General features: G+C 40.6%; 4 protein-coding genes across 4 annotated transcripts; 1 reads left to right on the top strand and 3 right to left on the bottom strand.

The window, feature by feature from the left end:
* Window positions 1-20,069: 20,069 nt before the first annotated feature.
* Window positions 20,070-35,017, bottom strand: LOC307123749 (C-type mannose receptor 2-like). The gene is made up of 5 exons (XM_079812431.1): window positions 34,968-35,017; window positions 34,786-34,824; window positions 34,328-34,693; window positions 22,062-22,406; window positions 20,070-21,918 (listed from the first exon to the last, which is right to left on the bottom strand). The coding sequence occupies exons 2-5, from the start codon at window positions 34,820-34,822 to the stop codon at window positions 21,554-21,556; spliced, it is 1,113 nt and encodes a 370-aa protein (XP_079668557.1). The 5' UTR covers window positions 34,823-34,824; window positions 34,968-35,017; the 3' UTR covers window positions 20,070-21,553.
* A 207-nt stretch (window positions 35,018-35,224) lies between these two features.
* LOC307123310 (GTPase IMAP family member 4-like) lies at window positions 35,225-36,587 on the top strand (the record flags this gene model as incomplete). The annotated part of the gene is made up of 2 exons (XM_079811820.1): window positions 35,225-35,288; window positions 35,731-36,587. 2 exons carry the CDS (start codon window positions 35,225-35,227, stop codon window positions 36,585-36,587), a joined length of 921 nt encoding a protein of 306 aa, XP_079667946.1.
* Window positions 36,588-46,528: 9,941 nt separating this feature from the next.
* LOC307123304 (GTPase IMAP family member 8-like) lies at window positions 46,529-54,405 on the bottom strand (the record flags this gene model as incomplete). The annotated part of the gene is made up of 3 exons (XM_079811807.1): window positions 54,225-54,405; window positions 49,142-49,733; window positions 46,529-47,655 (listed from the first exon to the last, which is right to left on the bottom strand). The coding sequence occupies exons 2-3, from the start codon at window positions 49,722-49,724 to the stop codon at window positions 46,529-46,531; spliced, it is 1,710 nt and encodes a 569-aa protein (XP_079667933.1). The 5' UTR covers window positions 49,725-49,733; window positions 54,225-54,405.
* Window positions 54,406-60,180: 5,775 nt separating this feature from the next.
* LOC307127497 (GTPase IMAP family member 7-like) lies at window positions 60,181-63,514 on the bottom strand. The gene is made up of 3 exons (XM_079818749.1): window positions 63,409-63,514; window positions 62,827-62,886; window positions 60,181-62,405 (listed from the first exon to the last, which is right to left on the bottom strand). Exons 1-3 carry the CDS (start codon window positions 63,440-63,442, stop codon window positions 61,495-61,497), a joined length of 1,005 nt encoding a protein of 334 aa, XP_079674875.1. The 5' UTR covers window positions 63,443-63,514; the 3' UTR covers window positions 60,181-61,494.
* Between the last annotated feature and the right edge of the window lie 8,575 nt (window positions 63,515-72,089).

Genomic DNA, 72,089 nt, shown 5'->3' with positions numbered 1-72,089 from the left:
GGTAGGGGCTACATTCTCGCAAGTAAATACATAAGACGTACAAAATCATATTTTAGGATACTGTAACGCGTGTGTCCGGGCGAAAAATACAGATAGCTCACTCAACGCAACTGAGTCGATGCAAACACGGAGGCGATTGACATCAAATAGCCCGCACTTTATTCCCCGCGGAACCCCCACGAGAGTCCGGCACAAACTTCACTTCAATCCACAGCATTACCCAACAAAACAAAAATAAATGATTGTTTGCAACAGAAGGCAGAAAATAATCCGCACACATGGGAGCTCGAGGCACAGTGTTCATTCACACACACACACACACACACACACACACACACACACACACACACACACACACACACACACACACACACACACACACACACACAGAACGCAGGTGCTCCAACCGGGGCGAACGCTCTTAAAGGGGCCACACTATTTTCCTACTCGTTACAATACCTAACATGTCTGTGATATTTGTTTATTTGTCTTGCCTCAAGCTAAAATGCAAATCGACTTTTCAAATTTGAAGATTCATCTATGGTAGCTTGATATTATATTGACGATATATGGTTATTACCTACCACTCAAACATTGAATTGAAGTATCATATAGATTCTGTAAAACGGTATCCTATAGGGCTCGGGCGCTGCGTTGCATTCTGGGACGTGGCGGCCATGTTGATGGCCTCGCGAATGTAAACATACAGCAAATCGAACGAGGAGAAGCAGAGTTGGGAGAAAGAAAAACTATGTTAAAATCCCGAAAAGGATGTGGAATTTACCGGGATACGTTAAATAGGGAAGCCAGGGACCGGTATATGGACAAAATCGGAACTATTAACGGTTTGGATTCATATGAAATTTGCAGTTCACAAATGGATGGGTTCAGGAGCTGCAGATCATGAAGCCTATGTAACGTTAACCTTTTACCTTGAAGCATTCTGCACCGTTCTGTGTTCTCGGGTTGCACTACTTGCAAATAAACACTGAAAAATATCTGATTGTGTGACACTTCTTGCTTTTGCACATTATATTGATTTAAGTATATTTATTTTGAAGATTGTGGGTATGGATGCAACAGACACTTATGGCTGTATTTAATGCACATTTATTTTATTTCAACGCTAGGGCTCATGTTTGTCAGAGCACAACATACATACACAATCTTATAGAGGAATGTCATGTCTTCGTCCTTGCTTGGCAACACCATGTGAATCGGTACTTTATCTGACAAAATAGTGTACTTGTTGCGGACGGTTACAATCACCCTTTCCACGTGAATTCGGAGGTGGGCATTTTTTCTTGTGCTCCCCACATCTCTTGCATCCAGCTGACAGCGTTCTTTTGTGAAAGCAGGGATCTTTACCTCGGCACACATAAGTCCCACACACTGTCCTTTATGTCAAAGCCGCGATCAGCCAACACCATATCCCCAGGTAACAGTTTGTCTTACAGCCGACGACTCTGTTACCTCGGATACTTGGTCTCCGTGGTTGCGTCTCCAAGCAGGAAAGAGGTGGAAAGTTAATCCATTTTCGAAAATTTTCCCATGGCGATTATGTGATCTAGTGTTACACCCCACAATGCAGCAACGGTTTACCATGGTTTCCAATAATAACGCCAAATTAAGACACACGACTGAGGGGGAGCACGTCTATAAACAGTGCATAAACAGTGCGCAGTAGTCCGAGAAGCAGCAAATAAGGCCATCAACATGGCCGCCACGCAAAGTAATGACGTCATACGCCCGAGCCCTATAGACTAGACTACTATAATGACGCTGGCTTGTAAACGTGAGCATCGCGATCATTTGGCGTTTGAAAAAAAAAATTAAACCCATGAAATTATATTCATATGACATGCTGAAACATATGCCACTGTACCTGGGATGAAGACATTTCACACGCGATGCAAGCAGAACACCTGCATGTGAACTCCTCCTGCAGTGTTCAGGGCTATCATAGTTGTCATGCAACAAATGCACGTGCAATGCATCCCCTGATGCAGGATGACAGTTTACGACAGTAGTAGAGAACAATACTGTTTCCCAACTGTAGGGGGAGCCCGAGAGCAAAAGTTACCTAGTGCTGCTTTAACAAATAACAAGAATATCACATCCTTTTGATATACATTAAGGAATAATAAAGGAAGTGTTTGACATTTTTACATAGCAGGCTACTAAATATTTAATTACCTTTATCTCAATGCCATTTTAGTCAATAGTAATATCATATTTCTTATAAGGCAACATCCCCGGTCTCCTCTGTACAGCTGTAATGAATCTGTCTTTCATTAGTAGTGGAGTGAGGAGGTCCTCTGCTGGCGGAATTGTGTAACTGCAGACTTGCTTTATTAAAAATATATAAATTTTAGATGGGAATTTGGCCTGTTTCTATTTTCATGCTAAAATAAATCTGTATAACAACGCTAATGTGACATACTTAATCATTTTCAGACATTTATCAGCTACTTTATGGAAGCAGTAATTGCTTTTTGAGAATCAGAATCAGAAACAGCTTTATTGGCAGGTATAGTTTTGCATCAACGACTGTTCCTAAATACTTGTTTTCATCTACAAATTCAACTATCACCTCCTACTCTAAAATCAAAAATCATTTATTTGGTTTTACTAGTATTTAGCTGAAGGAAGCTGGATCGACTCCATTCAACAAACTCGTCCACACATCTATAGATACTGGACTTCATCTTCAGGGATCAAGCCAACGATTGCTGTATCATCTGCGTATTTAACATAACTGGGGAGATAGTACTACCCTGTGGGGCCACTGTGTTAGTAACAACAGGGGAAGACAAAGCAGAGTTTACCCTGCACACTGCAATCTATCAGTCAGAAAAGACTCAAGCCATCTAATGAATCTAGTATTCACACCCAGCTCAAACAGTCTTGCCATCAGAATGTGTGGTCGTATGGTGTTTGATTGTGGTTGTATCTCTCTCTATTAGTGTTACTCGATCTTAGCGCTACATTCGAAACTATCGACCACAACATTCTTTTGAATAGTGTCACGGCCAGCTCGTTCTCGACCGTTACATAAAGAGGATCACACATGCAAAACGAATAGTTTGACTTGTAAGATTATTTATTAAACACAAATAGTGATCCATTACAGAAATATAACAAAGTCTAGGGATTTAAACAATACAGGGGGAAAATAATCCAATTGGTGAGGAATGTTGATAAGTGATAACTAAAACAGAAAGCAACAAAGTGGAGCAAAAATGACTTCTCTGGAGATGTTCCCCCAGAGGAAGTACTGATGAGCAGGTGGAAACAGCTTTTATACCCTCCGCCCATAAATTAATCAATTAGGCATGATTGTCTGCAGCCAATCACACCATCAGAAAGCAATAGGAGACAGGGTCGTAACACCTTCCTCCTCAAAAAGATTCTGCAAAGAATCCAAAAAGAAAAATTAATTTAAATCAATTCATGAGAACAAAGACAATCATCAAGTAGTAATCGATCATGAAGCATCTACCACTCCACTCCATCTTCCAACACTTCTGGGCCCTAGAAATGCAAGAAGAGAGAGACGAGAGAAACATGCAACAGAAATCATGACGTTACACTCTAGAAAGGACGTCAGCTATCACATCATCCTTTTCTCGTGCATGCTTGATTTCCAGGTGGAAAGGTGTAAAATAAGACTCCGTCGCATCAGACTTATTTGCGTCAGTTTTAAAACTGACTGAACTGAATGTCCCACGATGGGTTAACACAAACTCATCAGCCATGATAGCAGCTTCAGAAAGTTTATTCACCTTGTGTTCAGTGAGATATGTAGCTACAGCATGAGGAACACAGTGCTTAAACTCCTCCAAAAGCATCAATTCTCTTAACTTCTCTTTAGTTGTGACTTTCATAGAATTACACCATCGATCAAACAAATGTTCCTTTTCTCTTGCAAATTCAATATAAGTACACTCGTCAATTTTACTAAAATTTCAAAATTTTTGGCTATACGCCTCAGGCACGAGTTCATATGCGTGTAACACAGCAGATTTCACCACATCATAATCACCACTCTGTTCCAGGGTGAGAGCAGAATACACTTCCTGTGCTTTACCTGTGAAAACACACTGCAACAGCAAAGTCCAAAACTGTTTCGGCCATTTCAAGTGTAGCAGTACGGTTTATTTCTGCCGGGTTATTTAATATGCTGGGGGAGTGCCCCTTTAATTGCGTTCCTTCTGTATATAAGGGTGTCGCTATGGGTGTGCGTTCTCTCTGCGTCATTTGAGCGAGACACCGTGCTTTCCGGCAGGGACGCATGACTGTTTGTACGGTAAGAGCTGCTGGGTGACTAGTATGGTTTGCTCGTGGGTTTGTCTCACAGGGATTACAGGGGTTTTCTTGTTAAAGGTTGGACAGGGGAACTTTGTGGGATGCTGTCGAGCGGATGCCGTCAATTTGATGCGTGTTTAACACATCACAGCTTTGGTGCCGTGTGAATCGCACTACAGGTATGTTTAACAGTGACGAAAACATATGATTGCTAGTAGCTGGGCTGGCCAAATTAATATCTTGCATTATATTTTATATTTAAGGTGCGGGCCAACGTGCAGGGGACGTTACAGTGGGCTCTGGGTTCATCTAAAGCGGATGCTCCTTTTGCTGTCTGCATTGTTTTGCTTCCGGTTTCGCATCATTGGACTTGTCACAGTGACTAGTCCGTTTTCAGTGTTTAGGGACGGGACTACGAGTTTGTCTGTTCCATTGAACCGCCAGACGAGCATCACTAACTCATCTACTCAGTTTCAGATCGAGTGTTGTTGATACGCTGCGTCTGATTTCCTTGTCCATCGTTCATGGTGTTGAACGCGCTACATCAGCTGGGCCGATGATTGTGGGCCGTTGGTGTGGTATTCTTTTATCATCGATTGTGTATTGTGAGTAACCAATCCGAATCAAAAGCCTCCAGTGGTATTTAAATATGAGATAAAGCCACCTCACTGTCACCATTATTTTCTGCAGTGTGTTTCTGTAAACCTATGTTTTTTTTGTGAATTGATTGTTGTTGTGTGTTTTTTTTAATTTGATTTAAGTTGGGTATATTACATATATTCTTTTTTTTGTGAATGATCTTTTTCAAGTTTATTTTTGGTTTGTTTATTTCTTATGTGTTGGTGGCCTAAGGGCAACATATAGAATGTGTTTCTTTTCGTGATCAGTGTTGGTTGTTTTTTTTTGCCCATTTCTTTCCACTTCAGCATTGTCGGGTGACCGGACGCGGCGCCTCGATTCCATGAACCAAATTGCTGTGGCGAACTTTTAAAATTGTTTTAGATTGCTGTTGCCTGTTGTTCTGTTTGTTTTTTGATATACTTGGCTTACTGTGTGTGTGTTTGTGTTATTATTTTTTTTCTTTTTCTCTCTCTTCAGAATTGGGGCAGCCAGTTACAGAGGATTAGCGTCTCTTTCCGGTTGTGGTGGTGGGTTCTTTTGCCTGAGTGCTGTGCTCACAGTGAGGTGTGGCGTGAGTGTGCAGTGAGTGTGCAGTGAGTGTGCACGCATGATTGCTGTATCAATTCTGTCAAGGAGAGCCAGCGCCCCATTCTGAAGTGAGCGTATGTGTGTCATTTTGTGCATAGATTCGTTTTGAATTATAGGTGTTGTCGTGTTAAATAAAATGATATCTTTCTATTACTGAGAACAATAAAGTGTTTTATTGTTTATACTCAACCCATGTCTGATACCTGACTCTGATATAACGAACCTCTGAGCCTTGCTCGTGGTTAAAGGGCATGTCCCCGGAAATAGGCCCCGGGGTGGCGTAGTCGGTAACTTTTCTTTAAATCTTTAGTGTACCTCTAGTCCAAGCTGCCACATTTGGCGTATAGTCGGCAGGGTGTATTCAGTTGTTCAGATTCAGACTTGGGGAGTTTTTTTTTGTTTTTTTGTTGTTTTGTATGTTTGCAGAACATTGGTGACTGTGCAGTGGGGTTTTTTGACTGGGTGAGTACCCTTTTCAGCAGACTTATGGAGAACGAACTACAAGAAATGAGGGATTTAGTAGCCCAGTTAAGGGCAGATAATGAGAGACTGCGTCAGGAGAGGGCGACTTTTGAGCAGCCCGATCCTGGTGCAGCCTCTGCTAGCACGACGCGCCCTTCTACGCCTCGGTCAGCTGATGTGGGTGCTGGCATGGTGGAACGATTCGTGTTCATTCCGAGAGACAGACGCTGTCCAAATTTTAATGGCAGGTCTGGTATCTCTATTGACGAGTGGGTTGAAGAAGCTAGAGCGTGCATGCGCATTCGTAATATGACACCCGCCGAGCAGGCCTTTTTCCTGTATGATCATCTTGAAGGAGAAGCCCGAGACGAGATTAAATATCGGTCAAGTACTGACAGGGGTGACCCAGACAAAATCATTTCTGCGTTGCGTGAAGTATATGGTTGTGCGGAGTCATATATCACACTACAGGAAACGTTCTTTTCACGGCGGCAGCATGAGGGAGAAACGTTGTTAGAGTTCTCCCTGGCCTTGTTGAGTCTTTTTGAGAGGGTGAAAAGCCAGTCGCCGCACGTTATTTCTAATGCCGATATCGTTGTGAGAGATCAATTTGTTGAGTGTGTGTCTGATAATGCACTTCGTCGAGAGCTGAAACAATTGATAAGACGAGAGCCCACTGTAACGTTGTTAGAGGTCCGGGGAGAAGCAATCCGTTGGGAAAGGGAGGGAATGCCAGGGGGGGCCAGGGGTCGAACTCAGTTGGTCCCTTTAATAGGTGGGTTCCAGTTCGAGGTTCGGGGAGGTCCAGGCCCGGCTCGGGGAGGTCAATTGTCCGAACTTGGTGAGCTGCGAGAGATGCTGCGTCAGCAGCAACAGCAGATCAATCTGCTCACTCAAACTATGACCCGTAACCAAAATTCCTTTTCACGTGGTCGTGCGTCTCATTCAACCCAATTGATCTGTAGAAGGTGTCAACAACCAGGCCATTTTGCACGAGAGTGCGACGGGGAACGTTGTCCCCCTCTTCCCCCGTCGCGCCCTCTTGTTGCCCCCTTGTCCAGTCAACCAAGGTCATTGTCTGGCCCTAATCCTTCGGAAAACTAGTTCCTTCCGGGCTTAGGAGCCAGAGTTCGGTAGGGAGCACACGTGGCTCTAATGTTTTTAATGGTAACGAATCGGCATCCCACTTGGTTTCCTCATGTCCACACCTTATTGTTAATATTGGTGGTGTCCAGGTACCCTGTTTAATAGATACTGGTTCCATGGTGTCAACCATTACAGAAACTTGTTTTCGGTTGAGGTTTGAGCCATGGGGCCAGGATCGCCTGCGGTCATGTCACTGGTTGCAGCTCCGTGCAGCTAATGGACTTGAAATTCCATATATCGGCTACCTCGAATTAGACATTGAATTGTGCGGTAGTACAGTCCCTGATTGTGGTGTGCTGGTGGTCCGTGATCCCCCCGGTGGTGGTACTGACACCCCGGGCATTCTGGGAATGAATGTGCTCGGTCGCTGCTATCGGGAGCTTTTTGGCCGTCATGGAGCCACTTTATTTGAGCTACCATTCGTGGCTCAGGATTCTAAAATTACCCGGGCATTTCAAGATTGCCAACAGGTCACTCATGCTTCAGATCGCAGCAGTAATGCTAAGGTAAGAGGGCGTAGCGTGTGTCGCATTCCAGGCGGCACTTTGAAGTTTGTGACTGCAACGTGCTCCTCCTCCCTTGCAGGCAAAACTGTGCTATTTGAGCCCTTTGAGACTGGTTTGCCTGCGGGATTATTGGCCTCACCCTCTTTAGTGCAGGTAAATGCTGGTACTGTTTCGGTCCCCGTCGTTAATGTCGGCACCATTGATGTAGTGCTTTATCCTACTACAGTTATAGGAAAGTTGGGAGAAGTACATTTAGTGGGTCTACCCTGTGGTCTGACTGAAGTCTCATTGGTGACGGCTCAGGTGGCTTCCTGCGAAGCTTCTGCTATGTTAGAACCTATAGATTTGGTCGATTTAGGAGGGTTATCGGTTGAGGAACAGGAGCAGGTTAGGGTTCTCCTTCATGAGTACCAAAATGTGTTCTCAATGCACGAAGGAGACTTAGGTTGTACTAACCTTCTCTCCCATGAAATCCCCTTGATAGACGACACTCCGGTCCGACAGCGTTACAGACGCATCTCGCCATCAGAGTACGAGTTGGTAAAGACCCACATTAGCCAGTTGCTTAACTCACAGGTAATTCGGGAGAGTTGCAGCCCATATGCCTCTCCAGTCGTCTTGGTGAGGAAGAAGGACGGTAGCCTGCGCATGTGCGTAGACTACCGTCAGCTCAACTCCAAGACGCGTAAGGATGCGTTTCCATTGCCTCGTATTGAGGAGACATTGGATTCATTGGCAGGGGCCCACTGGTTTTCTACTTTAGATCTGGCCAGTGGGTACAACCAGGTCCCTGTCTCTGAATCCGATCGTCCTAAGACTGCCTTCTGCACGCCCTTTGGGCTATTCGAATGGAATCGGATGCCCTTTGGTTTGTGCAACGCCCCAAGCACGTTCCAACGCTTGATGGAGCGGCTCTTTGGCGACCAGCGGCACCAATCCGTCCTGTTATATCTTGACGATATTATAGTGTTTTCTTCATCGGTGCAACAACATCTGCAGAGACTAAGGATGGTGCTGGATCGTTTGAGAGCCGAAGGCCTCAAAGTAAAGCTTGAGAAATGCGCATTTTTTCGTGAGAAGGTAAGGTATTTGGGGCATGTTATTTCGGCCCAGGGAGTAGCGACGGACCCAAGTAAGGTTGAGGCTGTAGCTCAGTGGCCTTGTCCTACAACTGTGGCAGAGTTGCGAACCTTCTTGGGTTTTGTCAGCTACTATAGGCGTTTTGTAGAGGGGTTCGCTAAATTAGCGGCCCCATTACACAAAATAGTGGCCGAACTAACTCGAGGTAAGTCAGGTAAGCGTAGTCAGGAATTGACAGCTGTGTGGTCCTTAGAGTGTGAGGAGGCATTTCAGACTTTGAAACGTAAACTTACGACTGCACCAGTCTTGGCGTATGCAGATTTTACGCAACCTTTCATATTGGAAGTCGATGCCAGCTATGCCGGGCTGGGAGCGGTGTTGTCGCAGGAGGTTAATGGGAAGGTTAGACCAGTTGCCTATGCTAGCCGTGGCCTTCGTCCGGCTGAGCGAAACACTGCCACATATAGCTCTATGAGGCTTGAGTTTTTGGCCCTTAAGTGGGCCATGGCCGAAAAATACAGAGAATACCTGTTAGGGCATAAATGCGTTGTACGTACTGATAACAACCCGTTGAGTCACCTGGCTACGGCCAAGCTGGGTGCTACAGAGCAGAGGTGGGCAGCTGAATTGGCCGCATTTGACTTTGAAATTCAGTACCGGGCAGGTAGAACTAACCAGAATGCTGATGCACTGTCGCGGCTGCCTTCAGCAGTGCAGACAATTGACAGTAGTGATTCCTTGGGGTTGGTTGTGCCAGAGCTATTGAGGCGAGTTGTGAGTATAGAACCAGTGTGTAACATATAGATCCACTGGAGGCAAATGTTCAGAACCCATGTGCAGCATTTATTTATCCAAACATAAATCCTAACATAACTCAAAACTTGGCAAAACAACAAACAAAACTTGGCTTGACAATAAACTTGGCTTGATTAAACATAACAGACTTGAGAACACTCACCACCAACGGGTACAACGTTAATAACAGACAAAGACACATGGCAAACATGAGGGCTTAAATACACACAGACTAATGACAAGACAAGTGACACCTGTGAACAGTGATGAGACAATGAACCAATGACAGGACAAGACACAAGATCACATGAGGGCATGGGATTCACATGACACTGAAACATGACAAAACCAGGAAGTGCATGACAAGACTGTGAACATGACACTAAAACAAAGCAAGAACATGATAAACTAAAACATGAACAAGGAACATGAACCAACACCAAACACCCTGTGACAGATCCCCCCCTCTATGGGCGGCCCCTGACGCCCAAACAACACCAACACATCAATAACCTAACAAAGAGTCTTAACAAAAAGTCTTGGGGGGCGGTCTTGGGGGAGGGATGGTGGGCCAGGCCCGTGCAGGGGCATCGGACCCAGACATGACACGGCCGGGCCTGGGAGCGTGGGCGGACCTGGACCCTGTGGCGTGGGCGGACCTGGACCCTGTGGCGTGGGCGGACCTGGACCCTGTGGCGTGGGCGGACCTGGACCCTGTGGCGTGGGCGGACCTGGACCCTGTGGCGTGGGCGGACCTGGACCCTGTGGCGTGGGCGGACCTGGACCCTGTGGCGTAGGCGGACCTGGACCCTGTGGCGTGGGCGGACCTGGACCCTGTGGCGTGGGCGGCCATGGCGGCAACGGCAGTTCTACAGGCCATGGCAGTAATGGCGGTTCAGGGGGCCACAGAGGCGTGGCCTTCATGGCCTCCATGTACCCCTTGCCCCCCCCCAAAATTTTCTTGGGCGGGACAGTGGGGCCGTGGGCTGGAGCCTGGACGGGGCCGTGGGCTGGAGCCTGGACGGGGCCGTGGGCTGGAGCCTGGACGGGGCCGTGGGCTGGAGCCTGGACGGGGCCTTGGGCTGGAGCCTGGACGGGGCCGTGGGCTGGAGCCTGGACGGGGCCGTGGGCTGGAGCCTGGACGGGGCCGTGGGCTGGAGCCTGGACGGGGCCGTGGGCTGGAGCCTGGACGGGGCCGTGGGCTGGAGCCTGGACGGGGCCGTGGGCTGGAGCCTGGACGGGGCCGTGGGCTGGAGCCTGGACGGGGCCGTGGGCTGGAGCCTGGACGGGGCCGTGGGCTGGAGCCTGGACGGGGCCGTGGGCTGGAGCATGGACGTGGGCTGGAGCATGGACGTGGCTATAATAGTCCTTTGCCTCTCCTACCGTCCAATCTGAGCCACTTAGAAACAAAATAAAATCAATGCATTGCCAGAAGCTGCAGGGGTGTTCCTCTGATGGCATGAGGGCTGCAATGTCAGAGTCCAAACCGGAACAAAAGCACCTCTTAAGTAAGGTCTCATTCCAGGGCAACAAATCCATGAACCGAATAAAGTCTCTGACATAGTCCCCTATGGGACGCTGGCCTTGACAAGGGTGGGCAATGGTAACTGCTGGGTTCATAATGGCGGTCTGTTATTCTGTAACATATAGATCCACTGGAGGCAAATGTTCAGAACCCATGTGCAGCATTTATTTATCCAAACATAAATCCTAACATAACTCAAAACTTGGCAAAACAACAAACAAAACTTGGCTTGACAATAAACTTGGCTTGATTAAACATAACAGACTTGAGAACACTCACCACCAACGGGTACAACGTTAATAACAGACAAAGACACATGGCAAACATGAGGGCTTAAATACACACAGACTAATGACAAGACAAGTGACACCTGTGAACAGTGATGAGACAATGAACCAATGACAGGACAAGACACAAGATCACATGAGGGCATGGGATTCACATGACACTGAAACATGACAAAACCAGGAAGTGCATGACAAGACTGTGAACATGACACTAAAACAAAGCAAGAACATGATAAACTAAAACATGAACAAGGAACATGAACCAACACCAAACACCCTGTGACACAGTGCAGGCTACCACTTTGAGTGCAATTCAGGTCTTGCCGAGCCGTTCAGCACTTGACCTGGTGGCCTTACAGGAGGCAGACCCTGTTATAGGGAAAGTCTTAGGGTTTTGGAGGAAAGGGCAATGCCCAGGGTCGCAAGAGCGGAGACTTTTTCCTAAACCGGTGACTATGCTCCTTCGCCAATGGGATCGGTTTGTGCAGCAGGAGGGCCTATTGTATCGCAAGGCTTTCCGTCCTGACGGAGGGGAAGTGGTGCTTCAGGTGGTAGAGATCCAGAGATTTTGCAGTCAGAGATTTTAACATCATTACATCAGCATCATGGACATCAGGGCGTTGAACGCACCCTTGAGCTGGCACGGCAGCGGTGCTACTGGCCGGGTATGTCCGCTGATGTGGCCCGCTGGATTCAGCGGTGCGAACGCTGTCAGCAAGCCAAAGATGTGGCACCAGTTGCCCGAAGCTACATGGGGCATTTATTGGCTTCTCGCCCTAATGAAATAGTGGCTATCGATTTTACAGTTTTGGAGCCATCTCAGGCCGGCCAGGAGAACGTGTTGATAATGACTGACCTTTTTAGCAAATTTACTGTGGCACAGTGAGGTGTGGCGTGAGCAGAGGCGCTGGAAGTCAGTCACAGCTGGGGGTGCTGAGAGAAAGTCAGTCTATATAGTGACATCACACTAAAAGCTCTATTCTAAGCGATATTCATTTTTTAGAATTAATTTGAATGGCCCAGATAATTTAGATTTAAGTTATTGACAATATTTTATACTCAATTTTGAACGTTGTAAACTACAACAGGCGGCAAACTTGAATACTAACACACTTTTTGTCGAAGCAGCCACAGCAGCAAACAACACTGAACTAATGCATAAAAACGGCAAATGCATGGATGCGGGTGAGAGATGTGACTCACGTCCAGGTTATTATAGTTTATACGAATGACAGTTCTGATACAAGCACTTCATACTGTACAGATCACAAATGTATCTGGATACCGATACACAACGTTCACTCGGCGGAGGTCATGAGAGTCAGACTGTTTGTCTCTTGACAAGAACCAACATTGCCCAGGCAAAATTAATAAATGAGGCCCTTATAAGAACCCCACACAAGCAGAAAGCCATAACGATGATATAGCTGTAAAATGCACACAAAAAGAATAGACAAACCCATGATACGCAATTGAAAAAGCAGCATTAACAAGTATAGACCAGTTTAATAACTTTAATTCACACAACTGCTGAATTAATGGGTGATGGTAAATATTTCAAAGAGCAGAAATAGATAGAAAAATAGCCAACTTAAACTAAATATTATAAACATCAGAGCAACTACAGAAATTACGCACCGAGAGAGAGAGCGAGAGAGAGAGAGAGAGCGAGAGAGAGAGAGCGAGAGAGAGAGAGAGAGAGAGAGAGAGAGAGCGAGAGAGAGAGAGAGAGTCTCAATGCAACAAAAGCTGACAGGCTAAACCACGCCAACCACTAAAGCAGACTTAACGCAACTGGCCACAAATCACAACCAGAGAGACTAAATATTATACAAATATTCTGCATGGCAAGCTGACACGTTGTCATATGCGGAAAAAAACAGCATTTTACCTTATGACAATTTTGGCACTCCAAACGTGGATTTGCGCTCTGGAGTAATGCTGATAAAGTCCCTCATGAGGTCCTGAACATTAATGTGATCCAAAATGTCTCTGTGGACATGTAGTAATGCCATATGAGTCAATCTCTTCTGAGTGACAGAATTACGCAGCCAAGTTTTCAGACGGCGAAGTGCAGAGAAGGATCTCTCAGAGGAAGCAGTAGACACAGGTAAACAAAAACACAACTGGAGCAGCTTCTCCACCTCCGTAAAGAGTCCTCTTTTTTGTGGATGAAGGTTTGACATATAAAGTCCAAGTTCCTGGACTGTGCGGAGTGTTTCTTTTTTAGTGAGGTCGCCCAGCATCCTCAGTTGCAGATGTAGAGATGGTCTGTCCATGTTACTGGGAAGCTGAAGGGAATTCAGGTCGGCCTCTGTGCACACTGTCCCCTTTGCGGAATCCATGAGAATTTGCTCCCTCTGTGCAGCAGTAGTCATCCCAGCTTGGTCAAACCTGCGATTGATTTCTGATGTCACTAGATCAAGTGCCTCATGGTATTCACGTCGCCACAGTGACTCGCCCTTTTCTAACACAACATCCTCCACCGCTGTCGTGCTGCGAAAACGAGCTGGCGTCCTGCTTGTCCTGCTAGAGCCAGGCGGCAATTTGAGGTTGTTCGCTGATGCACAGGCCTTTGTTTTTGCAAAAATCTCCTCCACAGCTTTCTCCTCTCTTAATGCGCATATGCGTTCTTTGAGCGCATGTATGCACTGGAGCACACCAGAAACACTTGCTTGTGCACTCTGCAGACTTCTTGCTACGGCCTCGCAAGGCCCAAAGACTGCCTCACAACAGAGAAGACCAAAAACAGTTCTCCCCTTCATAGCTTGCTTGAGAAGCCCAGCTACTTTTGCCCGTATCTCACCACGAACACCTGAATCATGCTGGAGTGTGCGTAGTGTTTCCAAAAGTGGGCCATAGGCATGGCAAATCCTGGATATTGCTTTTGCCCTCACACACCACCGTGTTGGACACAGCCCAAGAATGTTGCACACAACATCTTCATCACCAAAAAAAGACTGGTAGACATTTTGGCGTTTGGCTGACTCTCTGATGAGTGTGGCGACGCTCTGCACAAAGTTAAGTACATCTGCTATAAGACGCACATCCCGTGCTACCTCTTGCAGCGCCAGGTCAAGAGCATGGTTGCAGCAGTGTACAAATAGTGAGCCAGGGCAAACCTCCTTAAGACGTGCTTGTACTCCAGAGAATCGACCAGACATGTTACTGGCACCATCAAAACAGTAGCCTTGGAGTTTTTCCAAAGGAAGGTTCAGCCGACAGAAGATGTCCTTGATGCAGAGAAAGAGGGTTTCAGATGTTGTGTCAGGTGCGTTATAAAATCCCAAAAATACACTCTGCTGGGAAAGGTTTGGATCCACATAGTACAAATGACAAGAGAACTGCTCAGATGACGCAATGTCCGTTGTTCCGTCGGCAGTCAGCCCATAGTAATGAGAGTCAGATGCCCCAGCTACTATCTTGCGCTGAACAGCATGTGCAAATCGTTCCAGTATTTCGTTTTGCACTGTATCTGACATCCAATTCCCCTTTCTGAGCAGCCAGTCGCGGGCTGCAGGTAGTGAATATGTGCGCTCCAGCATAAGTTGCCATAACACTCCATCCCGATGAGAGTGGCCTCTCAGAGGAAGCCCTTCGCGGGCTAAAAATTTGATTGACCTGAAAGCCAGCTCCAGAACCATCCGAGCAGTTTTTTGTTCCTTTGCCACAATATCAGACATCAGAGCATTAATTGGTGTGCTGCTTAATGCTGCAATTTTGTTTAGAGATTCAAGATGAAAAGAAGATTTTTCATGCACTCTAAATTTTTCCACAGCCTTTCGCCAATTTGTAAAACCTCCTTTCACAAATGTCGCGTCAGATCTTGTCCGGTCCTCAATAATTAGCTTCTTTGCAACAGCAGAGCAACATGTGAAGCACAATGCTTTATCCGTCTCTTTCACATAATGAAGCCATTTCCATCGCTGAAACCAACCTGAGTTGAATGATCTCGCAAAGTTTTCAGTCCCAAAACGTCTGGATGGAAAGTTAAAATCCTTTGGCTGAAAAGGCTCCACAAGTAGGCATATGCTGACAGCAGTGTTAGCAGCTGCCTCTTCTGTTGGCGCTGTGTCAGCGCAGGCGGGTTTATCCGAAGAAGGGCTAACGTTGACGGAGTCGCCAGCGGTTGAGTTGGACACGGAGTTGGTGGCAGTTGAATCATCCACGCTCGTCCTTGAAACTTTTATTTTTTTAGGGTTTTTAAAAAACTCAGAAATTCTCTTTTGCGACATGCTTAAATTCACACAGCGCTCCGTGTGTCTAACTGAAATTACGTCCCTCATTCACGTTGCACGGCAACGATAGTCTACATTTGATTGGTTAATACACATCTTGATTTTATTTGAATAAATTCAACTCAACTCAACTCAAACATATATCTGCACAGTCTCTTTTCATAGAAAAATCTCATATATTCCAGTATAAATATACAGTATATAATAATAATATATATATTTTTTTCCAGCAGTTAAACAGTAGCCCACAGACAGGGGGTGCTGCAGCACCCTCAGCACCCCCACTTCCCGCGCCACTGGGCGTGAGTGTGCAGTGAGTGTGCACGCATGATTGCTGTATCAATTCTGTCAAGGAGAGCCAGCGCCCCATTCTGAAGTGAGCGTATGTGTGTCATTTTGTGCATAGATTCGTTTTGAATTATAGGTGTTGTCATGTTAAATAAAATGATATCTTTCTATTACTGAGAACAATAAAGTGTTTTATTGTTTATACTCAACCCATGTCTGATACCTGACTCTGATATAACGAACCTCTGAGCCTTGCTCGTGGTTAAAGGGCATGTCCCCGGAAATAGGCCCCGGGGTGGCGTAGTCGGTAACTTTTCTTTAAATCTTTAGTGTACCTCTAGTCCAAGCTGCCACACAAGGATAGAGTAACACGTTCAAAGTGATACAAATATTTCTCTATTTCCTTTTCATAAAATGGCGGAACTAATGATGATTCAACCGGCCGCGGTACAACAGGAGGCACGTCAACTCGGGCAGCTTCTGCCTCTTTAACTGACAACTCTAACTCCAACTTCCTTAACTGAAACGCTCGATCATCCCGTTCTCTCTCCAACTCAAGTTCCAGTTTTCGCACAACAAATTCTCGTTCTACCGCTCTCTCTTTCATAGCGCAATCCTCACGCTCAGCACGGATCACAGAGTCTAAATACAGCTGTTTCTCTTGCAGGGACATATCTAGAAATTTTGATTCACTGTCAACCTCACAAGGAGAAAACACAAAAGACTCACTAGGAGCAATCAACTCAACGTTTATCTCCAAAACTCCTCTCTCTACGAGTGATCACCTCAAAGTAGACACAAGTGTTTCCTTCAGTCGCTTATCCTAAGTAATGAGATCGATACTGAAGCGTTCAGCGATTTGTAACAACTGCTCCTTTGTACATCTCTCAAGTAAAGTTTCTGAGGGACAAGCAAAGAAATCCTCGCTCGTACATACACCTATACTACATAAACACAAACAAAACAACCCGTTCACACACATGAGATGGACGTGTTAACGAGAACTACAACTCCCATAAGCCACTGCTTCGAAGCGGAACTACTTCCGTCTATTACGCCACCTACAAGGAATGTTGCTAAATGATAACTAAAACAGAAAGCAACAAAGTGGAGCAAAAATGACTTCTCTGGAGATGTTCCCCCAGAGGAAGTACTGATGAGCAGGTGGAAACAGCTTTTATACCCTCCGCCCATAATTTAATCAATTAGGCATGATTGTCTGCAGCCAATCACACCGTCAGAAAGCAATAGGAGACAGGGTTGTAACAATAGACTCGACAATTATGTAGGCATTAGTGGAATTGTCATGGTTTAAATTATACCTATGTGACCGTTATCAGTTTGTAGCAGTAAATGAAGAGATGTCACACCGATCACAAGTTCAGTATGGAGTACCGCAGGGCTCAGTGCTAGGACCATTGCTCTTCACCCTGTACATGCTACCACTGGGAGATATCATTAGGAAGCATGGCGTTAGTTTTCACTGTTATGCTGACGATACTCAGCTCTATATTTCTTCACGCCCTGACAAACTTACCAATTCACAAGATTAACAGAATGCATAGCTGATATAAAGAATTGGATGACCAGTAATTTCCTGCAACTTAATTCAGAAAAAAAAAAAAAAAAAGAATTTTTAATTATTGGACAAAAAGCTCCACAAGTAGTAGCCTATAATACTGTCTAACACTTGATGGTTGCTCTGTCAAGTCCTCGTCGTCAGTGAGGAACCTGGGTGTGCTCTTTGATACCAATCTTTTGTTTGAAAGCCACGTTTCTAGTGGTCGTTCCTGTTTTGATTGAACCACAGCTTTCACGCTTCTCTGGGGTAATGCATCCAGCTGCCACAGCTTCTGTACATTATGGTAGATATCATAATGTGGGCATTTAAAGGAAATGTAAGAACAAGATGAAGAATAGCTAGAGAGGTCTCTTGCAGGACCCAGCCAAGTTGGGTCTTGATTGCCACAGGGGCTCCAGGAGAAGACACTTTCACAGGTTGTGTTGGGATGATAAGGTGTGTATGATCAGCCCCTAGAAGGAGCAGGGATCTTACTTTATCAAGCTGTTTAAGAGGAAGCCGACAGAGGTGTGAATAGCGCCCTGGAGGGATTTCACAGGGTGAGAATGTTCTGACAAGGATAGCTGTTTAGCAGTGAAGGCTTGACTGATGTAATAGGACTTATTAGGATGCGCTTTTGGAATAAGGGTGAAGGATACAGTGGCTCCTTTAAGAGTCTGAACCTCCTGTCTCACAGTTCTCAGATGCAGACGCTCTGATTTCCCTTCTAACTGAAGTGTTTGGGCAGGATGCAGGAGGACTGTTCTTTCAGACCCATCATCCAGTATAGCGTTAGTGTCTACGGATCGGTTTCCATTACGCAGGGTCACTACCTTCAACAGCACCTCATTGCAATCACTACTGTGGTCAAGATAGAGGTTTTCTGCTTGCTTCTGATTAATGTTGCATAGGATGTGTAGATGTTTCCCATTTCACTGACTGCATCGTCCCTTCAGGTCACATTGGGTTGCAAAGTGATCTCATGCACATCACCAACAACATCTCTGTTCCTTGATCCAGCTAGTTTTCTAGTTTTCTTTTGGCACCATGGAGTATGGTTGTACATCTTAATGGGTGAGGAGGTGGTGGCCTTTGCCGGATAGGCTGAGGTGTTCTTCCCTTATGGGCTGGCAGCGAGCTTCCTCTCGTAGCCAGTTGGAAAAATCCAGGAGGTTATAGGAGAGGGGACCTGGTCTACTCAAACTCTTGCATCTCTTGAACTGGCAGAATTGCTCAGGAGGTAGCTTCTCTAGAAGCCGCTCAACATGTGAACCACAGGTAAGCTCAGAGAGACCTTCAGAGCCCATGGACTGAAGGAGACCCACAAGTGCCTGAACTCGGAGGGAAAATTGGTCTAGGCCTCTACCATCACCTATGCAGATAGCAGGCATCTCCATTATAGCTTGGAGCTCCTTCAAAGCAAGCTGTCTAGGTTGACCATAATGCTCACCCAGGGCCCGTATAGCTTGAGTGAAAGGATCTGGGGCATAAACATAAGCCAGTGCAAGTCTCCTCGCCTGATCTACCTTTAGATGATCTAAAACTTAGAGTTTGAAAAGTGTTTACAAACAGTAGTGCAATTTTTTTTTTAACATAAATTATTTTTAATCATTCAGTTTATCTGATTAAAACATTGCTGGATATCATGCTGAAAGTCACATGGTTACTTAAATCAATGATTTTCGTGAGATCAGCAAACGCATACAATACTACTACATGATGATTACATCTGTATCATCAACAAATAGCCAAAATCATCTGACCAAGTTTTCTCTTGCTGTTCTCACCATAACAAACACAGCTACAGCAACCAGAGAAGATCTAATGTTAAAAATTCAAGGGTCAGGAGCCCAACGCAAACACTGATCACCATAATGGTGACTTTGTTATTTTCAATAAAACATCAACATCTAAACCTCTGTTGATTCTCAATAAGAGATTCTGTAGACGTCTGACTAGTCAGTCAGTCTGGCTAGTAATGTGCAAAGCTGGTAATGCTGTTTGTGGAGTTGTTTAATCCTCCTCTGATGAGATTTTGTGATGGTGAACGTCTCAAGTTGTCCACCACTGGGCAGCAGAGACTTTGAAATGTGAACAGAGGTGGAAAGTCCAGGTTCAGAAGATAATAAGTCCTACACCTGGATTTGCTAAGTAGCTCAGTTTTTCAGCCAGGAGGTAGAATTAATTAGTGAAATCAGCTGACTGAGTTCATGAGTTGAAAAAAAATATGGCAGGACTTTTATTTTCTGACCCCTGGACTTTCCACCTCTGATTGTGACCACATGGTAAGATCACTGTGAGTTCAAAATGTTGACTGGGTATATACATATAGTATGTGTGTTGCAATGGAGTTTGCTGTCAGATCACAATTCTGAACAGCATCAGTACTTTTTTTTTTTTTTTTTTTTTACATATTTGTACTTACTCATTTGTATTTATACAGTACATTCATTTTTGCAGAAATGTGTTACATGTAAACTGAAAATGGAAGAGCAATAGGAAGATGTGTAAGAAGATATGTATTTTATCTGAGCCACAAAATCTGTTGTAGATTAAATATGGAGTCATCTCAGTCTGTTTTTGCATGTCAAAAACATAAACATTTCTCATTGTTTTAATATGCAGTTATGCAGACTATAAATTGAGAAGAGGGAATGACAAAATAATCACAACTGAAACTTTATTATGCCAACACAGATACATTCAAGTTATCAAATAAAACAACTAAAAGACAATCAAAGCAAAACAGAAGTAGCCTATAATTAAAACAAACAAACATTAGTTCCCGGCCATTTACTAACGACAGGCCACTGACAAATCAATGGCTGTAATAATTAAATTATATTGCTGTGAACAAACTATTAAGCATACATAAACAGTTGGCTATCAAAAAAGAAGCTTAACTTCATTCAACGCTGAAATGCAGTTACATTACCGAAAACAATTCCTGTGAGGAGCGTGCACTATTTTCAGTGGCGCTTTAACGCGAAACAGGAAACTCATGAACATTAATATTACACAAATAATATTTTTCTTAAGAGCTGCTTACAGAATCATATTCAACCAGCTATTGCAACAGATACAATTAGTGAGAAACAAAGATATATAAACACAAGATATGCAAAGAGATTCTTAAAACACATATATTGTGTTAGTATTTTAGACATCTAAAGGACAGTAATCATTAGCCACTAGGGCCAGTCAATGGTGTTTTCATTGTCACTTCCGGGGCTTGATCGGGCCTCGTAGGGGCTTCCTCAGGGCCAATGGCCAGGGTTTTTTGGCCCGCCGAATACCTTGGTCCAAAGCAGGCCAGCTCGGGCTAGAGGAGTGGTTACGAACAAAGGCGGATTTTATCTGAGTCTGGAGACGATGATGATTTCATACACCAGCTAACATCACCAATAAAGTCATTTTAAAACCATTTTAGCTCGAAACTCACTTTCAGACAGCCACAAGTGTGTTTTAAATAACTTCTGTTTGTGATCCGATGTGGATTCTGATCACCGTATAAGGCAGAAATAGCGACTCAAAAGACTATGTGTGCAAACCATTATCATAGTAAACATGGTAAATACGACTGCTTGAAGAAATCAGACAAATCATATAGGCTATCGCAATCGTGTATTTATTTTATCTGTCAGTACGTCTCATCTTCTTATACAGGACTGTCTGATATCCTTATTTAGCTCTGCATATGTCATACAATAAAGCAACTCTTTTTTCTCTGACTGAAAATATATATAACCGTATTGGGACTGTCACTGGAGAGAGTGCTAAAGCTGCTCAGGTCGTATTTTGTTAGAAAATTTGTGGAAATGATCGTTCTTCTGTCCTGTGACTACAATAAACAAAAACAGACGTGACTGAATAAGTACGCATGTCATCTTTCTTTCGTGAAATAATGGTAAATACCCAACGGTATGTTGAAAGCTGGCTTGCACTGGCACGACAGTGGAAACGCGGCTATTTGTGTTAGAAAACCTTGATAAGATCACATTGTGTCATGGTAATTAACATACAAAAATACAACAATTAGTAGCTTCACTCAGAAATTACTAAAGAACAAATCAAACATATGAAAGTAAATAAGAAAAATAATGAAGAATGAAAACAGTGAATGTAAGTGAACACATTCACATGTGTTTTCACTCATAATTTGTGCAGATGAAGTTGAGTTTGTGAGATTCAGGAAGGCTGATCCAGCGCTGATCTCCTCCAGACTGAACTGCTCCTTTTCTCCTCTCGAGGCGGCAGTCTTCCGGTGTCGTTCTGTTCCCGGGTGCCCAGTTTTGATAGCACATGTTCTCTCCGCTCAGCCAGAGCCACATGTTCATGGCGCAGTAGTTGTGTAAACCCAACCACACGGCCGCAGTAGACGCACGTTTAACCACACAATTCACCTCACGCTGCATCTCGTCTGAATGAACTGAGACCAAATCCACATGATTCTGTCTGCAGTATCTCAGAGCTTCAGGCCACGTCTGGTTCTCTTTGATCAAAATCAGTTTATCTGGACAAAAAACAATAGAGAGAGTCTGATCAAAAACAACATGCAGAAAAAAACACTGTAGAGGAATCATGTCAGACATGTAGTGTGAACTTTAAGATATCTGGAGGTGATGGATTGTGTGTGTTTTGTGAGGATCTGCTCACCTTCATGACACACAAATGAATATTGGTTTTTGCAACTGATGTCACCCCATTCTCCCAGAGAGTACTGCCTAATCACTGTACAGTTTTCAACACCTCTTGTATTATCAGGTTTATTAGGAGCCCAGTATCTGAATGAGGAGTCACTCTGATCTGACCACTGCCATGAGTCTCTGAACAGACCGATCCAGACATCATTAGATATGTGACTATCACTGATGAACTTCTGAATCTGCTGATTCTCATTCTGGTTCCTCACACTGACCAGATCAGTGTGATTCTGTCTGCAGTAACTCTGAGCGTCTCTCCACTTCATCATCTGATTGACAAAGACGAGTCTTGTGTTCACTTTAAGAAAAACAAATGAAGATTCATGAATCAGTTTGTTCATTATTCTCACACTGCTTTACAGCTTGGATGTGAATAAAAGCAGTGGTGGAGCATCAGAAACATGTGTCATTCAAAGACTGATTTTGCTGATATAACATTAAGCAAATTGTTGTTATAATTTTATTGCAACTTTATATTTGCCCATTATGTCTTGTGACATGTTTCTCTGGAATACTGGACACAAAGAGCTGAAGGAGAGAAACATCAAATGGATGAAGATGTTACACTGCAGGTCAATATGTGCGTTGCTTGTTAACAGCAGGTGTTCATCACAAATGCACAATCATCACTTAAAGGAACTGTATGTAAGAAATGTATTTCAATTAATCATAAAATGGCCCTGATATGTCACTAGACATTAAGAACTCATATTAATTTCAAATACTTATATCACTGACAACAGTAGTCCGGCCAGGATATTGTCATTTTAAAAGTGAAGTTGCAGCCCTCAACTGATGTTGATGTTGACATGTTGTGTTTTGGCCTGAAGCGCCACCCGTCACCTGTCTACCAATCACAAAGTCCGTAGTGTTTCAGCATCTGGGTTGCCAGCTCTGCTCTAGTTACCGCAGCTACAAACTTTTTGGATAAAAATGTCTAACTTTACGAAACCTAAAAGACCTCATTATGAATCAGAAAAACGTCATGACAATGTCCGAAATAAAACAAAGATTTATATAGGAGATGCCTTTGAAAGATGGAGATGGCTGAAAACGGAGAAGAATTTGAAGACAGACGCCAACGGTGTTAATTTTTTTTTTCCTGGACAGGTAAGGTATATCTGTTTTTTTGGCTAACTTGTACTAAATGTAAATGGACATTTCAAATATTTATGACAGTCGAACAAAGTTATGCATGTTCGTGCAAAGTAACGTTAGGTTAGCGCATATGGAGGAGGTGGGTCATTGAATTTAAAAGGTAACGTTAAGGAATTGTTTGGGGGAAAAAAACGGCTAGTCATCATTGCTAACATTAGTAATGCATTATCAGAGCCCGTTTCTCTGTCATTATGTTGAGACGCTGAGGAAAACCACATTAGCACGCCCATTATGGCAATGTGAAAACGTATTTGAGACAGTAGCCTAACGTTACCTCTGTAAAAATGATTCCTTATTCGTTCTTCGCATATAGTGGACAACACATGCTGCAAGTTGACCTGTATGACACATAGTGACTTAGGCTTGTGCTTGTGTAGCACACGTGTCAATTAATATTGCACTTGCAGCTAGTATTAATCATAGGCCAATAGGTTCGACTATGGAGGTGTAATAAAAACAACACTGTTGAATTAAAAGTAAATCTTTAGTGAAATTGAAATTTCTTTTTAAAAGGAAAATAAAATAAAATTAGGAAAATAAAATAAAACTCAATCCATGTCACAATACTTGTTCAATAATAAATCACAGTTACATGAATTTTCAATTAAATTGACAGTAATTTAACAAGTTCACTTGACTCCTTTTGATTTGGGTGCACCCTCTAACTATGAATATCTCCTAGAATAACACACCTTCAATATCAATTACAAACATTCACAATTGTAAAGGTGGACAGTTCACTCAAATATTCAAAAATTAAATCCTTGGTATTGAACACAATGCAAAAATAATGGTTCAGAAGGAAAAAAAGAGTTCAATGAATCACTGAAAAGATTCATTGAAAGGATCAGTTCAGAGGGTTCAATTCAAAAAGTCCAGTTCAAAAAGTTCCGCTGAAAGATTCGTTTCAAAGATTCGAATCAAAGATTCGGTTCAAAGATTCAGTTCAAAGACTCGGTTCAAAGAATCAAAAATCCGTAGATTCGCTGAAAATGATTCATCAGTTCACGAGGAAAAATCAAACAGGCAATCAGATCTTTCCTACCCAATTCCTCAGGTGTTTGTTTGAACTCAAATCTCACAGTTCACCATGTTCATCTCACTGGGAAAGGCTCGCCATCTCGAATGAATCGTCACGATCACGCGGAATCTAACAGTTCCAGCGTAGGCAAAAAACCCGACCTGCATGTGCAACAGGCAGTTTTTAGTTCACAACACACATTAAATGCACTGCTTCTAGCTTAACAACAGGACATAGTATCACTTGTTACCTTATTTAACATATAACAGTTATATTTCCATTGTAATTCGACAGCTTAGGTAACATTACACTGCTCAACTAACATAAAACGACTCGTTCATCACCATCAACAACAAAATATGAACATTAGGAACTCATATACACACTGTCTTTTAACCATTACATCTCTTTTACCTTGTTAAACATCAGCTCTTATCAGCATTTCATTCTGACAAAGAAATACGTTTTCATTCTCTCTCAATTGAACACATCATTAATCATTTAATCACATTTATGACAGTTTACACATCTCAAAATGTGTACTCACCAAATCCAAAGAAAATTGAACATAAACGTCTCTCTTCTAATCCTCTCTGCACATTTGTAAACTTTTACACAAAGTTATGCTTCTGCTCGTTTCACCAATCGCACAGAAAAGAAAATGGCTTCTCCCATCCAGCAACTAGCGTGGTGGGGCGGGGCCTTCAATGTAAATCTCACGTAATTGGACAATCATTAAGATGTCAATCATCACACTGACATGCATTTCGCTTTGATTTCAGAATTTTTCTTACATGTTTTACTCATTTCTAGTTAGTTTATTATTTTAACATTTCCTTTTTATAAACTTAATTTATTTCTTTATACAGGGTTACATCCTCCCCTCTTGAAGGTAAGCAAGTCTCTTTGCGGTTTGTCCCTTAACTTGACCCTTCAGTTAACTATTGGGCAGTATTGAGTCAGCATTTGACAAATCAGCAAGACTCATTGAATTAACCACTGCTTCGCTCAATGACTGGAACAAGTTTTGGACTACTGAGGTAAGGGGATTACCCAACTGTGGGTAATGGAATTTCTTTGGAGGTTTTGGGACCCTGTTTGATCGTCTTTGGTTGACATTTACACTTGATCTTGCATTTACATTAACCTCTTGTTCCGTTCTCTCTTCCAGATCCTGATGATCAATGGACATATCAATTTCCTCCTCATCACCAGTTGGATCGTATGATGGTAAGTATCCTCCTTCAACTTCAATTCCTGTTGGCATAGTTTCTTTTACTTCCGGATCTGTAGGTTCATTCATTTCCGTTAACCCTCTCGAACTTTCATCCAGTGGAAGAACGTTAGCTGGACTGCTCACACTCTGAGGTAATTCGGTTTCATGAGGTAAGTCCTTTCCTTTTCCATCAGCCACTTTTGATTTTTCAACATCATATGCATAGGTAATCCTTGTTTCTCCAGCAGGAATTCTACTGAATATGCAAATTTCATCCTCTGAATCCGATTGTTCCTCATTCAACAGTTCCTTCTTCCTTTGGCTTCGTGTCTTAGGCTTGGAGATGTTTTCTGGATCAGGAACACTTTCCTCAGAAGTAGTAAGGAACCCACAAGGCAATAGTAGATCCCTGTGCAACACTCGCACAGGAAACATCCTTATCCTGTGGATGAACTTTATAAACTGGCAGGTCTCCGACTCGCTCCGCTACTATATGAATAGTAGGCTCCCACTTGTCTGCAAGTTTATGTTTTCCCCTGATTCGGACGTTTCTCACTAAGACCTTGTCTCCGACTTCAAGAGTTGATTCCTTCACTCGTCTGTCGAATCTGTCCTTATTCCTTAATGCAGACTTTGAAGCGTTTTGAGTGGCAATTCGGTAACTCTCCTCAAGTCGGGCTTTGAGACTTTGGACATATTTGGAATGCGACTCATGGACAGGTTTTTCTACAGGCAGCCCAAAGGCTAAATCCACCGGCAGTCTGGGTTGCCTCCCAAACATGAGCTCATAAGGCGTGAATCCAGTTACCTCATTTTTTGTGCAATTGTAGGCATGTACTAATGGTTTTACAAAGTCATGCCAATGTGACTTATCCTGCTCCTTTAAGGTACCCAACATGTTTAGAAGCGTCCTATTGAAGCGCTCTACAGGATTACCGCGAGGATGATAGGGAGTTGTCCGCACTTTATGAATTTTTGCCATCTCGCAAAGCTCTCTGATTAGTTTAGATTCAAAGTCGGCTCCTTGATCACTTAATATCCTCTCAGGAAAACCATAGTGGACAATGAATCCGTCCCAAAGGCACTTAGCCACAGTTCTGGCTTTCTGGTTGTTGGTGGGTATTGCAACTGCATATTTGGTGTAATGATCCGTCATAACGAGTACATTCTGGACATTACTTCGGTCTGGTTCAATGGAAAGAAAGTCTATACAGAGCAACTCTAGGGGTCGTGTAACCAGGATGTTGACCAGGGGTGCGGACTTCTCCGGCACAGCTTTCCGCTTAACGCACCGTTCACAGGTCTTGACCTTCCTCTCAACATCAACACTCATTTTTGGCCAATAGAAGCGAGAACGTACAAGGTCGAGGGTGCGATCCACTCCCATGTGGCCCATTTGATCATGCAGGCTCTCCAGCACTATAGCACGGAACTTTACAGGTAACACCAATTGGTAAGTTGTTTTGTCATCCAACTGCCGTCGTCTGTATAGAATTCCATCTCTTAATTCCAAGCGGTTCCACTCCCTCAGCAACAAAGGAATGTCTGGACATTCATATCTCACCGCACGACACGGCAATTTACCTTCTTCCAAATGACTGATGACTTGGTTCAGGATAACATCTGCCCTTTGTTCATGCTGTAAATCTATACCATTTAAACTAGGTAATGCAGATTCACACTCAGTCAATTCTTGATCAAAACAACCAGGAATAGCATCCTGCTCCATTGCCAGGGACTCCACTAGAGCAACAGGGTTTCCATACTCTTGTTGTACGATGTGTTTATCACATACAGCTTGAACAACAGCACAGTCCATGACTACACCTTTATCTCCACCCAGATGCTTGGCAGCGAATTGCTGTATCCGTTCCTGTTCCTTTTGTGACACCATATCATTGATCAGCTCGCCATGGGGACGTCTTGATAATCCATCGGCATCTTGGTTTTGCTTTCCTGATCTATAGGTCAGATCAAAAGAGAATGTGGCTAATGCTGACAGCCAACGATAACTTATGGCATCAAGCTTCGCAGAGGTTAAGATGTAAGTAAGAGGATTACTGTCAGTTATGACAGTGAAGTGATTGCCATACAAATAGTCAGAGAATTTCTCAGCTACTGCCCACTTTAAAGCAAGAAACTCCAACTTGTGGGCGGGGTATCGTGACTCACTTCTAGAAAGACCTCTACTGGCGAAAGCTATGACCTTTTTCTCTCCATCTTGCTCCTGATATAATGCAGCGCCAAGACCTGTTGTGCTTGCGTCTGTGTGGAGGATGTAGGGTAAGGTTGGGTCTGCAAAACCAAGGACAGGAGCACTGGTAAGTTTGGAGATTATTGCGTTGAATGCTTCATCACAAGCCGTTGTCCATCGACTCCCAAATGACTCTTTTGGGTTAAAATAATTTCCCTTCAACTCTTTGTTCAAGGTCTTACGATTCAGTGGGGCATAACCACCAGTTAAGTCATTTAAGGGTTTCGCTATCTTGGAATAATCACGGATGAACCGTCGATAGTATCCCGAAAATCCCAGGAATGATCTCAGCTCTTTTAGGTTCTTTGGTTTTGGCCAGGTTTTAAGTGCACTGATCTTTTCGGGGTCTGTCTGTACTCCTGTCTCCGATATTATGTGGCCTAGGTAACGGACTGAAGTTTGGAAAAACTTGCATTTTTCTGGGGATAATTTCAACCCATACTCTCTTAATCTTGTCAGTACTTTTAGAAGCCGTTCTTCATGCTCCTCAAGGGTCTGGGAAAACACTATTAAATCGTCAAGGAACACCAGGACCTCCGTAAGATGTAGATCGTCCATACACTTTTCCATTAACCGTTGGAATGTACTTGGAGCGTTGGTAATTCCTTGAGGCATCCGATTAAATTCCCAAAATCCTAAGGGACAAGAGAAAGCGGTTTTGTACTTATCAGACTCCTCCATCTCTATCTGGTAATAACCAGACTTCAAGTCCAGGACTGAGAACCATCGTGAACCCGTCAAGGCCGAAAAAGACTCTTCAAGGTTCGGCAAAGCATAGGAGTCCTTCACAGTTTGTGAATTCAGTTTTCTGTAATCCACACACAGTCTAACGTCACCATTCTTCTTGCGTACGACTACGATTGGGGATGCAAAAGGAGACTCAGATTCCCGGATCACTCCAGACTCTTTTAGCTCTTGCAAGTGCCGTCGAACAGCAGCCAGATCGTGAGGATGGATAGGACGGGCTCTTTGTTTGAAAGGGGCTTCTTCAGAAAGCTTGATGTGATGCTTAACTTTGGATGTTCGACCGAAATCAAGGTCATGTTGAGCGAACACATCAGACATATCACTGAGCTTCTTACTGATCCTATCCTTCCAACCTTGGGGCAATGAAGAGTCCCCAAAGTCAAAAGTAATCGCTTCATTGGAACAGCTCTGACCAGCAGGTACAGATCCCACCTCACATTCTTGAGGGATGACACTTTCGATGGCATGCACTTCAGCAACCACAGCATTTGGCTGCAGTACTACATCCCGATGTGACTCATTCCACAGCTGAACAGTCAACTTTTGCGGCGCAAACGTTGGCACTTGAACTACACCACTTTGGAAAAGAACACCCCCAGGGAGTGAGGAATTTGTTGGGGGCTCCAGAAGAACAGATTCTTGAGCAGGTAAGCAGTTCACATAGGTCTTTCCACAGAGAGCAACTTTCTGCTGTGCTGGGATGACTACGGGCTCCTTGCTTTGTAGTCTCACCAATCCAAGGCATCCATTGACATTCTGTTTATGCCGTAATTCCAGAGTTTTCAGGACCGCACTGTAGCCGTATCGCGGAGAATGTTGTTCAAGGATATTCATTTCAGAACATTCAGCGTACAAGGAATCAAGAGTGTTAGTCCCGATCAAGACTTGAGACTGTTTTCCAGTGTTGAAATCAGGAACAACTAGTGCAAGTGTGGAAATTTCAACCTCAGCTCCTACCATGTCTTCTGGAAAAGTAATTGGAATTTCGACATATCCTTTATATGGAACTGGCTGACCGTTTGCACCACTGACCTCAAGAAGATGATTCAGGGGCTTGATGGAATGATTAGTCAAGCAAGCTTGGTAGAAGGACAAAGGAACTGTAGTCACCTGCGACCCCGTGTCAAGTAAGCAATGACATTCGGTTCCTGAGATTTTGACTTGCGCTGTACACTTGGATCCGACCAGACGTTGAATATGGGATTTGTGGTGTGGGCCTGAGTTTTTTCTGATGGGACAACCTTTAGGTTCACCAGCTCCAGTTTGTCCCACAACTGGAACTGTTAGGCGTTTAAAGAAGTTGCACCAACATGGCTGTTTTCTCTATCCCACTCTTGCTGTTTCAAACGCAGTTCATTTCTTTTCTTTTCAACTAGCCTGGGGTTTGGAGAATTTTCACAGGTTACAGAAATGTGGCCATCTTCACCACATCTGAAACAGTACCCAGGGCGTGGTCTGGATTTCGTGACAGGATCACCGTTTGACTTGAACGGCTGTCTGGCGACAAACTCAGGAGTGGTAAGGGATGGTGATGTCTTATGCTTGGGTTTGACTGTTTTTCTGGGCTTTGGGAGAGTCAATGAAGTTAACTGTTCCTTTAACTCAGCAATTTGCTTCTTCAAGTCAGCGGTCTCAGACAACAACTTTGACTCATGAGGGGATTTGCTTGCAATGGCAGTATCTTGGCTGTAAGCATGAGCAGATCTAGGCTGCAGATGAGCAGGCTGTGTTTTCTGCTTGGAAGAACCAATATGGCTTCTCATACGTAACAATTTCTGTGCACTCTTGTCTTCTCTGGTTCTAAGGGAACGTAATAAGTCTTGGAACTCAAGAGGGTCATCTCTACGAGTCTCGAGACGAAGTTCAGAAATAAGGATGTCATCCCAGCAGCCTCTGCAAAACTGCCGTAGAAGATGATGGTTGGCTTCAGACGATTTAATTCCACCTCCTCTGACTGCCTTGCTCAGAGCAACTTGAAGCCTTTGGAGATAGCTAGATGCTTTCTCGCCATCATTCTGAAATGTGTTCATGAATTTTGAGAACAACTCATCACCATCTTCAATTGCACCATAAGCTGAATCAAGCATATTAAGGAAAGCTCTGGGAGAAGCACGAGGGCCTAGTGACTTGACGATATCAGTGGCAGGAGATAAGAGACTCTCCATAATTCTCCTTACTCTTTGTAAGTCAGACACAGAAGGGTCATCACAGAGTAATTCAACATTACATCGCCAAGTGTCGTAATCTGATTCATTGCTGGGCGGGGGAATTCTCCCTGAGAAAGGGCGGAGCCTAACAACAGCAGTTGATGGAATTGCTGCAGCGACTTCACTCTTAACTATATGCTCCACAATGACTTTCTGCACCTCAGCAGGATTGAGTTGAACATGACTCATTGTACTTGACAAGCGCTTTTCAGACTTTGGTACATCATCTTGATCATGTGTTGGCTCATTGGAAATTGAACTAGGACTATGAACATTCACCTTGGAAGTATTCTGCTCTCTGATGGAATTGAGCTCATCAAACGCAGGCTCATCCTCATCCACCTCATCTGGAATTAAGGAGCTTGAGATCTGCGAGAGTTCTTCTCGAAGCAAAGCGGTAAAGGATTTCCCACTATGCTTAGCAATGGTTTTCAGGGTGGATAAGTAAGAGGTTGTAGCACCAGAACTCTCCTCACAAGAATAGACACTGCTCAGGGCTCTTATCTGGTAAGTTAAGCTTGGGTCGTCTTTATCTTTGTAACTCAGGGGTAGCAAGGGACTTATTGATTCAATGGCTGATCCGAAGTTGTACTCTACAATGGTGTGGTCATGATACTTGGACTCAGGATCGTTAATGGGAAGGACTCTTGCGATGGAACCATGACATTTTAGAAGATCAAGGAACTCTTCATCATCAAGGGTGCTAACTGGTCCACTGACTAGGAGGGCATTTAAAACTTTGACACTCTCCTTCTGTACTATTTCCATGTTCTTAATGTCAATTTTGCGACACAAACTGATTTGAATGTCTTTTTTGTCAATTACTATTTTTTCTTTTTAGATGTAAAGCATCAATAAAGCTATCAATTACACCTCCTGGCTGGCTCGCCACTTTTTATGTAGCACACGTGTCAATTAATATTGCACTTGCAGCTAGTATTAATCATAGGCCAATAGGTTCGACTATGGAGGTGTAATAAAAACAACACTGTTGAATTAAAAGTAAATCTTTAGTGAAATTGAAATTTCTTTTTAAAAGGAAAATAAAATAAAATTAGGAAAATAAAATAAAACTCAATCCATGTCACAATACTTGTTCAATAATAAATCACAGTTACATGAATTTTCAATTAAATTGACTGTAATTTAACAAGTTCACTTGACTCCTTTTGATTTGGGTGCACCCTCTAACTATGAATATCTCCTAGAATAACACACCTTCAATATCAATTACAAACATTCACAATTGTAAAGGTGGACAGTTCACTCAAATATTCAAAAATTAAATCCTTGGTATTGAACACAATGCAAAAATAATGGTTCAGAAGGAAAAAAAGAGTTCAATGAATCACTGAAAAGATTCATTGAAAGGATCAGTTCAGAGGGTTCAATTCAAAAAGTCCAGTTCAAAAAGTTCCGCTGAAAGATTCGTTTCAAAGATTCGAATCAAAGATTCGGTTCAAAGATTCAGTTCAAAGACTCGGTTCAAAGAATCAAAAATCCGTAGATTCGCTGAAAATGATTCATCAGTTCACGAGGAAAAATCAAACAGGCAATCAGATCTTTCCTACCCAATTCCTCAGGTGTTTGTTTGAACTCAAATCTCACAGTTCACCATGTTCATCTCACTGGGAAAGGCTCGCCATCTCGAATGAATCGTCACGATCACGCGGAATCTAACAGTTCCAGCGTAGGCAAAAAACCCGACCTGCATGTGCAACAGGCAGTTTTTAGTTCACAACACACATTAAATGCACTGCTTCTAGCTTAACAACAGGACATAGTATCACTTGTTACCTTATTTAACATATAACAGTTATATTTCCATTGTAATTCGACAGCTTAGGTAACATTACACTGCTCAACTAACATAAAACGACTCGTTCATCACCATCAACAACAAAATATGAACATTAGGAACTCATATACACACTGTCTTTTAACCATTACATCTCTTTTACCTTGTTAAACATCAGCTCTTATCAGCATTTCATTCTGACAAAGAAATACGTTTTCATTCTCTCTCAATTGAACACATCATTAATCATTTAATCACATTTATGACAGTTTACACATCTCAAAATGTGTACTCACCAAATCCAAAGAAAATTGAACATAAACGTCTCTCTTCTAATCCTCTCTGCACATTTGTAAACTTTTACACAAAGTTATGCTTCTGCTCGTTTCACCAATCGCACAGAAAAGAAAATGGCTTCTCCCATCCAGCAACTAGCGTGGTGGGGCGGGGCCTTCAATGTAAATCTCACGTAATTGGACAATCATTAAGATGTCAATCATCACACTGACATGCATTTCGCTTTGATTTCAGAATTTTTCTTACATGTTTTACTCATTTCTAGTTAGTTTATTATTTTAACATTTCCTTTTTATAAACTTAATTTATTTCTTTATACAGGGTTACACTTGCGTTAATGACAGATACCTACTGTTACAAGTTAGACTAACAGCTAACCTACTGTTCTAACATTGTACTGTCACATACGAGCGTTCATATTTACAATTATATTTGGCTAATCGCCATTAGTATATTTTTGCGATACATAATTACTTCACAAAACATCTCTCATGAAGCATAAACATAATTAACAGAAAGAAAAAAAAATGCTGTGTAGGACTCGTCATTTGCCATTGGAAGCTCCTTGTAGCAGCCTACGTTCCTGCTGGATCCTGCAGCCTATCTGGCAACCTCGAGTCAGGGGGTTTGAAAGTGATTGCAGTACCAGTTTAGCCACAATCCTACATACAGTTCCTTTAATTAATCACTTAATTATCTCATTAACTGTCCCACTGTTTCAGAGTTACATTTTCACACTCAGTGTGGACTCATTTAAACACTATCAGTGTTAATTTAAAACTGAGGATTTTGCTGTGATCCTGTCGGTAAAAAGTCAATTAAAAATGTTGGATCATAGACTAATAAAATAAGCTATTGCTGCAATATTAATGTTAGTGTTTGTCTTGTTTCTAGTCTTTTTGTGTTGTAATGGACAATGTGTCTGTCTGAGTTCACTTAAAGTTAATTTAAGAATGACGTCTTTACAGGTTTGTGTTGAGATCCTGAAAGCTGAATGAATCACACAGCTCTAGGCGTTCGGGTGGCTTATCACATACTTTGTAGCTAATGCTCACAAATTCATGTCATTTTAAACATCTACTCTTAATTTCTGATAATTGTAATGTCCAAAACAAAATAACTATATCATATTATTGTAATACGGGTACCAAGTGAACACAATAAAATCACACTGACAAGACGAGAACTGAACTTTGTTCTCAGAGTTTTGTTCATAAATTATCAAGATGGGGCAAGCTGTCCTTTGTCTGTGAAATGCATTCATTAATTCATTACAATTTATTTTGAATTAATAATTTACAGTATAAATTTTTCTGGAAAAAAAAATTCTCTATGTTCTCTAATGGCAGTATCAACAACAAAATATCAACATGTGTTTAATATTGCGTTATTTATTTTTTTATACAGAAGTTGAAAGTGGACAAATCCACAATCTCCCCTATATTTATGACCACATTAAAAAGTCGCATCATTTAGTACTGCATTATAAATGAATGTGTGTTGCCATTGAGCTGCACTTACTGTTGTTAGATGAATTGCAGATGAAAGTCAGGCTGGTACTACATGACCAATCATTCCATTGTCCATTTCTCATAAAAGCACACTCGTCTCTGCCATCGGGTTGTCCAGATCCCCAGTTCAGATAGACTGCAGGATCACCTGAAGACCACTGCCATTTATCAACACCCGTTCTCTGCAGCCCAATCCAGACATGCTGAACACCTCTATCATTCACACTCTTCTTCAGCTCGTTTATGTCGTTCATGTTGTCAGCGGTGGCCAGATCTGTGTAAGTCTCTCTGCAGTATCTCTGAGCTTCAGTCCAGTTCTTCAACACATTTATAAAGTGATACTGGCGCTGAACACATTCAGATAAGGAGCAGAGAGCTGTGAAAGAGAGGGTTTGATTTAATGCTTTTCATTACAGAGTCAAACCTGATGAAACTATAAACCATAAATAAAACAACACACACACTCACCAATGAGAAGAAGAACGAAATATAGAGTTTGCTCCATTTCTGAGGGAGGAAAACATTGCAAAACTAAATAAACATGATCATGTAATAAAATACATTTTAGCAGCGTAATGCTTTACAATAATTGAGACAATATTCTCAAAGTCTAATCTTGTTTGAAGAATAAACATGTTTGTTGTTCTTACTTTAGAGGTTGCGTGTTGCTGTCTGCAGCCTTAAACTATGTGGTTATTATATCTGCTTAAATCTGTAATATTTCCATATAGCGGCTTCACAGGAAAAATCCACCTCAGCATTTGCAGTTTCTATTCTTATCATTTGTTTTCCATATTCTTTCACCACCAATACTATCAGTGAACATCCCAAACGCACAGTTTTAGCACGAAAGCACAATATCTCTTCATGTTTGATTCTGTCATGAGCCCTATATGGGCACAATGCAATGGCCATCAACAGACGTGCAAAGAAAAGACAACAGCAGGAACACATACAACTCCTTAATCATGGTAAACAGTAGCACAGAGAACATCCATGCACATTATTTCACTATAGTGACTTCGCCCATGATGATAACACAGTAAAAAATCCCTTTTATGAAATTGTTCATAACATTGTTCAGAATAATCTTTAAACATAAAAATGAATCATTGAGGCTCTAAGTATAACATTAAAAAATCATTATTTTTTAAAAATAAATCTTTGTTTGTTACTTTACTTGGATATTTTGAGTAGCTCGCTTAATTTGGATTTTATAGCAAATACATATTTTATATAATTATATATCGCACTTCTAATGTATATATTTTATGTGCCTTATTTTGCCACACGATATATTGAGTTTTCCTTTGACTAAAACTAGACTAAAATGATGAGACTTTTAGTCGACTATGACTAAAACTAACAAGGACATTTGGCAAAAGACTAAGACTAAGACTAAATTAAAAATAGGTGACAAAAGTGTCAAACAAGTGTCAAACACAAGAGTGACAGTACTGGACACCCCGAACTTCTTTAATTCATCTGACATTGATCTGAGTGTGGAGTTAAAGAGAGGACTGAACATGTGCTCTCCAGGACTTCATGCCATCCTTCTGGTTCTTCCTTTACACACTTTCACTCAGCAAGACGCAGATACCCTGCTCTTATTCAAGCAGATGTTTGGAGAGAAGGCCATGAAACACACATTAGTCCTCTTCACACACGGAGACGAGCTTCAAAATAAATCTCTTGATCAGCTAATAAGACGAAACGCAGAGCTGTCCAAACTCACAGAGGCGTGTGGAGGGAGATTCCACCTGCTGAACAACAAAGATCTGAACAACAGAGATCAGGTCACCAAACTCCTGATCAAGATCCAACAAATGCTGTCTGGAAATCAGAACAGATGCTACACTATACAGATGTTTGAGACTCAGTCACAAATCAAAGTACATCTGAAGCTAAAATATCTGTATGCAGTCAGTGTTGTCCTTGTGTTAACGGTGGGTTGTGTGAATATGGAGAAGGACGGTTCTTGGGATTTTAAATCATTTCTACACGGTTGTGTCAGTGGCGTCTTCGCTGCAGTTTCAGGAGCTGCATCAGGACACATCTGGGCAAAGATATGGAAAAATCAGTGTCAGAGTATTGGGAAATGTACAAAACAATACCTGAAAACTGTCAGTGTGCTGGGAGTCCTGAGTGGCTGCGCTGCTGGAGGGATCAGTGGGTGTTTGGGGGGACCGGCCGGTTTATCAGCTGCTTTACTGAGAGGAATAGAGGGGGCTGTTGTGGCTTATACCACAATCATCAACCATTGCACATAGTTATGATGTACGTGTCATTCTCAGTACAGGGCTACAAACTTTAGTATTTCATATCAATGTTATTAACAACATTATTATCAATAATACAAATCATGTGGAAAGTAAGCTCATGGGATGCAGCTGTTCAAATGTGCCTATGGGGATTTCCTTATTCCTCAATTCTCAGTTGATCATTTGTTATACTGTTTAATGTTTGTGTAACAAATTCATATAAAATAAAAACGTTTTGTTATAATATAATGATTTGAGTCTGTTCAGTGTTTTGAGATGCTATTGAAACTATCAGAAATAGGTCTCATTTGTGACAACTGTGGTTATAAAGATCTTTGCTTTAATACTGAAATAATAATAATAATAATAATATAACAAACAAAAGAATAATGATTTTTAAAGCAATAATATCAAGATATTCGGAACTGAAACCTTTTGTAAGTCAGAAATGTAAATGGTTTGAGAATTGCTTTTATGTAAAAGTTTGTAATTAATGTTGTGTGGCATTAATAATAATAATAATAATAATAATAATAATAATAATAATAATAATAATAATAATAATAATAATAATAATTAATAATTTGTTACATTAATACAGCGCTTTCTAGGCACTCAAAGTGCTTTACATAGAAGGGGGGAATCTCCTCAACCACCACCAATGTGCAGCATCCAACTGATGATTAGGAGGCCATGATGGACAGGGGCCAATGGGCAAATTTGGCCAGAATGCCGGGGTTACACCCCTACTCTTTATCGATGGGCATCCTGGGATTTTTAATGACCACAGAGAGTCAGGACCTCGGTTTAACGTCTCACCCGAAGGACGGTGCTTGTTACAGTATAGTGTCCCCATCACTACACTGGGGTGTTAGGACACACACAGACCACAGGGTGAGCGCCCCCTGCTGGCCTCACTAACACCTCTACCAGCAGCAACCTAGTCTTCCCAGTTGGTCTTAAAACTTATTATAGAAAGAGATTTAGAGGTACTGCATAGATATAAGTTTTGCTGTGATGCCGATGTGTTTGTTTGTCTATTCAACATTCTTTATAAAAGTCTTTTTTTAGCAGAAATGTTGTTTGGTCTAATCTCTGAGCAACACCATTTCACTTTAATTTCCATTTTCTTTTAGTAGATGCTTTTAGTGAGATACAAAGGAATAACATTACAAGCAGTTTTCCACATAAAACCTGTAACTTATTAATAAAAGAGCAATTTTCTGAACTGTATTGACTTATGTTCTGTTGAAGAAGCTTGGATGGATGTTCTTGATGGACTTAAACTTGCTGGATCTTCATCAAAATGCAATATATGTGCTGACAACCTGTTAAACCAGGGGTGTCCAAATTCTGTCCTGGAGGACTGCTGTCCTGTAGAGTTTAGCTCAAACTTCTATGATAGTCGGTATCTATGATATCAACTTCTAATCCACTTATATGATAATGAAACTTCAAAATATTTGGCAAATACAAACAGTGACGAAATTTGAAGACGGAAATTCTATAACCATATTCTTTTAAGAGATCATAAGGGTCATTTTTATTTCATTTCATTAATGAGATTTTCAGATGTTGACAAAATTTGCCATTTCACTGGTGCAACTTGGGTGCACACTAACTTATAAAATACAAAAATTATTGTATCCTCAATTATATAATATTCCAGGAAATTACCAACATCGTAAACATCAGTAATATCAATGGATTGTGGTGCTAGTGTAAATCTCCATCCATTAGCCCAAAAACCGAAAACTAATGACTTGGCCAGAAGGAATTCTGCGTGTAAGCCTTTTCAGCCTTTCGGTGAAGTTCTCCTAATTTATTGATATCTCATTTTAAATCTGACTCCATTAATAATTTTATCTGACTCCAATTCTAAGTGACTCCATAAAGTGTGCTACATTTAGAGTTTATCAGCTGATTTTATGATTAGTTGCGATTTAATTTAGATCGTTGATTTTCTTTATATCTTCCTAGTTTTTATATTCGTTCATCGAGAGACCCTAAATCGCACAGAGACATGACGCGTCCGGATTTCGCACGCTCACGGGCACAAAACGGTTACTTCTGTGATTAGTCAGAGGGTGTAGAGTGAATATTTTACCTTTAAGTGGTTGCACATGCTCACTCAACAAAAAGTGTAATTTTAGCAATATTCACGGACTACAACTTGCTAACCCAGCGATAGTCAGAAATCGGAATATCGCGCACGCTGCGCTCCATGCTTCAGTCGTGGCGTCATCGGTGTGATCTATCATAACCCTAGATTTTGCGGTAATAAAGAACTCTACATCGATCCATACTAGAATAATGATTTCGGAACCATACAAGAGAAATCAAGGTTAACATTTATTTTGGCCAGACAGGAAAAAGTAAATACGTAAACAAGAATCCATGGTACACAACTGATCAGCGTAAAAACATAAAACACAATTGCAAAGCAATATGAAAATAATTTAAAAGAGTCATCATGTCTGGCACATCTACATGCAGTTTGCACGGGGGGTCTGATTGCAGAATATTCCCCCAGAGAGTTAGAACATCCAGCCTTAAATACTCCAACCAGAACAAAAGGGCTGTAAATATTTGCAACACCCCCACCTGGTTTTGGGGGAGTGGATCAGATATCTTTGAAGAGACTACTCAAAGGAGAACTGAATTCTCATTAGTTTTCCAATCTTTCTAATACTACCAGTGACTGCAGTGAAACTGAGACCATTTTACCATTCGCACTGAGACCTTTAAAAAGACATCAAATATGAAAAGGATAAAACAATAGATTTACAAAATACATCATCACTGATATATCTGCATTTGGTGACTTGAAACCAGGACAAGGAGAGGGCAAAATGGGGAGGGGGAAGGAATGTTTGTCAGGGTGTTGTCACAGTTTCTGTGAGATCTTTTCCTCAAGATTAGTGACTTTTATTGTTCAATTACTGAGGTGTGTAGCTCAGCTTTTGTCTTAGCTCCAAAACCGACTCTTACACTAGTTGGTGTTTCACTGTGAAACATGACAAAAATATAATTATTTAATGATTTAAATAATTTTTTAGTATTTTTTTTTATTTTATTTTTTATTTTAAGAAAGCAATAATGGACAAAATACTCAATTAGAGCTTTATTTAGGAAGTATATAAAGCATTATAGTACACAAAACAGTATAACAAAACAAAAAATATAATTGTGAGGGTTTTTTTATTACAAACTATACACAGTATTTACAAAACAAATCATGGTTGCAATAAAACAGAAGAAAAAAAATTGATGCGTTATGATTTAATGTGTCAGTATAAAGTCCAAGACCACTGGGATGAAGGTTAGCATCAGTTATAATCAATGTTGAACAACAGGGAAAACCTCAACCTATATGTCAGTGCAGCATATTTTAATGTTAAATGTGAACAATATTTTTTTAAAATTGCATACACACGTTATCCTTTATTAACATCATGTCTACAGTGGGATGAGATGGAGCTAAACCATGTGGGCATATCACCCTGTAGGAGCAGGATTAGGCACCCTTGTGTATTCATTATTGGACCTTTTACCTTTTGGTCCATTTTGTAATTTTCGTATTGCCCTTTTAAAAAACTCACTGAATATGTGCCACACATATTCAAATGAACCCATATTTGCAATTTTCAACATCTCATTGGTGTAGCATCTTCCTTCATTTGCTTCTACCACTGTGTCAATCATCTGAAGTAACTCACTGACCTGCCCTATGTTATTCATATCTCTATTGTTAAAGGGGTCATAGAATGACATTTTTGTACAAGTTAATATGATTCTTTAGTGTCTAAATGAAAAGTTTGTAATATACTTTAATTAAAAATTCTCATTAGTATTGTAAGAAAACACTCATTTTACCTGGTCAAAACCAACTCAGTTTTCAGCAAGTCATTTCAGTGTATGTGACTTTAAATGATAATGAGCTTTGCTCACCCCGCCCCCTCTGCTCTGTGGGGCGTTCGGTTCGACCCGACACAACACCACAACACACGTGGAGTGTTGCCTTGACAACATTTGAGGGTATATTTTCGAGAAATAATGGCAACGGGAGTCTCTGAGGAAACATCTGAGCAACCTTATCATTTTGAACCGGAGTCGGACCAGGAACAGATGACGAACCCATCGAAGTTTGAACAGGACGTTTCTGAATGGTTGGTTAACGTCATGTCACTTTGATCTACCTTTGTACTGGCAGAGTAGCGTAGTTGCTATGTGTTTACTGATGTGTTAGTTCATTGACAGATTGATGTTATGTTATAAGATTTTTTTTTTACATTACTTCTTAATCAGTAACAGACACCGTTATAAACCATGTACAAAAGTAAGCTTAGTGTAGTGTTACCACGTTAACTTTATCACCTGAGTACACAGTTTGTAATAACAAACATAACGCGTTGTTCATTATAAAAGTGGGATTATGAATTATATTGAGAACGTCATACACAGAAAGCATGCCGTAATGTAACTTACCCTGTAAACTTTAGCCTCATTCATCGTGAAGCATGCAAGCGATTTGCAAAGATTAATATAAAGGTTAATAAAACACAACACCACAATCGCTTAGACGCCATTCTGCTCCAGAGTATCAACAATGGCGGACTGATGACAGCTCGCTCAGGGCGGGTCTGTGTTGAAACGCTGCTGTCAATCAATAATCGTAGGGGGGGCGTACACCGTGTAACGTCACACGGTCAGACGGCTCGATTTGAGACAGGGGAAAATATATAAGGATATTAAAAAAAAACACTGGATGTATTTTTATCATTATAGGATGGTTGTATACAGGCACTGCCAACACACATTTCCGTATAATCAACTTGTAAAAGTGCATGTACCATTCTATGACCCCTTTAATGACGTGATATCGGCCCCCACATCTGTTTATTACACCAGTCAGTAATGTGTTTTTTTGTATACCTGAATCTAATTCCTTACGATTGCATTCATCCCCATGGGTGAAGACGATGATAATGTGCTTTGTCACATGTTTCCCAAAAACCTTCTCTACACACTTCAACATGTTTTTCTCCTGCTCTGTGAACCGACCATACTCAAAGATTAAAAGGAAAGCATGAAGCCCTCCTTCAGAGTGATGCAAACTCCTTCCAAACTCTTTAGCTAGTGTGTCCTGTTCAAGTTTTGTGTCGAAAAATCCAGGCGTGTCAATCACAGACACCATCCTCCCATCTATGTTTGAGCGTTCCACACTACTTTAGTAACAGCATTCATATCTTTTTTAGACCTGAATACTTCTTTTCGGAGGATGGTGTTTCCTGTTGCGCTTTTCCCAACACCAGTCTTCCCTAGGAGCAATATCTTACGATGAGCGAGATTGTTGTTCTGGTCAGAGGACATGGTCACTGTAACTGTTCAAAACGGAAAACAATATCAGAAACCCATCACACTTTGTCATGTCTTTGTAATTATGGATATTTAAATTTACTGAGTAATCCACTATTTTGAAGGTGGATTCAAAATAGAAAGGGTTGACATGTAATAACTCACTAGGTTAAATACATTTTTATCAATTCTAAACTTAAAGGGATAGTTCGCCCAAAAATAAAAATGTGATGTTTATCTGCTTACCCCCATGGTATCCAAGATATAGGTGACTTTGCTGAGAGTAAAAAAACATACAAAAAAAAAAAACATGCACCGACAAATTCAAATTAAACCCTGCGGCTCATGACAAAACATTGATGTCTTAAGACACGAAATTATCGGTTTGTGCAAGAAACCAAACAGTATTTATATAAACGTTTACCTCAAATGCGATCTATGTCCAACAGCCTTCACTGCACAATGACTTCCGGTGAATAAACACTATATGGCGTAGAGATACGAGCGAGAGATCATTTCCGGCACTTGCATAAACTACGCCAGATCGTGTATAGACCTCCCTTACCAGAAGTCATCGCACAGTGAAGGCTGTTGGACATAGATCGCATTTGAGGTAAAAAAAAAAAAAAGATATAAACACTGCTCGGTTTCTCACACAAATCGATCGTTTCGTGTCTTAAGACATCAATGTGTCTCACGAGCCGCAGGGTTTAATTTGGATTTCTCTGTGCATGGTTTTTTACTCTCATACATTTTGTTTCCATTCACATGCATTATACGACTGACAGACTGCAGACTGCTCTTAATTTGTGTTCTACTGAAGAAACAAAGACACCTACATCTTGGATGCCCTGGGGCTAAGCAGAAAAACATCACATTTTCATTTTTGGGTGAACTTTACCTTTAAGTCGTTACCTTAGCATTATCACTTACCTGTAGTGGGACAGGGCTGGCTCTGTTCTCGGTTGGGTAGGACCTGTAAAACAGGTAATGCAGTTGCATCACAGATATGATACTATATGGGTAAATGTTACATATTAACAGTGAGACCAGGCTGTGTATTCAGAGAGAAGGCAAGGCCGTTGACAGGAGGTCTCAGGCCAGTAAATTAAGTGACCAGTAAATTGAATTGGATACCCTTACGAAAAATAAGTATACTTCAAGTTAATTTTATTAAGTTTACTTAACTTCAATATGTTCAAGTATATTTTTAAGTATACTTTATGTAAGTATATCAATGTACCAGTAGTAAACTTGTAAGTGTACTATTTCAATACTGCTTGTGACTAAATTGACCCACTTTTAGTTAGTGATGTGTCGTTCATGAACGATTCGTTCATTTTGAACGAATCTTTAATATGACTCGGGACTACCGAGTTGTCACAGAGAGTGATTCGTTCATTTTGTGTTGACCGCGCATGCGCATTACGCTGAATCTGTACCGGAAACAACAAAAATGATTAGTTCATCTTTCGAGTCTCGAGTCTCGAGTTCGGGTTTGAGTCTTTCGTTCTTCCTGTCAGTCCCATAGAGTCTATGCTGTCAGTAGCGGAAACAGAAAAGATTAGTTCTTTCGAGTCTCGGGTTTGAGTCATTCGTTCTTCCTGTCAGTCCCATAGAGTCTATGCTGTCAGTAGCGGAAACAGAAAAGATTAGTTCTTACGAGTCTCGGGTTTGACGTTTGAGTCATTCATTCTTTTGCCACGTGACTTGTCAGCGTATTGAACACTAGTTCACAACCTTTTTACTAACAAGCACGTAGTTATTTTTTATTTTTTTTATTTTTTATATAATTCTCAGTTAATATCAGACATAAACAAATATGGGAAATATTGACTATTCAAGTCTAACATCACAAATTCAAGTCAATTAGACTATTACTCGTTTTGAATCAACTGTATTTTATTTTTCTCTATTGAGTTGTTATATATTTTTTTGTTAATGAATCAACTCATCAAATCATCACTCGTATATTAATGAATAAAAATCAGTTTAAAAATGTTACCTAAACCATTGTAACATAGCTTATAGGCCTATAGCACCTATACAAAAACATATTACACACACACATATATATATAATGTATGTATGTGTGTGTGTGTGTGTGTGTGTGTGTGTTTGTGCTATATGATTCAAAATGAGTAATAGTCTAATTGACTTGAATTTGTGATGTTAGACTTGAATAGTCAATATATTTCCCATATTTGTTTATGTCTGATATTAACTCAGAATTATATATATAAAAAATAAAATAAAAAAATAACTACGTGCTTGTTAGTAAAAAGGTTGTGAACTAGTGTTCAATACGGTGACAAGTCACGTGGCAAAAGAACGAATGACTCAAACGTCAAACCCGAGACTCGTAAGAACTAATCTTTTCTGTTTCCGTTACTGACAGCATAGACTCTATGGGACGGACAGGAAGAACGAAAGACTCAAACCCGAGACTCGAAAGAACGAATCTTTTCTGTTTCCGCTACTGACAGCATAGACTCTATGGGACTGACAGGAAGAACGAAAGACTCAAACCTGAACTCGAAAGAACAAATCTTTTCTGTTTCCGCTACTGACAGCATAGACTCTATGGGACTGACAGGAAGAACGAAAGACTCAAACCCGAACTCGAAAGAACAAATATTTTCTGTTTCCGCTACTGACAGCATAGACTCTATGGGACTGACAGGAAGAACGAAAGACTCAAACCCGAACTCGAAAGAACAAATCTTTTCTGTTTCCGCTACTGACAGCATAGACTCTATGGGACTGACAGGAAGAACGAAAGACTCAAACCCGAACTCGAAAGAACAAATCTTTTCTGTTTCCGTTACTGACAGCATAGACTCTATGGGACTGACAGGAAGAACGAAAGACTCAAACCCGAACTCGAGAATCGAGACTCGAAATATGAACTAATCATTCTGTTCCCGGACCTGTGTCACATGGCCCGGCCCCAGATCAGAGTCAGACACAGACGAGTCGACAACTAACGTCTCGAGGAGTTCGAAGACACGAGAGGCGGAGAAAAAACGTGAAAAATATGAAGTTGCAAAAGAAAGAATGTCTTGGATCAGGAGGTGAGGTGAACGAACAGAGTTAGACTGCAATTGCCTGACCCAACAACTAATCAATTAATTAAACGTTTCAGTTTCTTATCATTTGGCTTTGGTTGCAGTACCCTATAGTTTATTTTTATTTAGTTTTACAAATGTAATCAACAATTTCATAAGTACTAGATGGGTTGGGCTATTTAACATGTCATTTTAATTATATTTTACTGAAATGAACGAAATTACTCGAAATTACTCGAAAAAAGATTCGTTCATTTTGCTGAACGAGACTCAAAGATCCGAGTCAGTAAAATGATCCGAACTTCCCACAACTACTTTTAGTATGGTTTACTAAATATCCTAAAAGCAAATGATCAGCACTAACACGTTCTTTGTGCTTTAACACAGTAAACAGTAAACACATTAGATGTTTTATCAAAAACATGTACAACGCATAATTCATAAAGAAAACCTGTTTAGATAACTCATGCATAATGTACATTAGTAGCACATGACAGCATCAGCTGAACAGAGGTCATTAACAAATGGAAGAGAAGAACAGGAAACCGGCTTCTGAAATCATTGACTGCTTGATATTACAGTAAGAATCAGACATAATGCCTTAATAATATCAGAAAATAAACTAGAATAGGAAAGTAGTGTGAGAGCTCACCTCATCATCATCATCATCATCATCATCATCCTCCTCCTCCTCCTCATGCAGTTGGAATCACTAAAACGTGTTTAGACGTGTTGAACTGTTCAATAGAGCTGATAGAAACCGTTCTGTGGACACAAACAATAGTGAATGATGATTGAACAACTGAGCTCATATACAGGTCAAAATCACAATCTGAAATAAACACTAATCTACTGTTAACTATTCTACCTTACAGCGTGATCCAGAGCCGTCTCATCAGCTGGATGTGGAAATGTGTGTTTACTGTTCTTGAGTTCTCCAGCTGGAACACAGCAGTGAGGAAGGTGATGATGATGATGATGATGATGATGATGATGATGATGATGATGATGATTTCATCAGCTGTGGCAGTGCTGTCAGCCGAGTCCTTTATTCAATCTCTGAGTCCTCTTTTATTCTTCACTGATTTGACTCTTCTCCTCCATCTTTATCACTCAGTAACCTCTCAGTTCCTCCTGCACCATTAGTTCCACTGAACGATAGATGATGCAGAACCCTGAATAAATGGCTTAACTCCACTGCTTGTTTCTGCCTCCACTAATTCCTCCTAATTTCACAATGAGAAAAGCGTGTGGTCCAGGACTGGATAAATAAATACTTCTCTCCACCTCCACTATTAACTGCTCAGGATTCATCAGTGTGTCAGTGAACCAAGGAGTATCAACTAGAGACACATTCCTTATTTTGTTTTCTCGTCACTTCTCAATCTTGCTTCTAGTTCATTTTCTGTTCAATCCTAATGCAAATATTGATGACCCCTCAAATGCTGCTGTGACTCTCCTTGGTCTCCTTTCTCACTTTCTCAATATCCTCTTGTCTTTGATTTTCCTCCTGATCTTTCTGACTCATGGATTATGGAGGTCTCCTAATCGTCTTGGTGGACCTTCAAACTCTGCTCTGATTCTCTCCGCTGTCTCCTTTATCACCCTCTCAATCTCCTCTTGTCTTTGTATCACTCGTTGATTTCTTAGAAAGATATCCGTCCATGATGACCATTGGCTCATTAGTGAAAATGGGTTGTTAAAGATTATCTGTTCTTCCTCTTGTCGTCGTCTCCTCTCTTCCTCTCTCTGTCTCATTTGTTTAAGTCTTTCTAGTAAAAAACTTGGTGGACCTTTAAACTCTGCTCTGATTTTCTCCTCAGTCTCCTTTCTCACGCTCTCTATCTCCTCTTGCTTTAGTTTTTCCGCTTGTTTTCTTTGGTGAGCTTCTATCTCTGCTCTGACTCTCTCCTCTGTCTCCCTTCTCACTCTCTCAATCTCCTCTTGTGTTTGTCTCTCCACTTGTAGTTTTCTTTCCTCTTCCTCTCTCAGTCTCTGCTCTTCTTCCTCTAGACTGAATCTCTGAACATCTTCAAACATCTGATTACTGTAGTGTCCTCCTCCATTCTGCTCTATCATTGAGTCAATCTTCTGCAGTAGATCATTCACCTGCTCTCTGTTTCTTTTTGTATTGTTGAAGATGTGAAATCTGCCTCCACATTGATCAACTAGATCTCTTAATCTACAGTTCTCCTGAATGAGTTTCTCTACTGTCTGTCCTTCCAGCTGATCTCCATGAGTGAAGAGAATGATGGAGTATTTTAACACTTCTTCTCCAAACATCATCTCAATGATCTGAGGAATCAGCTGCTCCTGATAAGTGAACCGTTCATCTACTCTGAACACAATGAGAAAAGCGTGCGGTCCAGGACTGGATAGATCAACACATCTCATGATCTCTGTCACTAACTGCTCAGGTTTCAGCCGAGTGTCAAAGAATCCAGGAGTATCAACTACAGACACAGATCTGCCTGAAACAGAGGCGTGTTTCACTGTGGATTCACGGGTTACTGGAGTCATTCCTCTCATACATCTGAACTCTTTCCAGCCCAGTATTGTGTTTGCAGATGAACTCCTCCCAACACCATTTTTGCCCAGAAGAACAATCCTCATAGATGAGAGTCTGTCAGCAGGAGTCGGCTTTGTTGTTTCTTTTTAATGTAAAAAATAAAAACAAAAAAGAAACAGTTAATGCTATTTTAAACAACTGCTTCCTTCACTTAATTTCTACAGAGTTAAATGTGAAACTCGAAAGTGAGTGAACAACATTTTGGTATTCTCAGACATCTAACATAGTGTAACAACAATTCTATTCTATTTAATTATTCCAATTAATTGTTTGTCTTTGCAAAATTGTTGTCTTGAATAGTCTGTATTTATTATAATCAGTGTTGTACTTATTGCAAGTGTCTGCATATCATTGCCCAGTCAACATTTTGAACTCACAGTGATCTCACCCAATTTTTGTTACCAGAATGTTCTCCTAAAAGGTAGGATAACATTCACTAAAACTATTCTAAACTTGTTTAGTGATGACAGAACATTATCCCCAAACATTCTTATAAAGTTTTAGCTGGAAGTTTCCCAGCATGCACGGCACTCCAACATCATTAGTTGTCATATTTTGGTTGAAAGTGAAAATCAGGTTGAAGTCAAGCTCCATCAGCATTAAACAACTCCAAACACAGCATTGGCTTACTTTATTTCTGGCATATGTGTAGAGAAGTTATTATTGAGATTAAAAGAGGTTTAGATGTTAAAGTTTATTTGGTCACTTAGAACGGTCTTTATTTAGAACGGTGACATGCTTCATGTTGCAAAGCATTCTGGGTGCATCATACAAAACGTATTAGTTGCTCCCATAATGCATTGCGGCATGAAGCATTGTTGAGATTCATATACCAATTTTTGATGTTTGAGTTATTTCTTTAAATTATACACATTATCTTATTAAAACACTGTTGCATATCATGCTGTAGAAACACTACTATAAACAATAATATGAAATTAATGACACATATGATGGTCTAGATGAGATCAGCTGATAAAATGATTATATTTTATGATTATATTTTTTATCGCCATCAAGTGGTGACATTTTCTCGTGCTGCTCTTGCCATAACAATCACAGTTACAACAGTCAGAGGAAAAACTAGCATTAAAACTCGAGAGTCACATTGCTCAACTAAAGCAAACACTGATTGCCATAATGGTGACATCCAACCAAACTATCATTTTCAATAAATCACCTAAACCTCTGTAAATCTCAATAAGAGCTTCTGTAGACATCTGACAGAAATAAAAGTCAGTCTGGTTAGTAATGTGTGAAGCTGGTAATGCTGTTTGTGGAGTTGTTTAATGATGTTGGAGCCTGACGTCAAACAAATGTCAACCCATTTTTCATTTTCAACCCAAATTTGCTGTCTGAGGGAAGTTGGATTCCATGTCCAATAACATTTCTAGCTGTGGTGAGCTCACATTGTGGCCATTGTATGAGCAAACATTGAGTGCGCTGTGAGGTTACACTGTTAGCTCATTGTGAACACATGGTGAGATAACCGTGAGACAAAGTGTTGACTGGGGAGAGACTAGATGTCTTTAATAGAACAAATTATTTTGCATAAAAAACAGACTCACCTGTTGTGTCACAGTTTGTTCCACATATTTTTCTAAGCAGCATTTGAACTTGTCCAATATGTTCCCTATTATTGTTGTTGAACACATGGTATCTCTGATGATATTTCTGAAGGAGTTTATTCAAGGCTTTATAATCGCTGATGAATTCTTCTATTGTCATGTTGTCATTCTCTAGTTGATCTCCTTTGGTGATGAGAATCCAGGTTTTCTGTATGCGCTTTGCTCCCAAGACCCTCTCAATCTTCTCCACAGTTTTTATATCTCCGTCCGTGACTCTGCCAGCTTTGATGACCAGCAGAAACACACAGCGTCCTGATTCATATTTCAGTTGCAGAATGTCTTTATATTTCTGCTGAATCGCCTCTTCGCTCTGCTCTTTGTCAAGGATTCCTGGTGTGTCATAAACATTGATGTGTTGTCCAAAGACAGTATTAGATCTCACAGCAACTGTCCGTGTGACACAGGTGAAGCTTTTCTTTGATATGAAAGCTTCTTCTCCCAGTATTGTGTTTCCAGTCGCACTTTTCCCAACTCCCGCTTTTCCAAGTAGGACCAGATCCAGACTTTTATGCATTTTTGACATTTTTAAGGCCTAAAGGTAAAAAGTGCAGTAAGACAAAAAAGAACACACATGTAACTAATAGAATAGGTCTAAAACTATATTAGGTAGGGATATTAGTTAGGGATGCACCGTTACTAGTATAGGTATCGGGCCTGATGCTTGTGTATGCATACTCATTAAAATGCTTCGTTACCGATACCACGCAGCGTATGCAACAGTGCTTGTGACAAAGAAACACTGACTACAGAGCAAACAGAGATATTGATGCAGAGAGATACTGTGGTGGCCTAGTAGGGTTGGACCTAAACTCTGCAGGACATCAGCTCTCTATGACCGAACTTGCCCCTGACTTAGAGGTACAAAAATGTACCCTTGAGGGTCCCACCCCAATTGGGGCCACTTGTGCCTTGAGAGTGCCTTTTTCCTATTGAATTGTCAGTGACTGACGAATTGGGATCTCGCCTGAGAGTAAAAGTGGTAAAAGAACGAGCCAATGCACAGCGCCTAGTGAGATTTGCATCACAAACCGCACACCCGTTTCTGGGAATAAAAGGGCTTACGCGCGATACTCACATTGAGCTTTTGCTTCAGAGCTGAGCAGACATTGATTCTCTCCGCTCTAATAATCATTGTTGTAGTCAACAGATTCGAGTTGTTCATGTTGGTGTGACAGCGCATTCCAGCTGATCACGATTTCTGATTGTGCATTTGAAATAAATAAATAACTTTAAAGTGCTCTCTAGGGGTGCTTTATAAAACAACATTTACCACAAAGAGCCAACTACAAGATCACTTCTTCAGGGTTCTCACAGGTTTACTCTTCTTGCCTTTGTGCCAGCAAAGTCATCTATGACATCATCATAATATGACAACTGAATTTGAAACCACATGGTTGATGCTGATAATGCCAAGTCCACTGAGACGTTCTTGCATCATTGTGGTTCTCAAGTATGTTTTAATAAGTTTGAGCTTAGAAAAGCGGGAGAGTGGCTGAGATTCTAAGGGCAACCCACATGTTGGGGTCTGTAAAGTTATCTGTTAAACCGTTAAACTTTAACGTGTTAGCTTAGTGCACGCGCACAATTAATCAATTCAGTGTTTTCTTAACACAGTCTTACCTCTGGCTTTTTTGCGTTTGCCCTCCTCTTCTTTTAATTTTTTTCTTCCTTGCGCATCAGATCATTTATGAGGTTGTTTTGACATGTCGCCACTTCGCCCCTCGCTGATAGCACGCACACACATCCAGCACAAGCCATTATTAAACAGAAAGTAAACAAATCGGCACACGGGGCCTGGGTCTCACCTCGCTCCGGCCATCCTTCAGGTGTCAATCAATTGGGGGCGGGTACAGTAATGCCCTTATTTTGGATTTTTATATAATACAAATTATTAATACTAATTCTAAGTTTAGTTTGCTAAAGATATCAGCAGTTTGATTATGTTTGTAACTATTTTTTTATTATCCCTTGGCCTCTTTGGCGCCCCCTAGCGAGATTGCGCCCTTAGTATTTGTCTATACTGCCTATATAACGGGCCGGCTCTGGTGCACATCTGGTGCAAGTGGCTTCCCCTGGGCGCTTCAACAGAAAGACCTTAAAGGGTTAGTTCACCCAAAAATGAAAATTATGTCATTAATTACTCCTCCGTTCATCTTCGGAACACAAATGAAGATATTTTTGTTGAAAGCTGATGGCTGAGAAAGGCTTCAGATAGGCCTCCATTGGCATTCAGTACATTTACACTCACAAGACCCATAAAAGGCACTAAAAACGTCGTTACAAAGTCCATCTCACTACAGTGGCTCTACTATAATTTTACGAAGCGACGACAATAGTTTTTGTGCGCAAAAAAAAATCTAAATAATGACTTTATTCAACTTGTTCTTGTCTTCCGTTTTGGCCTCTGCCGTGAACTCACGAAGCACCACGACGAATGCGCGAGAATATGACGTAGTGCCGGCGTTCGGGAATCCATGAAACTTTAGCCCCATTTTGAGCACTACGTCGAGACCTAAAGCATGATCAATGCAGAATTCAAAAGTCTAGATACGGCGCGTCTTCCTCTGCTTGTAAACAAATCTCCTCCTCGCTTCTGGGTAATGTGTCCGAACGCCGGATCTGGGTAATATTCTCGCGTATGCGTCGTGGTGCTTCATGAGTTCACGTCCGAGGCATACACAGAAGACAAGAACAAGTTGGATAAAGACGTTGCTTTTAATTTTTTTTGCGCACAAAAGCTATTGTCGTAGCATCGTACAATTATTGTAGAGCCACTGTAGTGAGTTGGACTTTGTAACGACGTTTTTAGTGCCTTTTATGGGTCTTGTGAGTGTAAATGTACTGAATGCCAATGGAGGCCTATCTGAGGCCTTTCTCAGCCTTCGGCTTTCAACAAAAATATCCTCATTTGTGTTCCGAAGATGAACGGAGGTCTTACGGGTGTCGAACGACATGAGGGTGAGTAATTAATGACAATTTTCATTTTTGGGTGAACTAACCCTTTAAATTTCTCTAAAAGAGCAAATCTGTGTGATGTTAGGTCTTTTTCAGGATGTCATTCCACCCATGTATTTCAGGATGCAGTCACTTCCTGGCCCTGTCTGACAGCCACACTCTTTTCTGCACGTGTCTGGACAGACTTGCTGAAATGAGACCACTTTGGACTTGCTTAGGTAGACCTGTTCACGACTTCAGAGTTGACCCTTTGCCGGTCGTATTATTCATTGACTGGAGGGACTCCCAGTATAGATGCACGGTCACACAGCTGGCCCTGGGGCCTACGCAAATATGTGTTTCCCCCAGTGAGCCTACTCGCACAGACCATGTGCAAAGTCAGGGAAGACGAGGAGCAGGTCTTGATGGTTGCACCTTATTGGTCCACCTGAACCAGGTTCCCAGAACTCATGCTCCTTTCGACAGCCCTTCCCTGGCACATTCCCCTGATGCACAGATCTCTTTCGAAATATAAGATGTGGGTTGTTCTGTCTGTTTAATCCCTTAAGACACAACTGACTGTGTTTACATTAATTTCACATCATAAAAGCATTTTGAGATGCAAGTACATTTAGCCACTACACGGAGTCAGACTCGCACACAGCCGCATGCACGAGCGCTCTTCACCAAGCACACATGAGCATTTGAAGTTGAAAGCAGCTTCTGTCAGTGATTTTTATATTTTTATATATAAGTCCACTGCATTCCAAACAACATAAATGATGCCTTCGTAGAACATTTGTAAAAGCTCTGATTTATTCTCAAATTCTCAGGATTTATCCAGAATCGTTAGAGAGAAAAATCATGATGCATCGATATATCCTCCCATCTCTAACAATGAGCAATCACTCGATACAGTTATTATTATTTGTTAATGTTAATTAATTGTCACATGATGGGTAGGGTGACCAAACGTTCTGTTTTCTCAGGACATGTCCTGTTTTCAAGTCCTGTCCTGGCCCTAATATAACAATTTTCTATCCATACAGAGGCATACTTTAAATGTATTGAAAATAATGAGGAATCTTTGAGTAAACTTTGAGTATCATTTGAGTATCTGGTTTTCGGTAATCAAAATATGGTCACCCTAGTGCAAACAAACCACAAACCTTAAGACATGCCAACTAAATTTTTTCTTGTAAACACAACTCAAATACTTTGTGAAACAGAAACATAATTCAACTGAGTAAGCACCAATTAAAATTAGACATTAAAACAAAACAATTGAATACACTTTGGTACAACATGCATTAGCTCTATTTTTATATTTCTGATGTACCATCAGAGCCATCTGCTGTCAGACAGCGAATGTGCATTTTCATGCAGCATGTCTCCTTAGCTTGTTCCTTCAAGTGCTTCTTGTTGTTATTTTTTTTTTTAAATAATCGCCTTTAAAGTTTAATAATCATATTAGACTGTATCACTGTTTCCCCATGACCAATTTGAAAACGTCTTAATATAAGACGTTTCTTGTAGCATTTAAGATATTTAAGAAGTTTTATTTGCACTCATGCTCCTAAATATATTTTACAGTTCGCACACATCTATTTTTATTTGCAAATGCGAGTGGAAAGCTTGCATTGTCGAGCCCTGATCATAAACATGATGAGGCTGTAAAAGCGATAGAGTCTGTTCGGTGTGATGACGTTTAATCCCCTCGACAGCCACTGTAGTCCCATTAGCCACTTGTTAGCAACTGCCTTTTTCAAACAACTTTAAAAAAATCACGAGTGGGGTAATACTGATGTATTTTATGTCGTAGAATAAAACCTAAACGTGTCTTGAGCTTGTGTTCACCACAGACCTTATTTCAGCCATTTAAACAAAACCCAATTAAAAAAAACATCAATGGAACCAAAAGTAAGACCGTTCAAAATTGAGATGATGGAAATGCTATAAACGTGTTGTTGTATCTTTAAAACTTACGTCTTAACTTAAGTAACCTACACATTTCCATTTCCTGAAATTAGATTGTTGAACAAATTGTGTTCATTGTAAAAACAAAACACTGATGATATTAAAAACTTACCAGTGATGTTTGTTTAGGCTCCCCTGGAATTCAGAATGTGTTTTTTAATTCAAAACAAAGTCCATTTCTCTTATTTTCAAACATAAAACTGATTCGGCTCACACAAACACCTACGTTCGCACAAGGAGAAGACGATACTTTCTGAGATGAGTGGGGCTTTCTAAAACATGCCACATTATGCAAAACTCATTTCCTGGAAGGCACTGTCATGCAGAGATTTAGTGCCAATAGACACAACCCAACCAGCTAATCAAGTTTTTCAAGATTATTGAAAACCACAGGTATGTGTGTTGGGGGAGGTTAGAACTAAACTGTGCAGAGCTGTGGCTCTCCTGACATAAAGCAAAGCATTGAGGCACAAAAAAAAAAAAAAACTAACAAGCAAAATTCTTAAACAGTAGACGAGTTAATCCTTTCAAGTGACACTTTATGACTGCATAATGAACACACAATCATACTATACCTCATATGTTCATACCATATTTTTAATGACACCAATAAACATAATACAAAACTAACAGTCATTAAAATGATGGATAGACAGTCCATTACAGTATTAAAATAAAGTTGTAATTTTCAAATTGTATACACATTCAAAATTCACGTGATTACAATTATATTGCATTATTAGAGAAAGAAAACTATAAAGGAAGCAATAAATGTACATTTATCCCCTTAAATAAATCACAAATAAATAGCTTTTAAGAAAATAAGTACACTTACTAATTAATTTGAGTAAGTAAAACTTACAAGGTAACTTACAAATAATAAAACAAAATACAGAGACAAATATACAACAGGAGTAAACCTTTTCCTTCTCATCTATGACCAAGGGCACCAGGACCTTCACTGGTGCCTGTCCAAAGACTTAAATGGCGTTTAAGCTCTGTGTTCAATCGAATGAAGTGCATCTGTTTTCTCTGTATCGCTCATTGGAATCAGATTGTGCCATTATAACACCTTTCAGCACAGCTGAACTGACAAATTTACCCATGAAGCATTTCTGAAAGCTGTGTCTAACACAAAGCTAAAGTCAATGGCGCCTCATAAGCACTCAAAGTAGTTCTCGAGCTTCAGTGTCCGTTTGGCCTTTGTGTTTGGGATCATAATGAATTTTACTTTTCTCTGCAGATGTACATTTAATACTTGTGTTCACGTAATGAAAACACTAGGTTAAACACATAATTCAAATGATCCATAAGAAAATTCCCTGATCGCGTCTCCAGCTGTCCGCACAACCTCATTGTGTTTCAACGAGAGAGGAGGAGGCAATGCAGGATGAATCTTGCAGTGACATTTTCAGAAAACCTGCCTCAGCCTCATAAGTTGGAATGAAGTTTCATCTTTTGACCTGCTGCTCATCAGTTGTTTCAAGGTCTTTAGCCTGCTCAGTGGTGCCTTCTTCTTCTGATACATCTTCTAATGCACCTTCATCCTGCATTGCCTCCTCCTCACTAGTATCTTGATCAATGATCTGATGAAGAACATCATGCACAGAGAGCTTCTTCACCCTTGGGCTACCACAAAATGAACAACAAGCAAGGCACTGTGGGGCATTTATTTTCGTCTGCTTCTGAGAAAACATCAAAATCACAACAACTACAACTGACACAGCCTTAGATGAAATCAACTGAAAATACATTAAATCTACAGTTCTTTTTGAGAAGAACAGAGGTTTAGATGCTGATTTATTGAAAATGTTTGGTCACCATTATGATTTAAAAACGAAGAGTCAAACTGGCTAACTCAATGAAACACTGATCTCCATAATGGTGACACAATATATAGAAAATAATATATTTTTAATAAATCATCAAATTTAAGCCTCTATTATCCTCAAAAAGAACTGTAGACAAATGACAGAAATAAATATATTTAATGTCTTCTTTTATCTTCAGTTGATTTCATGTAAAGCTGTGGCTGAAGTCAGCTGCACAGTTCTGGTGTTTCTCTGTCCTTCAGTGATTCTGTTCTTTATCATCAGGTGTCTTCAATAATCAAACAATCATCACTCAATTAATCACTTAAGTATCTCATTAACTCATTAACACTGCTTCAGTGTTAGTTTAACACCCTGCTGGAGGTTCCCATATGAACGCCGAGCGGTGATAATTCAACACCAGGGAATTTACTGTGAGTTATACCCCATGTGAACAAAGTCACTGAGTTTCAGTCCAATGCGATAACATTAACTAGTATTTACACAACATCAGGGTTAAATACATGCTCATGATACATGAAGAGTCATGAATGTTAGAATCAGTGACTTACAGGCCTAGATAGATCATTGGTTGGAATTTATTTATGCATTTAATTAATTATGTATTTATTTATTTATTTGGATGGTTGGTTACCACCCGGCAAATTCCTGACACTTTATAAATAAATACATAGGGGCTCAAAATATTTTCTGACATTTAAAATATATGAGCCCTTGCATTACTTGCAATTTTTAAGAAAGCTAGCATAAACAAAAAGAAACACACACACACACACACACACACACACACACACACACACACACACACACCAGTGGCGGTTCTAAGGGGGTGGCCAGGGGGGCCGGTGCCCCCGTGTCAACAAACTTGGCCCCCCCTCTGGCCCCCGTAAATTTGGAATCACATCGCACCAAACAATTTTCTGAAACTGGTTGCAATGTGCGTTTTTTGCTGTGGCGGTATGTGATGAAAAGAGCACTTTATTGTGTCATAACCAATAACCAATGCAGAGAAGCAATGAGGAGGCTGCGCGCTGTGGGACGCATGTAGTCTGTTTATGAATGATTCGTCACTCAGTCTGCATTCGCTCAAATAGTTGTAAAACGCGGGCTATAGCGGTTGCTACGCACTTGATTATAGATAAAATAAGATCTCTTTATACACGTTGTGTTGTGTGTAACTTCACCCATACGCAGCAGTGATAGCTACTGATTAATTTTACTGACTTGACGACTTTGAATTCCATTCAGTCATTTCGTTCATTTACTGGTAGTTAAATATATTTTTTCAATGGCTAATTTCTCCGAACACGTCCACATATGTAATCTTTGATCATATTCAGAATTAGGAAGATGCAGCCAAAGATAAATTATGACCAACGCAATGAAAGAACCGTTCATGTGCGAATATGACAGAGATAGGCATAGGCTACCCGAGAAAAGATACAGAAAATGATGTCATTTCAGTCTTGTTCACATATAGCGAGAAATAATATTTTTTATCCAATTGTCCAGTGTTGCTTATAGAGTATTAGATGTTTGTTTTTATGCCTATGCTAACTTTGCGAAGAGTCTGCTAACAGAGAGCAGGTAGGCTACAAAACATGTAAAATAAATGGTTTAGTTTTACTTTTATAAATTGAGCATGCATGATCATATTACAGATACATTACTTTTCAAATAAATAAATGAACTTGAAATGATTTTACTTCACGTGTAGAGACTGCAGACAGAGTGATACAGTAGCTACATGGCCAAATAAAAGACTTTCAATAATCTGGGAATAAATTAAAGGGTTAGTTCCCCCAAAAAGAAAATAAAAACACCTAGGCCTAACTCACCCTCGTGTTGTTCCAAAACCTGTATTAGTTAGAATGTCTTAACCAAACCATTTCAGTGCTTCTAGAATGTCCATAAAATTCAAGATATGCGGCAGAAATGCCCCTGAGTTTTAGTCTCAGAGCGTTTTTACACTGGGCACGTTTGTTGTGGTCCGCGTCAGAGCGCGTTCTACACCGCGAATACACCGCAGGCTCCCTCTCACTCGTATCCAAGGTAAATCATCAACACTATCATCCCTTACACATGTGTTGTATTGAACTAAATACACCGTCATCTGATAAAATGCATGCGCAGGTTACTTTTCTTGTGCACCCGAGTCTTAATCTTATAATATATAATACAATCTTATGTATCCTTTTATATATATATATTAACAAAAGTACATATTTTGAATAGGCTATCATAATGTTTATAGTTATTTTGTTTATTTCCATTTGTTTAGCTACGCATTTGTGTTGCCTCTATCAAAAAAAATACATATAGCCTAAAATGGTTATTAGCAGTTGTGTAGGCCTACTTTGTTTTTGATTCATTATTGCATAAAATAATATTATATTGGATCTAACTATAATTACCCAGTTGTGAATCATATGACCAGTGGATCGTCCGTGGGTGGCCAGTTATTTATTATAAACCAGCGGCTTGGTAGCGGACCACTGTCGGAAAAGTGGTGGCTGCCGCCGGTGGTCCGCTAGGAAAACGATGAGCAAAATGCCAGCGGGCCGCCGGTGGGCCGCCAACTTTGCCTCCAGTGGTCCGCCACTGGCCCGCTAGTCGTATTAGCTTGTTGCTTTCACATTCCCATGAATCGCAGCACAGCTCGAGCGCAATTTGCGCAACCGAGCTCAGACCACCTCCTTCAGGCAGTCTCGAATTCAGTTCCCCTTACCAATTATTCGAACTAATCTGCCAGTGTGAAAACGCCCTCACATTTACATCATGATATGGACTACAGTATAAGCAATATAACATGAGTAACGAGTTCTTCTACCCAGAATAGCATGAGTGCAAATGCGATAGGCCTAGCCTACTGATCTTATACAACAGTTTAATAAACTAAATAAGTTAATATTGTGTTCAACATAAGAAAGTCCTATTTGGAACGACATGGGGGTGAGTAAATAGATAGAATTTTTAGGTGAACTACCTAATTTTCTACTGGTTAAGATAAATGTTAACGTGTGCCCCCTAAAAGCACAAGTGGCCCCTGCCTGGCCCCCATAGTTACCGTGGTCTAGAACCGCCACTGACACACACACACACACACACACACACACACACACACACACACACACACACACACACACACACACACACACACACACACACACACACACTGTAAACAACCAGTTAAATAACCCTCAGTTATTTGAATTAGTTTGGAGCTTATTATATTATTCTGATATTATTCCCTATATTATATATCGTAATTCTATATTTTCTTAATATTAGTTATGTTTTATTATATTTTGGAACGTTACTTTGCACTCTTTAAGTTATTTAACCTATAGAGACTTTTATTTTGAAAGGCGTCTTGCTGGAAAGTCAAACAGATCGCTCGTGCAGACGCGCACAGAGAGAGCTCGCACACGAAGATAAAAACACTGACGGAGATACGGAGCCATGCGGTCACGGAGATAATACGTTTATTAAGGACACTTTTACGTGGATTTAAGCATTTAGATGCTGTTTGTTGTTTTTATTTTGCAGTATTTTTTGTTTGTTTTGTTTTGCACCTGGTTGAAAAGGAGTACAAGGTATTCATTTATATTTAAAGGGGCTATATGCGTTTTTCTGAAATTTAAACTCGCGACTGACACCTGTGGCCAAAAAACAGAACTGCTCTTATTTTCTGCTCGCTCTCGCAGCGGTGGTGACGTCACATCCGCAAACAGCGCGGGAAAAGACGACCCGCCAGAGAATAGGAAAAATAGGAGACAGGCTTATAGGTGCACCCACTGTGAGCGGACAAGGTGTCAGTATGCTCATCAGGAGATGTTTGAGTCATAAATGGTAAAATAAAAAGGCTATTGTTACGTTTATTTTGGGGAAAAAGTTGCATATAGCCCCTTTAAGCACTTATGTATATATATAATATCTTGTCTTAATGATTGTTTTATGTGTTTGTTTGATTTAAGAGTAATTTTATGTTTTTAGTATAAATGTTAGTATTAATTTCTAAATTTGTTGCTATAGTCAATTGTTTTGATTCATTTATATGAACGTGTATTATTTTCAAATTGCAACAATTGTTTATTTATCTTTTCTAGCTCTTACGTTGTTGTAAAGTCAACAAGGAAATAAAGAGACAAAGGACAGTACAACATCAGTGCATGAGCAAATGTATTTATTCAATTCAACCGGGCTGTAACACACACACACACAAAACAACCAATTGAATTTAAACAAATTTATTGACAGTTTTACAAAAAAACAGGATGTACAAAATGGTTCTACATGAAAATATCAGCCTAAGTATATTTCTTTAAGAAATATAACCCTTTCCTCAATTCCTCAAACAGCAACATATCAACATCAGCAGTAAATCAGAGCAGAGTAAAGCCCAGAAACCCTCAGATCCACAGTCCAGCTTAAACATGTATAATACAACCACACTCTTTATATACAAGCCTCATATTATAACACCAGAATCATTTTGATTGGCAATGCTAATGCAATAATCATGTTCATATAAGATTTTATGTGCATTGTCTATTAATCTTGGCAGTAGTAATTCAACATATGATACTTATAATTACATGCTTGTAAAAAAAATCTGTGCCAATTTATAATTTCAACCATATTATTGGGTGCGTAGATTAAATCAATGAGCAAAATAGAAAACAATCCAGCTGATTTGGTTAATCATCTGATGTCTCCGAGCTGTGCTCATTGTTTAAATCTTTAGAGCTGAAGATAGTCCAAGATTGACTGAAACATTTTCTTTTTCTTTTTTTTTTTTGATTGTGTGTGCACTGTCACGTTTTTTAGTGCACTTTGATATTTTGTTTTAACTTGTTTTTAAAATGAATCTGTGAAATCTGTGTCTCTTGTTTTAGGACTTTTCCTCTGTATAATTACATAAACACACACCTTTGGACACCTTTTGCATGTGTTTGTGCCATTATGAAGTTAAACGGGTCCTCAAAAGCACAGACCAAAAACAAAAACAAAAAGAATATTGTAATTACCACACCAAGATAGTATGAGAGAAACACAGTTTAGTGTTAAAAAAAAAGACAATGGTTTATGATATAGCAAATCATAGACATGTGTATGGTACTGTTGTATGAATATCTGAACTTATATCAAAAGAAAGAACAGACCCTCTGCTTTTAAACAACAACAACCAAATAAGTCATGCATTGACGCTTGAATGTGGGAAAGTTTAATCTAAAAAAGCAACATTTTGAGCAAAAAGCTGAGAAAACCGTGTTTGTCAAACGCAGATATAAAAGCTTCAGAGTCCTGTAGCTCGTCCACATTTCATTCAGTAACATTAGGCAGTTTTGATGTATATGATGTTTAATGTTCACACTATTTTACATATGGGTAAGCAAGGCTTATCACTTGTTTGCGCTACTAATGTCCTCTTTCAGAAGACGTGTAATAATGCAGTGCAAACGTGGATTGCTGAATAATTCTGTCAACGGTGGGGAAAGAGCTCATTTCCACTGAGTTGGGGCTCAGTCATTTTATGTCACAAATATATCAGACATGAAGCTTTTGTAGTTTTTTGCTGATCTCCGGGAAGTTTTCTTTCAAATGCATCTCTTCCACCTCCTGTCTCGCATTCTTGCGTTTCAGCTGATAAAAACGTATCGACTCTTTAAAATGTCTGTCCTTATTTTTCAGTTGCTCCTCCAGGTTTTTAATTCTCTGGTCTTTTGTCTGCCCGGATTCTTTCAGTTGTCTAATGCTCTCCTCCAGTTTGGTCTTTTCTTCATTAAATGTGTATTTTAGTTCCTGCATCATCTTATTGCATTGTTTTCTAAGCTCGTCCTCTTCGTCCTTCAGTATTTTTTCTGCATGCTTAAACATGTCACTGGTGTAACACTGATCTCCATTCTTGCGCAACATGTCATCAACCTTATCCAGGAACTCTAAAACCTGTTTGCGATCATTCATTTGTGTGTTGTTGAACACATGATACCGTCCGCCACATGATTTTATGAGGTCTGTTAAAGCAGGCACTGCTTCCTCTAGTGCTTGTTCGATGTCCTCTGAGAGTTCATCACCGTGAGTGAAGAGGATGATTGTGTGTTTATCTGCTTCTTCTCCGAATATAGCCCTGATCCTCTCTACTGAACGTTTCTCTTCTTCTGTGTATGGGCCGAACTGAATGACCATGATGATGGCGTGTGGTCCAGGTGCCGTCATGTTCACGCATTTACTCATCTCATTTATGAATTCACTGTCTGAGAGTGACGTATCAAAGATCCCTGGACAATCAACCAGCTCCAGCTGATGGTCTGCAACCTCTCCAATCTCCTTCCAGCACTCTTTAGTAACAGATGAAGCTTTTCTGGCAGCTCTGAAGGCTTTTCTTCCGAGGATTGTGTTTCCAGAAGAGCTTTTTCCTGCTCCAGTCTTTCCCACCAGCACCATCCTTCTCATTGACACTGAACAATACAGTAAAAAAGAGATTTATATGCAGAATAATTGATATTGAGACACTGGCCCAAAATGTTGAAAACCAATGTTGTACACAAGCCTGCTTATCTATCTATCTATCTATCTATCTATCTATCTATCTATCTATCTATCTATCTATCTATCTATCTATCTATCTATCTATCTATCTATCTATCTATCTATCTATCTATCTATCTATCTATCTATCTATCTATCTATCTATCTATCACCTTTTCCAAGTCATCTCAATGGCAAAAAGTGTCCCAATCACCCTGAATTCACCATATAAAAACTTTCAAAAAGTTTTTTGTTTTGTTTTCTAAAATAAATTCATTACAATGATCAGATGATGTTTATTAAATCCAAATGAACGGAGACAAACATTGCATGATGTGGGAATATACTTACTATTTGGAAGTTTTATATTAAAACTATCACTTCTTTTCTTTCCGTGAACCTCGTCTGGATCTAAAAAGGGAGGGGGAATGAGGAAACTGGCCTAAATAACAGCAGGAATAGCTTTAAAGCATTTATATTTTTATTTATATATATGTATATATATATATATATATATATATATATATATATATATATATATATATATATATATATATATATATATATATATATATATATATATATATATATATATATATTAATGAAATGCAAAGCACAAAGTATTGTTTTCTGGCAACACGATTTACAAATCTACATGAAAACAAATATTTTACTTCAGACTTGGTATTGAACTGTGTCAGAATGCGAGACGTTATGTGCTAATTCATTAACGTCAAAATACATAAAAACTTGTCAAAATTTTCCTTATTTCAAAAGAACATTTCCAAAAATGACACAATCTAAAAAAAATGCAAGGAGGAAATATCCAGATTTATTAAGGTAAACACGTACGTCAGTAAAACTAGAAAACTAAAGTAAAACTAACAGAAGAACAGTTTGCTTAATATCTTTATGAATAAACTTGAAAGTTACCTTTAGTTTCTGGTATGGTACTTGAAGACGACATGATTTATATTGAGTGTAAATCACAGCGACGTGTCCCGCAGGTAATGGAGAATCTCTTACCTGTGCGCAAACTGATCACGTGACTGACGGAGATCAGGCGTCACGCAGAACTCAAATATGTTTTTTCATGCTTTCAAATAACGAATAACAACAATACAAGTCTCATATTCCATTCGCACTCATTAAAGAATAAGTGGAACATGTGTTTATAGAAAGTACATTTTCACAGATTCAGAAGTTTAATAAAGAGGGCAAGTACAGATTCTGAATGTTAAGGTGAATTGCTAATAGTGAAATACTTCCTTTGCTTTATCATGACTGCACATTCACATAGGGCATATTTTTTGGAAGTTCCTTTGTAGATACAAAAACAAACAAAAAAATAATTTGAACGTGTAGCTGCTGTTATAGCCTAGTGTTTAAACATAAATATATCACTTCTACAGAAAACACACATTTCTGAACACGTGACTCAAATCCTGTGAAATAATAGACTTTGGTAACCTGTGTAATACCTGTTCCATATTTGACACAACCAAATATTAAATGATTAAATAGCCACAACATGTTCGCTTCACTGTGTCCACTTTGCCAACCACCCTGACAAGGCGTCCGATTCTCAGCAACAATATAGTGCACACTTAAAAGATAGATAAGAACTCCTTATAATCGTCAAATTATAAGGAGGAGGTGCATTACGCTGATAAAATAACATAAGGAGCAATGAGATGTAATGAATCTGATGGAGAGATGAGGTCCTCTGCTGGTGGACTGATGGAACTGTTGACAGTAGAATTTCTTTATTTAAAACATTACATTAGACGGGAATTTGGCCTTCAATTGCACTCTAACAACGCATCTGATCATCTTAACCAGTAAAATTAATGAGACTAACCACAGAATGAACTTGCATTATTTTAATTATACAGAAACTATCTAAAATAACATCTATCTATCTATCTATCTATCTATCTATCTATCTATCTATCTATCTATCTATCTATCTATCTATCTATCTATCTATCTATCTATCTATCTATCTATCTATCTATCTATCTATCTATCTATCTATCTATCTAATCTATCTATCTTAGCCTGTTGTGTCCTATTGCAGTTATGTATAAAGCTTTGTTACTTTAATACATAAGTAATGGGTGGAGTCATGTCATGATGATGAAGTGATGAATTCGAGCGAAGAAATTAGTGTAACGTGAACATTAAAAAGATGCAAGTTCTTTCGTTCCTGATTTGATGTTTCTGACTCTTCTTAAGTGTTCTCTGCCTTTATCAAAAGGGAAAGACACGACAATTGCCGTGGAACATGGACTGCCAGACCCAGAGATTCACTTTCACCTGAGCATATGGTGCCTCCAAGGTCGCCAGTCCGAAACATGGCCATATAGCTGCAATTGCACAGCGACAGGAACTAATTCAGCGTTTCTAAAACTATGCAATTAAAAAGTGCACAAAACAGTTGCTCTACATTTAAACCTTTATTTTGTACTTTTAATTGCATATTTCTCTTAACTTGCAAAATAAATAAATGCAAGCCTTTACAACACAGTTTGCATTTATTTAAAAAGAAAAGATAAACTCAACTTAAATTTACTTTGTGGGATTCTCAAAAATCTATATGATCTTTTAGCTTTTCCAAATGTACCTTAATGACAATAATGCCCCTCCGCGGCAGGGACTCCGATAAGGCACCGAGTTATCTCCTTCTTTTCCCTTCATCTTTCTTTCCTTCCTCTCTCTAACCATGTGCGTCCACTCCATCCCCGTTATCTCGCAACCACGACCCACTATTACACGTAGACGTAGACGGCACCGTAACACTGCTAATCTACTTCCTGTTCCCTCCTCCTCTAATACCTCTCCGTCTCTTTCTTTTTCTGTGGGGCTATGGAATTGTCAGTCAGCTGTCAATAAAGCTGACTTCATTCCTGCCTTTGCCACTCAATCCACCCTCAAAATCCTGGCCTTGACTGAGACCTGGATCCGTCCAGAAGACTCAGCAACACCTGCTGCTCTCTCTAATAACTTCTCTTTCTCCCACACCCCTCGCAAGACGGGGAGGGGTGGGGGCACGGGTCTTCTCATTTCTAACAATTGGAAATACTCATCTCACACAGCTCTTTGCAAAAACAACACATTTGAATATCATGCTATAACGCTTTCAACTCCCACTAAAATACATATTGTAGTCATTTACCGCCCCCCAGGTCCACTGACCACCTTTGTTGATGAGCTAGACATTCTGCTGTCCTCATTTCCAGAGGATGGCTGCCCACTCATAGTACTCTGCGACTTCAACATTCACCTGGACAAATCTTATGCTTCAGATTTCCACTCCCTCCTTGCATCATTCGACCTCAAACGCCTCATCACGTCACATACCCACAAATCTGGTAACCAGCTGGACCTCATTTACACACGCAACTGCTCTACAGACAATATCTTGGTCAAACCTCTACACATCTCAGATCACTTTTTCATCACATTTAATCTTCAACTTACTACTCACACACCACCAGTTCCTCCACCAGTTACTTTCAGACGAAACCTGCGCTCACTCTCTCCTTCTCATCTTTCCTCTGCTGTCTCTTCCTCCCTTCCCTCATCCACACAATTCTCTTCTATGGATGTTAACACTGCAACTGACACTCTATGCTCCACCTTAACTTCATGTCTAGACAATATCTGCCCTCTTTCTTTTAGGCCAGCACAAGCTACTCCCTCTAACCCTTGGTTATCTGATGTTATTCGTGAACATCGGACGACACTCAGGGCAGCAGAGAGGAAATGGCATAAATCAAATCACCCATCTGATCTAGCTAAGTATCAGTCTTTGCTCTCATCCTTCTCGAATGAAGTACACGCAGCTAAATATTCTTATTTCCAAAACAAAATCAGCAGCACCTCAAACTCAAGCACACTATTCAGAACATTCAACTCTCTGCTCTGTCCTCCTCCTCCACCCCCCACCACTTCCCTATCTCCAGACGACTTTGCACAATTCTTCACAAACAAAACAACAACTATCAGCAATCAGTTCTCACCCCCACACACTGTGGATCCTAGATCAGCCACTTCCACGACCGAACATACTCTCTCCTCATTTTCCACACTCACTGAGGCTGAAGTATCTAAACTTCTCCTCTCCAGCCATCCTACCACCTGTCCTCTCGATCCCATTCCCTCACACCTCCTTCAAGCCATCTCTCCTACTCTCCTACCAGCACTCACACACATCATCAACACATCGCTCTGCACTGGCACTTTCCCTACCACTTTCAAGCAGGCTCGGGTAACTCCACTGCTTAAGAAACCCACTTTAAACGCATCACTCATAGATAACTACAGACCTGTCTCTCTCCTGCCATTCATAGCAAAAACTCTTGAACGAGTTGTTTTCAACCAGGTTTCATCCTTCCTCTCACAGAATAACCAGCTGGACTCGAACCAATCCGGTTTCAAAAGGGGCCACTCCACAGAGACTGCATTACTGTCGGTCACCGAAGCCCTGCGGATAGCTAAAGCTGAGTCCAAATCATCAGTCCTTGTCCTCCTTGATCTATCTGCTGCCTTTGACACGGTAAATCACCAAATCCTTCTGTCCACCCTCTCATCACTGGGCATCACAGGGACTCTGCTCCATTGGTTTGAATCTTATCTCACAGGTAGGTCCTTCAAGGTTGCCTGGAGAGGAGAGGAATCCCAAGCGCATCAACTGACCACGGGGGTTCCTCAGGGCTCAGTGCTTGGACCTCTCCTTTTCTCCATTTACACTACTTCATTAGGTCCCATCATACAGGCACATGGCTTCTCATATCACTGCTATGCTGATGACACTCAGCTCTACCTTTCATTCCAACCAGACGACCCCACAGTAGCTGCACGAATCTCCAGCTGTCTGGCTGACATCTCTGCATGGATGAGTAAAAATCACCTACAGCTCAACCTGGCAAAGACTGAGTTCCTCATCTTTCCCGCCAGTCCCACTATGCAACATGACTTCACCATCCAGCTAGGTGCATCCCTGATCTCCCCTTCAAAATCAGTCAGAAATCTTGGAGTTACATTTGATGACCAGTTGTCCTTCAGAGATCACATTGCTAAGACAGCTCGCTCTTGCAGGTTTGCGCTCTACAACATCAGGAAGATCAGACCGTTCCTAACAGAACACGCAACACAACTTCTTGTCCAGGCCCTGGTTATTTCTAGACTGGACTACTGCAATGCGCTTCTGGCTGGACTCCCCTCTTGTGCGATCCAAACACTTCGAATGATCCAGAATGCAGCTGCACGTCTGGTCTTCAACGAGCCCAAAAGGACCCCCGTCACACCACTCTTCATCTCTCTGCACTGGCTACCACTCGCTGCTCGCATCAAGTTTAAGTCGCTGACGCTTGCCTACAGAGCCACCACGCACTCAGCTCCTGCATACTTTGACTCGATTCTACGTCGCCACACCCCCACCAGAAGCCTTCGTTCAGCTAAGGACCATCACAGAGAGGCAAAAAATCCCTCTCCAGAACATTTTCATTCAACGTTCCCAGCTGGTGGAATGATCTGCCCACCGCCATCCGAAATGCGGATTCATTGACAACATTCACAAGTCAACTAAAAACTCATCTCTTCCGTGAGCACTTAACCTCCTTAAAAAAAAAAAAAAAAACGTTCCTTTCCTCTTTTCCCGACCTACTCTAGCCTGTGCTACAATAGCCGCGTTTCCATTACCCTTCAAATTGCGCAAATTGAAATTGCGAATTGAAAATACGCCCAATGGAAACGCGTCAATTTCGCAAAAACTCCCATCTATCGCAAAAAAGTTTTTACGCTCGCATGAGGTGGTTTTTCAGGCAATTCGAAAAAGGAAATTTTCGCAAAACTGCAATGGAAACAGTTTTTTCGCATTTACAGGTCACCTGGTACGGTCACGCATTGCTCTCACATAGGGCCTACATATAATTTTTTTTCCACTCAAGTATGTACGTGATCTTATGTCGTTAAAACGACATATATTTTCTCCTAATAAGGAAAATGGCGTAACTTTATAATGACGGACCCCGGTGCAACCACAAATATCATAACTATCTATAGGCCTATACTGTAATTATGACATATATTCAAGAAATGTATTAAAACAGAAAGACACTATAGTTTCAGCCTTGCTCAAAGACTAGGTCAATCCATTCCCGACAATCTTGGTTTGCTTCTTATTTATTAAATATAGCCTACAGCCAAATAGTTGTTAAACGTTGATCAAAATTAAAATACAATTTATACAAAACAAAATTAATTTTAAAGAAAGACGTTCTAGAAAACACAATTCAATTGTGCTCAAAATCCATGTCTCCAGACATATGCACATCTGATTATGTGCTTTACTCATGCTGCTCACTTTTCATAATCAACATATGAAATTAAAAGATTATAATATTTAGACATAGCCTATTTAGTTTCATATAGTTAGGCTATGTTTTCTTTAACCCTCTTTCCGACAAAGTCGTTGTCGCCTTTTGATGAATTTTTTCCTTAGGCTATTCCAGCGGAAACTTAAAATACTCCGTCATTTTTAGCCATACAGATAAGTGCAAGACATAATTATAAACTATAAACTGTCTACTTTTATTTGTGTACACTCACGATAGCAGCAAAGGCCGTGGACTCAGGGAACATATTTTGCACTCCACTCCAAACGGTGTCTTCATTTCAAAAATATATTTTGTTTATTAAACGCAAAGTTTTTCATTTCAAAAGCATTTCTAAATTTAGTTTATATTTCCAAAAAACGAAATTCCGAGCCAAAATAACGAAGTGGTAAAAAAAAAAAACGTTGAGTTACCACCATGCAAATTCAAACTTTTCGCTCGTCTCTGTATGTGGCAATGCGTCACAATAACCTGGCGTATGTAAAAGTCGATCATTCTTTACAGATGATGGTATGTTTGGACAGAAGACGAGTTCTTTATTAAACTCATAAAAAAACAATAGAATATAAAATGCCACAATTTATCATAACACCTCATTATGTGTCGCTCAAGTATAAGGTGCTTTCCGTGCCATCAGTGCTATAACATGCACGTCTCTTTCCATTAATAATAATGGCGTGCGGTGAATGGGATATACATAAACCTAACAACATACGTAGCATGATTTTTGGAATGATTTATCACAAGAGGAAAAAAAATGTTTTAGTCGCATTACATTAGTTAATGGAAACGCTGTCATTTCGCAATATTTTTTTGTCGACTTTTAGAAAATATCGCAAAAGTTTTGCGCAAATCTGTAATGGAAACGCGGCTAACTGAGAAATGTACACGGACCAAGTATTTCAGGCACTTGTTGCGCTCACTCGACTCTTCACGACCAATCGCTTATTGTACCCCCAAGTTGTAAGTCGCTTTGGATAAAAGCGTCTGCTAAATGCATAAATGTAAATGTAAATGTAAAAACGATGTAGCCTTACCGTCCGATTATGCCGACGTGTTTTACTGCAAGGGGGGTTTATGACTGTCACCTTCGGAAATTACACCTGGCAGAGTCATTTAACCAATTATGCTGATGATGCGCAATATTTTTTTTCGCAAATTACCCATGCGTTTTTTACTCTCAAGCTTCATGTCGAACCATTTCCTTTTCACTTCTTAAACCGTTGGAATAACCAATGAAACTGCACTAACAGCATCTGTAGTTTGCTGCCTCCTTTTTTCTAGGTCCTAATATGCCACTGGATGAAATGTTGCTTTTTTAATGTTTTTTTATTTTTTATTTTTTTATTTTTATTTTACCAGGAAGTCTCATTGAGATTAAAATCTCTTTTACAAGAGAGACCTGGCAAATGTAGCAGCCATACAGTTAGACATGTTAAAATACAACAAATACAAAAAAGAAATATTAGAATATAGTATCCTCTCAACAAAAACAATCACAAGCCTTCTTTATCACTTTTTTTTATGATGTCTTTAAATTCACTAAGAAAGTACTTAATTAAAGCTTCTATTTCTGCATCTGAAAAAAAAAAAGCTCCTTAATTCTCTTTTGTGAAGACACTAATTTTTCACTTCATATTATGACATCCTTATATGGTTGTCAGTTGTAATTTATGGGCGGGGATTATGGTAATTGTGAATGAGCGTGCACGCGCGCCCTATTTACGAATGACTGGAGTTCATTACATACACGTTTAACTACCAAATCTGATGTTTACGCAGCGTTTGTACTCAGAATTTGCTCATGAATGAGGTCCAATATGTATAGAAATCTACTGGTGTGCCAAACAATTCATTGATTAACCATTAAGATCAGTGGATTAAATACACACATGGATTAAACTGAACGAGAAGAGATGCAAATCAAAACGTTTGATAGTAAGATCTTTTTGAAAGGGAATTACAGTGAATGAAACATTTATAAATGTGACCGGGACCCGATCAACTTACACTAATAAAGCCCATATTAGTGAACTCCCCAATTTCAAGCCTCCCCAAAAACAAGCTTTCAACTAAATGAAAAGGGACAAGCAGAGACGTAAATACCACAAACCACAAGTTTATTTTTGTCAAATAATTACTAAAACATTGAGCTCAACATCAAAAATGGTAAAACACTTCACGTATAAAAATGACCCAGTAGGCATGAGCCCTAGCCAACGGTCTTTGGCATTTATGGCCAAAACATGCATGTGGATAATGCAGTTCCCTTTCGAGGGAACTTCACACTGCGTCCACTAGGGACAGCTTTGGGAACGGCCACAGCGTGATAGCGTCTGATGCACGTATGTCAACTCAGCCAATGGCGAGAGTGAGCGTCACGGGCGGGTGACGTCACGTCCAGGAAAGGATAAATATACATCCGGTCCGATCGCACTTCAGCTTTTCTGCCTCAGCTAAGCGATCTGTGTGAAAACTGTCTCTGTCTATTTATTGTTGTCCGTCAAAAGCACAATAAGTCTCAGTTTAAAAATGGCGAATGCATCAGTATTCAAACAGTGTACTCCTCCGTGTCCCCGTTTCCTTACGGGTGGAGATACACATGATTTGTGTGTGATGTGTTTGGGAGTGGAGCATGCTCTGTCAGCCTTCGAGGGGGCTGAGTGTGAGCATTGTGAGAAGCTGCCGCTTCGCATGCTCCGCTCCCGCCTGTCACTCTTCGAGAAGGGTGATCAGGATCGCGTTCCCTCTGGTTCTGGACCCGCTGCTGCTGAGGCACAGCGGAGAAGGACATCATGGGGTTCGCAGATGGATCACTCAGCGGGGTTTGAGACGAGCGCGAGCGCTCTTTCTCTGCCTTCACCCGGGAGATCTGTCGCTCAATCTCTGGTGTCGGAAGCCTGCGCTGCGGCTTCTTCCGCCCAGAATGAGAGCCCGTCGCTTCAACACTCCAGCTCTGAGGAGGTGGATGTGTTGAGCGTCGGATTGGGGGAAGATGATTCGCCATCTCTTTCCCCCGCACACGAAGAGCTGGTGGAGGTGATTACTCGCGCTGTGGCGAAGTTAAATATTGATTGGCCAGCCGAGAAACAAGGCGCTCGTCCGAAAAGCAAATTAGACGAGCGCTTTTTGACGTCAAATGTGTCACCTTCACCACGGGGTCTTCCTTTCTTTCCTGATTTACACAGTGAGCTGTGTAGATCATGGAAGAAA

This window comes from Gobio gobio (assembly GCF_949357685.1).
Source record: "Gobio gobio genome assembly, chromosome: 1".
NCBI lineage: Eukaryota > Metazoa > Chordata > Actinopteri > Cypriniformes > Gobionidae > Gobio > Gobio gobio.
Note: the sequence above shows the minus strand (reverse complement) of the source record. Positions and strands in the feature narration are given on the sequence as shown.

Coding starts and splice junctions, on each gene's coding strand:
- LOC307123749 (XM_079812431.1), bottom strand. CDS start 34,822: ATGGAGCAAACTCTATATTTCGTTCTTCTTCTCATTG. Junction 34,694..34,785: donor TTTCGTTCTTCTTCTCATTG/GTGAGTGTGTGT, acceptor TCTCTTTCACAG/CTCTCTGCTCCTTATCTGAA. Junction 22,407..34,327: donor CTGCAATTCATCTAACAACA/GTAAGTGCAGCT, acceptor TTTTTCTTAAAG/TGAACACAAGACTCGTCTTT.
- LOC307127497 (XM_079818749.1), bottom strand. CDS start 63,442: ATGTCGTCTTCAAGTACCATACCAGAAACTAAAG. Junction 62,887..63,408: donor TACCATACCAGAAACTAAAG/GTAACTTTCAAG, acceptor CTCCCTTTTTAG/ATCCAGACGAGGTTCACGGA. Junction 62,406..62,826: donor TAATATAAAACTTCCAAATA/GTAAGTATATTC, acceptor TGTATTGTTCAG/TGTCAATGAGAAGGATGGTG.